This window comes from Thalia democratica, chromosome 7 (assembly GCF_965202585.1).
Source record: "Thalia democratica chromosome 7, ktThaDemo2.hap1.1, whole genome shotgun sequence".
Lineage (NCBI taxonomy): Eukaryota > Metazoa > Chordata > Thaliacea > Salpida > Salpidae > Thalia > Thalia democratica.
Genome location: NC_139171.1, coordinates 7,409,931 through 7,482,019, shown reverse-complemented (window position 1 = coordinate 7,482,019; position 72,089 = coordinate 7,409,931). Strand labels below are relative to the sequence as shown.

General features: G+C 22.8%; 1 protein-coding gene across 1 annotated transcript; it reads right to left on the bottom strand.

Annotated features, from left to right (window-relative positions):
* Positions 1–36,908: 36,908 nt before the first annotated feature.
* Positions 36,909–37,637, bottom strand: LOC145841094 (kelch-like protein 21). Its single transcript, XM_082948467.1, has one exon. It carries the CDS (start codon positions 37,635–37,637, stop codon positions 36,909–36,911), a length of 729 nt encoding a protein of 242 aa, XP_082804593.1.
* Positions 37,638–72,089: the final 34,452 nt, after the last annotated feature.

Below are 72,089 nucleotides of genomic sequence, written 5' to 3'. Positions count from 1 at the left end.
ACAAAATTAATAAACGAAATAAAGTTTTTGTGCATATAAGAAAACAAAACTACATTTAATAATTTTTTAAGTTCTAAGTTGTTTTAATTGTTTTTATTTGGTAGGAATTTCGCTATCTTAATGTTGTTTTTGAAGTTTTAAATCAATTTAGCAGGTTTTTTTAGATTTTGATTTAGATTTATTTTTAGCCTAATAAAATAATTAAAAATGTTTTTTTTTGATATAAATTTTAATACAAGTTAAATACTTAAAGTAGAAGTAATGTAACCAATAAAATCTAAGTTGTGTAAAATATGTAGAAATTCATCAGATGAACAAAACATATATCTTGTTTTACTGAAACTAGCATTTTAACTTGAATTATCGATGACTAAGAAAATTTTTGTTGTTTTATTAAAAAGTCTATATGTGTTTGTTGTGTTAAAATAAAAACAAAACAAATATTTTATCGTAAAAGTATTATGCTGTTGAATTAAACATAGCTAAACATAAAATAAAAACTCATTTGTTTTCCATGTATTTATTGAGTAGTTTCTAAGTAATACATTTATAACAAATTATTTAGAATTATAGTATAGCAAGTTGTAAAATATATAAAAACATTCTAAAACAATAACTTATTTTACGTTTTTTTTCTGGATAAATATAGTTTTAAGTACATAAAAGTATAATATATAAACTTAAACTATGAAATTAAATGCAAACTGTAAAACTAACTACCTTTAAAAAGAGGTTGATTGATATTATTCATTTTTGCTTGTAAATAATTTTTAAAAACTTTACCACCGTTTACTTACATTGAACAAAATTAAATATTAGATAATTTTTGAATGAGCTGGAAAGGTTTAAATATTAAGTAAAAGTTGAATAATTATATTAAACAAAAAAAAATGCATTATTAATTTAATTAAAATGCTTTGTATCGTAGCACAGTGACATTTATTGTAAAATCAAAATTAAGATTAAAAAAACTAAAAATTAAAACAAGGAAAACTTAAAAGTTAAACTGAAAACAAAATTGAAGAATATTCTACTAACATGCATTTTTTAAACAAAGTATATGATATAGGTCATATTAATCAAACTGATCTATATATTTAGTTCCTAAGAATTACTTTGCAAATTACAACCTTTACGTAAATTTGAAACATATTTTTATGTACTGATTGTTAATTCTTAAATTATTTTTAAAAAGTACCACACTTGAATGAAATCTTAACAAACGAAAATAAAACTACACCAACCACTTGTACAAATTATTTTTCCTAATTGTTTCCTTAAATATAACCTCGTCACTAAACGAAATTTTAAGTTATGTTCCCTGTACAGTAACCTCTTGCTTGTTTACGCACATTGTGTCCACAGAGAAAACGCGTAAACATACGAGAAATCGTAAAAATACGAGAGGTACTAAATATACTTATTGTATTGACCGTTTTTTATTATTGCTTCTAGTTAAAAGCAGACTTGGGACTTTCCCACTTTTAACAATTTGTTTGTTTTATTTATAAATATGAAAACAAAAGAAAAAGATTTAAACTTATATAAAATAGTAACACGAGTCGAAAAATTTTACTAATTTTAATAATAAGTAGATTTTTCTTTATCTTTAGTTATATGTGACTTATTTGACATTTATATTCTATTCTACTTAGCAAATTCAATTTATAATTAAGCATTTGTTTACAATTATAAAATGGTTTTTATTCATATATAGTACAAGCTGTATTATTTATATGTGTTTTAAACTCTCTTTATTTCAATATACTTTCGTTATTTAACACAGTCATATTTCTTTCACAGTTTTAATTATTTAATATATTATTGTTAACAAAATTTCTGATATACTGAGATATCACTAAATATTTATCAATTAGTAAAGAAACATAAGTGTACAAAATGCCTTTTAAAGATATAGAGAGGTGAGTTAGCACTTAAAAACACAATTTAAATGAAACATATTCAATAAACCTAATTGTTGCAGAATAAAAAAAAAAATTTTTTGAATTTCTAGAATTTTAAAATGCATAACTAAACGAGAGTGCGTAACGTCACGATTGCGTAAAGATGCGAGATGTTACTGCATTTTGAACTAGAACCGAACCGATAGTTAATATTACTTATTATAACATTACATATACTTTTAAAATTTTCTTTGTTTTAAATTCAATAATGGTTTTACTATGCAATTATTATTCATTTTAAAATTGAAAAGTTTAAAAAACAAAGTAAATTTTATTTTAGTTTAATAAAAGTGTACTGTTTTTATTAATAAGTTAAATTTTTAGTATCCTTTTTTTTTAGAGAAATTAATTTTATGACTGGATTTTTTCTAGCGCACATGTACACTGCAAGTATTATTAATGCTTTTAGTTTAACTGTTCTAATTATAGATTTGAGTGTTTGCTAACAAATTATCCTAGGGAAACAAGTTCACTGATTACAATTAAAAACAAATTATACAGTAATCTTCCTTTATTGTACCATCATATGTTTCTGTGTGTTAACGAATTATTATATAGTTTTATAACAGTCAGATTTAGCATAAAGTATTTTACCTACTATTAACTATTATCCTCAAAAAATATGTAGAATTATTTTATCTTAATTTTGATGAACACATGTATACACCTACTTTAGCTTCTGTGCTTTCATTATAGTTTTTATTTTTTTACAGAACCCAGTTGAAGTGTGTTGATTTTTAACACACAGAAACATATGTTTGTACAATAAAAGAAGATTATTGTATAACTTGTTTTTATTTATGCTTTTAGTATACAAATTTAATATATTGTGCAGTTTTTAAACAGTTAAATAAATTAAAAAACTAAGTATAAAAATTATAGAGATTCTATTGAAACACTAAAGTAAAGGAATTAACCAGAAAAATGAAAGTTTTGTTTTTGTATAATAAAATGAATATTTTGTTTTATAAAACATTTTTTTGCTTTAACTTTTTGTTTGTCACTCAAACTGTTGTATTAAAAATTGTTTTACTTAAAAAAAAACAAATGACTTACGTGCTAGCTTTTATTGTTTTTCTAACACAAAACTATGTCATATAAAACACAACAATTAAATACTAAAACTAATTAATTTAGAATTTTTTAATATCTATTATTTAATATAAATAATTTTTCTTTTCACTTTAATCATAACTATGTACATTCAAGAGCTTGCGAAAAATTATAACTTTTAAATTTATTCTATTTTCATGTTTTTTTTTTAATATTCAACAAAACTGAAAATAAAGGATTTTAATTTGTAAAGATTGAGTGTAAAATTTTTTATAGAACTTCTTTATTGTACTCTAGTCAGTTATAACAGTAAACAACACATAAATTATTTAAGTTAATATGTTTGATTTAATAATATGTTATCGATCCATACCGTTTAAGATTTATAGTAAATTTCAATTAAAAAAAAAAACGTTTATATTCGTTGCTGCAGAATGTAAGCAGCAATCTTTACTAATAAAATAAATTTTTAAACTATATATTTAGCTGATTATTTTAATTGCAGCATGTGATTTGTTTAATTTAGTTAATTCTTATCTACGTCAATTGTTTTTTTTTTAATGAGTTGCCAATTAAATCAAGTTGTCGAAGCTTTATTTGTTCTACTGTTTTATAAACACAAAACTGTATGTTTTGCTATTAAATTAAAATTAAGATAGACTGATATTGCTTTTGAATTATATTTTTAAAAGTATTTTTTGTTAAATAAAGCCATGAAGTTTAGAAGTCTTATTAGTTTTAATATTACTTAAACAATGTTTATTCTTTCAAAACTTTTTACGCAAACTTTAAAGACCTGCTTAACAAAAAAGTCTTAATATATATATAATAGTTATGGAAAACAGTATTTAAACAATTAGATAGAAACAAATTTTTACTTAAAAAAAAACAAATTAGTTTCAAGGTTAAGACTAAATTGTTAGTAAAGTTTATTTATGGTGATCAAAACCAAAGTGAAAACAAACAAAAAATATGTAAAATACTTTACTTTACTTTCTAAATTTTAATCATTTTATATATTTACATACTGATTTTTGCTTTTTTATTTATAAAAAATAGTTCTAAAGTATTTTATTACATTTATTACAAAAATAATAACGAGAAAAAGAAAAAAATTAAAGATAAAAAACAATATAAACGTTTGTTAACTTTAATGGTATAGTAGTAAAAGAAAAAAACAAAATCTTAGTATTTTTAAAAACTTTTAGACAAACTCTTTATTGTTTCTAAGTATTTAATTTTTTTTTTTACTAACTTTGGTTCTCTTTCTTTTATTATTGCTTTAACTAAATTGTCTAGCAAAAAACATAGATAGTCTTATTACATTGACTTGTTACACACTTTTACTAAAACCAATAAAAAAAATCATATAATTACGAAACTTTAATAGCAATCTAAAGATGAACGTTAGCTTTTTATAAAAAAGTATCTAACAAAAATATTTTACACTTTAGATATTTAAAATACATTCAAGTTTTAATTGAAATTTTTAGGTACAAACAAAAGCCGGGTTTGTTTATCCAATCAAAAAAATTCAAAAATTGTATGAAATAGTAAAAAAACTGTTGAAATATCATTAACAATTTATTTAGTAGTAGTAAATACTTTTTTTATTGAATTAAAGCTTTATAACCAAATAAATTATAAAACAGATTTTACAATTTATTTACTTACGTAAAAATAAAATAAGAAAAAAAATTGAACATTAGAACAATAATACTTTAACTCAAACATTTTGATCACCTTTAGTTTTAGCTACTTAGTTTTTTAATAAAACTATTAAAAGTATGTATGAGAATATTGGTTTTTGTGTAAATTACTTGTCATTTTACGTAGTAATTCATTACCTTGAGGGGTTTCAATCATCTTATAGCAAATTTAAGAGAAAACAGATATACGTTTTTCGTTAAGTAAAACTTAACTATTTATGAAATCAACTTTATTGAATTTCAGCATAATAGATTAACTTACAAAATCTATATTTCCAACAAATTTAAAGGTAAATAGTAGTATTTGTAAAAGCATTTTTTATACAAAATTTAACTTTAATTAATTGTATCGTCTATTAAATACAAAAATTGTTTTAATTAATATAAAACAAAGCAAACAATCGAAATCTTATAAAATTAAAGCTTGAAAGAAAAGTGTCTATATTTAACCGAATAAAAAAAAACTATCATATTTTACCATTACCACTTATACAATATTTTAGTACAGTTTTTATGAAAATAGTAAAATAGTTTAACTAATTTTTGTTGTGCAAAAAAGTCATGCATTATTAATGATACGTGTAATGTATCTTTAGTTATGTTTGTTACGTGCTTGAGTTTATTTTTCTAAAAAAAGTAAAAAAATGGTTTGTAGTACATTAAATTAAGTAATGAATTGTTTCCGCAAAACCATTATTGACTTTTTTTGTACTTTTACTAGTGTAATTCGCAACAAATAGCTTTTATGTTTTAATGGTTTATTTTAAAGCTTTTAACGTAAAAAACAAAAACATACAACAAGTTTTACGTCAAGCTAGTACTTAATCAATAAATTATATAATATTGGTACGTAACTTTATATCAAGATATAAAAAGTCAGCAACGTTCAAGGGTTTATAATATATTAGAATTTATATATAATATAAGAAAAAAATTTTGGCAGAAAAATTAGTTACGTTGATATTTTAGTTTATCATAAAACTCATTCATATGAAATACAATTTTTTCAAATAATTTGAGCTTGTAAAGTTATGTAGAAGTAGCTTATTAGAGATTTATTTTTACTTTTACACACACAATTTTCAAAGTCTTTTAAAATATCCTTCTTATTCAAACGAATCATCTAAAAACTTAACTAAAAATAAACTTAGTCAAAAAAAAGATGATTTCTGTAAAAATACAAAATATACAAAACATTAAAAATACAAATTATAGTTTATAATCTTATTTTTCAGGTATTTACTTTTTTATTAAAAGGAAATGTTATAAACCTAAGGCTTTATATCTGTACCATATATATACACTTTAGCCATAAAGTTTTAAATCAAACTTATTAATATACTTTATAAAGTTTTTCATAACGTTTTAAACTGTCCATAAAAGTCTTAAACATTTAAAAACGTCATTAAGCTTTTTCTAAGCTTTACATAGTATTTTTGTAATGCTTAGAAGTAAATATAAAATAACATAAAATTGTGTTTTAACTGGGCAGAATAAATTACTTTTGATTTTGTTTGAAATATTAACAGCTTAAAGTCTCCTATTTTACAATTTTTACTGAGCATTAAACTAGTTTATTAACAAACTTTTTTAACTTTTTTTAATAATTTTTGTTAAAGCAAAAACGAAAAAATTCAAATATTTTCTGAATTAAAGTAACCAAAAGCGTATTTACACATTGTTTTTCCAGGTTTTATCATTAAACAATGTAACTTATCAGGATTACTTAGCGTAAAAGCTGCACTTTCAGTTTTTAGCGATAACAATTCATTACTTACTTTATAGTACTACAAACCGGTTTTTCACTTTTTTATATAAAAAGTAACTTAAGCAACACGTCACAAACAAAGTTAAAAATATAACAAAATAGTGATCTGTCATACCTAACTTTTTTTTCCAAACAAAAATAAGTTGTACTGTTTTACTACTTTTTTAAAAACTGTATTATAGTACAGTATATGTGATAAAGGTAAAGTTTGTTACTTTTTATTTATAACATATGTCAGGTATAGACACTTTAACTTTTATACTTTTATTTTTATAAGGTTTTGTATGGTTTTGTAAAGTTTTTTGGTCGTATTATTATTAGTTTAATAAAGTTTAGTATAATGAACAATGTTATGATTAATTGAAGTTTTATTCCGTACAAAATTGTTTTTATTTCACTCTTTTTAATCTTAAATTTCTGAAAGACATACTTTTAAATTTAACCTAACATGCTGAAGTTCAGTAAAATTGAATTTAGAAATAGTTTAATAAGTATTTAACAAAAAACGTAAATCAGTTTTCTTTTAAGTTTGTTATAAGTTGATTGGAACCAATTAAGGTATTGAATTATAACGTAAAATAAAGTAATTTATACAAAAACAAATTTTCTAATATATACATTTTTGTTAGTTTTATTAGAGAACTACGCAACTGAAACTAAAGGTAGTCGACAATTTTGAGTTAAAATATTATTGTACAAATGTTAAAGCTTTTGATACTACTTTATTTTTTACTTAAATAAATAAATTATTTATGATTGTTTTTTAATACTTCTATCTAAATATAATATTATAAAGGCTTTTTACTAATAAGAGGATATATAGATAACGTTACGACTTTAAAAACTAGTTTTAAGTTACTTCTCAGACTGAAAAACTAAAATAAATATTTAGTTATTAAAAGAGTAGTTAAAAATTGTTACTGAACTTTAATTAATTTTGTTGTTATAGATATCAAATAGAAATTTTCTTAAGTATTTATTTTTAACGAGTTAAAAGTAAACTATATGTATTCTAACTTTGTAAACATTTCGGTTAACACAGTTAAAGTACTTAAAGACGCATAATAACACTTATTATTAAAGCTTTTATATTGTACAAACAATATACGAGAAAAATATGAACATCTTGTTAATATAAACATACAGTTTTAACTACAATTTTAATAAAGTGTTTTTTTATTTAAAAGAGTTATTTGTCTTCTGTGCTTTATCTTAATATTAAGCTAAGTTGAGATAAAACATCGTTAAGCAAGTTAAAATTATTTAATTTTCATTAAAACAGATTATAGAAGAAATTATTTTTGGTATAAAATAAAATGAAAATCTGTGTATCTATTTTACAACTAATTTACAAAAATAAAAGTTTAAAGTTTCTAACTTTTTTTTAATTATCAGTTTCAGTTTTAAAACTGTTTTAACTTCGTTCGAACCGTAAGTCAATCAAATCGTTTGAAATATTTTGAACGTTTTAATAAAATGATTATTTACACTGAAATGATAATTTTTTGTACAATGTTGCTGTTAGCAACCGTAAAAATAAACACACATGTTTATTAGATAAAGTAAACAAGTTTAAAGTAGACAAATTGAAACCTTAAATTTCAGAGAAATTCGTTTCAATAAGAAAAGTTTAAGATAAAGATTCGTTAAAATGGTATGTCAACTAATTTGCATAGAATATTTTGAACAATGTATCCATTGTTTTTTTTACAATGTTACTGTATTAGTAGTAATTAGTAGCTGTATCCGTTTTGTTGATGTGATTTAAGTTTAGAAAAAATATTTTTAATTTATAAATTAATATGAAGCTAAAGAATACTTTTAAAGTTTCCGCATTTTGATCATTTTGTATTCACTCTTTTTTTGATATGTCTAAACTAAAGTTTGTATACATTTTTATATTGTTTATATTATTTATTCAACTAAAAACGGCATTTTTACTTAGGACAAGATGCACGAAGAACATTTTTGTTATCGAATCAAACACCATTAGGATACTATTTAATGTCTTCTTCAGGATTGTGATTCAAACTTACAAAATTTACCTTGTATCATTTTTTTTGTTTAGTTCCTGCATAATCAAGTTAACTAAAAGCTAAAAAGCTTATTAATGCTTTTAGTTTAGTTGGTTACCAGAAAATAATTGCTAAAATTTAACTTCAAAAGTAGGTTTTATAAAATTTGTAATAAAATATTGGTACAAAACTTAATAATTTCAAATTTTTAAAATTTTAATAATTTCTGGTTTTCTTCTTTTAAATAGCTTCGACTTTTAATCCTCTAGCAAAATATTTTATCTAGTGTTTTAGTATATTTAAACTATAATATGGTACAAAAAGTATACAAGTAAAAAAAAACAAAGGCATGTAAAATTGTTACAATCATTTTAAACAGGCTATAGCTTTAAAAATAAAAGATGTTTTCGTTTTAAACTGTTTTTGGTTTTCTATTCTGTATAAAGTATTTAGCTCAAATATCGTAAGGCAAGTAATTATTGTTTTTTCAGGTATATCAAAGTATACGAGAAATACTTTTCAATAATAAAATTAAATAACAAATTTATAGCTTTTTTCAAACTTCACTAGAAAAATAACAGTTTTTTTGTAATTGTCGTGGTAAAAAAAAAAAAAATTTTTTTTTAAGTATTAGACAAAAATGATTTATTTCGATATTTTTTTTCGCCTTTTAACTTATCTTTAAAAGTACATTACCATAGCTTAAAATTAACTGATTTCGAATTCTAATAAAATTTGCTCGGAAAATAAACTTGAAGCAGAAATTTTGGTTTTTATATTATTAGTTTTAAATCTATGGGTAGTCTAAATGTTGCACTTATCAAAAAAAACTAATAGAATAAATGATTTGCCGACTTATCCTGATATTTTATTTAAAAACAAGGCGTAGTTTTTTGTTTTATGTAAGTTGGTAGTAATTTAGTTGTTTACTATTTTTTTAAACTTTTAAAGTGTGCTAATTATAATTAAAATTGTAAACATTGTGTACTGGTTGAAAATACACTGAAATAATTTAGTTTGTCCTCAACTATTTTTTGTCGTTTAAAATTATTTTTTAACTATCAAAAAGACGTCTTTGTCGGAGATATTTTCGTTTTGCAAAGCAAAATTGACATCTTTAGTAAAAGCAAATACGTAAAAGGGTTGATTGAATCAGCTTTTACATCGTAAACCAAACAAGAAATTGATAATCGTTGCAAATTAAAAACGATTTTGCGGAAACAATAGTTTAAATATTACATAAAGTACACTTTAAGTTTATTTTTGTGCTAAATTTAAAAATGAACTATTAAACAGTAAGTTTGAATTAAAATTAAAAGAAATAAAATGTTTAATATATAATTTTTTGTAACTCTTTTCAACCTAAAAAGCTATAAGAATATTGAAAACGATCTTATAAAAAAAAACTAAAGTCATTTACTAACACTTTTTTTACTATATATAGATTACCAAAAAAACTTTACGTTTAATAGAATTTATCAATATAAGTTATATAGACTACCGTTTTTAATCAAGAAAACAAAAATTACTAAATTTAAAAACCAAAAGTTTCTTTTTAAATCTACTTTTTTTTAAACAAACAATAAATTGTATTAGTATATTATTGCATGCTTTTCAAAACATGTTACAATTTAACATTTGTTTAAAACTAGATACTTCTATATTTGTATTTTTAAGCCTTTTATCATGTCTTTTGTGATTTTGCTAATACGCATACTAATCAAATGAATTAAAACTAATTTTCTATCAAGTAGTAGTTATTTTAGATAGTTGTGAAAAATAATAAATTAATCAAAATGCTAGACATAAGATATATTTATTAAAAAAAATAAAAAATAAGTTAAACAGTGTCTTTCTCAGTGAATTTTGTTTTACTGCCATTCATTTTTTGCTTTAATGTAATTAATATCAAAAATGTAATATTTACTACTTCAACAAAGATACTATTAGACTCTATAGATAAATAAACTGATTTAAAAACTTATAATAATTTAGAATTTTTAACTTAAACCATAAAACAGAATATGATTTTTTAATAGACGTTTATACTTGTATGCAGTTTTTAAACATTGCTCTTTTTTTCTTTTACGTAACTAATAAAAACTTTAGTTAACAGTTGGCCCAAATTGCATTATAGAATAATTTTACTATGAAATAAAAGTTTTTTAAATTTTTGACAATTAATGTAGTCTTAGATTGTGTCGATTGAATTTTTAAAACAAAACGAAAAAATAGTAGACAAAAGTTATCCATTTTTAAGTAATAGCTCTCATAAATTGATTTTGATTAATGTACTTTTTAATATTAAAAATGTTTATGTCTAAATAAAAGAAATTATTTAAATAGAATATAAGTCTTAAACAAATATATTTTTACAGGTTGTAGAGGTTTAGTAGATAATAAATAGTAAGTTTTAATAAAAAAAAGATTTATTCTTATAAAATTGTATAGTAAAAACTTTAGAACATGTTCTATAAGGTGTTTTACAACAGCTAGTTGTTTTATATGGCTCTTTATAAAAAAAACCGCGTACCTGGAAAGTTTTTTGTTAGTTTTAGTCTAATTTATTAAACCTAAGGTCTTGAGAATATATACATAGACTTTTCTTAGCGCGATAAAATTCCTAATTTTGGAGATTTTACTAATATATTGATAAAAAACTAGTAAAAATTACAATATAAATCAAGTATTTTTTTACAAAAATAAATATTTATCAAAATACTAAGTAAATTTTTTAATTTAACCTTAAAAATACAATTTTCAATATATGAAAACATCAATGAAATACTTTATTGATAAAGTAATTTTTTAAATAGTTTTTTATTTAATTATTGTTTTTTATTTTTAAAAGCATCAAAATTTTTATGTAAGCAAAAGTCCTGCAAATCGCCTTGTGCCAACTTATATTTTTTGTGTAGATGAAAATCTTTTAGCCTTGTTTGATGTAATATTTGCATTAGAATCTTGACTATCTACCTACAAATTTAAATATTAAAATTAAAAAGTGAAGCTCTGATTATTTTTCACTATTTTCTGTTGTTGGCCAACTGTGTATGTTAACAAAATTGTAGGATATAACTTGATTTTTACCTTTTATTGTGAAGTAAAATGTCTTATCATTTATATATTACAACATTAAGTAGTATAGTTTTAATTTTTGTTGTTAGGTTAAAAGACACAAAAAAAAATATTTGATACTTTATATATTTTTTTAGTGTACTAAAAATTAGATTAAGAGCAAGTTTAGTTTTTTCTTAAATATCAGTTGTTTTTTTATATAGTACGATGTTTTTTTATTCTTTTGTTGGTCAAAATCCGGCCCTAGGACTGTATGTTGATCACGTCTAGTTTAAAACAATGCAGTGAAATATTTAGTCTTTAGTTTCTAGTTTTGAATATTGCTTAAAAATAAACAAGTTTTACATATTTATTTTCTAAAAAAAAAAAAACAGATGCTTTCAAGCAAGTTAATAGGTTTCAAACGCCTTTAAAGTTACTAAATATTTGTAACAACTATGACTTTAGTTCATTGAATTTAAGTATATAATTAACTTTATAACAAACATTTTTTGATAAATTTCAAAAATACTTAAAGTATACACATAAATAATCTTATCCTGTTACTAATTAAGCTGACGAAAGTTGTAAATAAAAAATATACTTTTCTTTTTTAATAAGCTGTTTAGTTAAAATTCTAACCTTTTTTCATTTACTTATTTTCAATTAATTAATAGAGGTATAAAGGTTTTGAATAGTCTAAAATTGTGTTATATATAGTTTTAAGAATATTTTTTAGATAAACTAATAACAATTACACTTTTAAATATAATTTTCTTAAATAAAACACAATTTATGTTATGTTTAGAAATAATAAAATAGTAAGTTGAAGTATAATATTATTTATTCTTAGGTGTTTTTTTTTTGGTAACTCTCAGTAATTTTTATTATCTCGAATTAAAATTTTATGGAATAAATTAGTTTTAAACAGAAGCCATTAAAAATGTTTTATAGTGTTTATATAAAAGTTAAGAGAAAATAGTTATATTATGTAAGTTAATTTTATATTTTAGGGTCTTAAACTAATCAACAATACCTTTTTAGTTAAAAAGCGATTTAGTTAAAACAACATATGCTTAAAAACATATCTTTTCAGTTAATACTAATTTCAAGATCAAGTATCCGATGATTTTACTTTATCATTAAACTAAAATATTGAAGATAATTAATTAATTGTTGTAGTATTGCAACAAACTCAGTAAGTAGATTATATTTTTTCTATAAAGTATGTAATACTTGAATATAGTGTGTTTTTATTTTCAATTATAGTTTGTTTTTCTTTTTAACAGCTTCAAATCAGTATACACTTATATTTTTTAGCTTAAAAGCCTTTATACTAAACCTGTTTATTATAAATATTTTATAGCTAATTTAATTGTTTCTATAAAAAATTGCAGACAAACATGTTCATGTTCCCAGCATACTTTTTACAGCACTACATATTTGATAACCAATCATCTTATAATAGTATAATAATCCCAGTAAATAGATATATTATGTTTTGTAATCTTTTAGCTTCAAATTAGTATACAATACACATGTATCAAGTATATCTTTTAATTCAAAAACTTTTATACTAATACAACTCTTAAATTACTTCATTCTTTAGAAATATAAAGTAAACTTATGCAATATAACTATTTTATCTTAATTATAATTATGAAAACATTATAAAATTAGTATTTTATTGGTTGTGTTGAACTATTTTAAAATATCTAACGTTTTTATTTATTTAAATTTAGTCATACGTCATGATTTAAACCTAGTTTTTAAACTTTTTTACCAACCAAAAATTTTTAAAATTAATTTAACCACTCGAAAATAAAGCTCGTGTAGTTTTAAAAACGTTTGTGAAATAAAATACAAAACAAATATTAGTAATATTATATACTAAGTTGCTAAACCTGTACAAACTGATACTAAACTTGTTTAAAAAAATGATTTTATAATTAAATTAATTTAAATTAATTTAAGTTTAATTAAATACTTCTAGCACACATTTTAAGATATTCAGATAACTGTTTTCCCGTGAAAGTTGGTAAGACTGAACATGTAACCACTCATTAATATTTAACAAGCACCACAAAATCTTATGAATCAAAAACGATATCTCAAGTATTTCAGCACAAATTCAAAACAACTCTCGAATCAAAAACCTCGAGAAAAAAGATTTAGTTTCGAGAGAACTCAACAAAACGAAACTTGAAATCTCAACTCAGTCATTTGTAAATGCGTTTGAATTGTTTGTTAGAAAAGAATGAACAACAAATCTTTTGAAAGTTTCATATTTGAGTAATATGATTTTAGTCATCCTATTTATTAAACTTTAAAAAACTACTTATTTATTAGTTTTAATGATAAAACATACTTTATCAATTTGTTCTGTTTTAACTTTTTCTAAAAAGTGTATTCAAGTTAAGTTTTTATAGCGATATATTTACAAAACTAGTAATTTTATATAAATTAAATAAAATGTTTTTTTTTTCGTCAACATAAATCTTGAGTAATCAATAATCTTACGTAAATAAATCAGACTATAAACAATACAGGTCTCTTTAATAATGAACAAATTATTTTAATCAAACTTTTTTTGTCAGATAAAGAGTTTGAACTTTATTGTTATAAAGTAAAATGTATTGTCAAGCTGTCATTGTTGTTAAAAAGTTTTTGTTCTACGTAATATGGAAATTTTCGGTTATATTTCGTTAAAAAAGAAGTGATAAATATCTAAGTAATTTTGTAAACATACTAACTAGATGTCAACAGACAGAAATAGTTTTGTAGATAACTAAAGCAATAAATTATACTTTCAGCTAAAAATTTGAAAATAAAATGTTCTTTGAAAACACAACTGGTAAGTAAAAAAGTTAAATCATTTAAGTTCTAAGCTATTAAATTATTTGAAATTTGTTATAAAAACTCGAAATTAATCTTATTATGTAACATTGTAAATAACAATAAATGTTTATTTTCAAACTACTAAGATTGGTAAAGTTATTAAGGTTTGAAAAACATTTAAATGGTATTTTAAAACATAAACCACAGTGAGGTTTAAAAAGAATCATAAAACTTGAAAAACTATTTTAACTACCACAATTTTGTTAATGTTTTTTAAAATTTTAAAAATAATATAACATTTTTTATTAGGTTTTATCTAGAAACAAAACATTTTGTTTCAATATTAGTTTAATTAAATTTAACGATTGTAAATTTTATTAATTATTAGAGGGCATAAATAATAATTACCGTATATTTTTTTTTGTTTTTAAAGTTTTCTTGAACTATTTATATTCATTATATATAATTTCGTAGATCAAATAGTACATACGCAAAATATTGTTGAGACTTAACAAACAACTTCACCAGGTTTTATCACGGAACAAAGCAACTTGTCAGGTTTGACCAGTGTAAAACTTGCATTTTCAGTTTTTATATGCGTGTTTGGACTGGTTGGAAATATTTGGAGCATTGTTATCATACTGGTGTTGAAAGATTACAAAAAATCAGTTCTCCACATGTTAGACAGTTTATACTTTGCTACGTTTAAATAATTAATGTTAAAATAAGTAATTAGATAAACATTGTTAAAATTTGATTTATCACTTCAGTGATTTTGATCGATGTTCGTCTTAAATTTAGCAAAAATATGACTCTGTCTTTATCAAAACAAAAAATTAGTTTAAGTTTTTTTTATTGTATTTACAAAAACGGAGTAATCTATTACAGAAACATTAATTGGTTAGTTATAATTATCTTTAATATTAAAATAAGCAAATAATTTCAGGATACAAATGTAAGTAGGTAAACTTATATACCAAACGAAAAAGCAAAAGTTTATTTAACGGTTTTTTATATTTTGTATCAGACATTTAAATATATTTTTTTTTACTTAAAAAATTTTATACTTACATCCATATCTTTTTCCTTTTTTACAAGTTGTTTAAGAGTTTTTTTTTAGTTAACATCGGTGAACTATAAATCAATATAATAAAACAATCTTTGTCTAGTATATATCATGTCTGATTTTTTGTTTTGCTCTAAATTACTTCTTCAAATTGTAAAAAAATATAAATTCTACTCATGTAAGCATAATATATTTCACTTATTTTTATTTGCTTTACAAATGAATAACAATTCACCTATACATGTCACATGTACTGAATTTTCAAAATAAGTTTTACTTAGAAAAAGATTTTTGACATATCTTGACTTAATTCATTTAATGAAAAACAGTCACGTACTACTTTTTATTTGCATTAAAATTTATTTTACCTAATTTCAAAATATATTTGTTAAAATTTAACGGTTTTGTGAAATAGTTGTACACCTGGGTACATACAATTTTTTAATAACACATTTCTTTTATAAAAAAAAAAAACTACACTTTAGTTTAAACTTAAAATTGTGTTTTTAAACTAAATCCTTATAAATAAAAAAAAATATTAATAAAATAATAGGTATGTATTACAACTTGCACTAGCAGATGCATTATTTCTATTAACACTTCCCTTTAAAGTACATGAAGATATATATCAAAGTTGGAATTTATCTGATTTTATTTGTGTAGCTAAAGAAACGGTTATTCATTTAAACTACAACGCTTCAGTATTATTTCTTGTGGTTAGTATTTTTACTTACTCTAAATACTTCTAGTTTAAGAAAATATTTTAAGTTTTATACTGCTTATATGTTATTTAAACAGTGCAGTAACGTAGATAAATTTTACAATATTTTTTGTATAAAAATTCAACATGATTTAGAATATAGTAAAGTAAAAAGTAAAAGAATTTAAAAAAATTTAATATTTTTTTTAACATCATATTTAGACCAAAGAAAAAAAAAATTACAAAATTTTAAATTAAACAGTTACATATATATAAGTATATACATTCACAAAAATAAAAGAAAAACTGATTTAACTGGGTAAAGTATTGTATAAAAGATTAAATACTTATCATTTTCGTAAATTTTTTGTAAAAAATTATATTCAAAAAATTAAAAAAACTGTTTAAGACTTAAATTTAAACCGATCAATACAATTTTTCTAACTAAAAAACAATTCATTATATTATTTAGAATCTTTTTAACTGTTTTATTACACCAATCTATGTTTGTTCATTAATACTCTTTTGTAAGTAAATGTATTTTTAATTATATTTAGTCTACAATGTTAGTTATAATTTATTATATGAACTTGAGTTTTTAACATTGCAAAAAATTTGTTAGAAAAGTTGTAAAAACTTAATTCCAAAATCTGTTTAAATAACTTTTTAAATTTCTGTTTGTTTTTAATTTTTTTAAAACACTACGAAGTTAAGCACGTCACATGTTAAATGACGTCATGTTTAAAGCGTAGGTATGTTTGTTTTTAAGATAAACATTTAAAAAATTAATTTAATTAAAAGCTATCAATTGATTTGAAGCGATTGATTTTCACATTTTTAAATATTTTTTTTTGATCACGTTTTTTGTAAGTCTCTATAAATACTTTAAAAATATATAAGGTAGTAATGTTTGCTAAATGGAGAATGTATTCTGACTATTATTTAATATTTTATATTATACTTAAACTGAAATTTAAACAGGATTTTTTAAATATACACTAATACTATTAAAAAGTTACTAGTCAAGAACTTATTTAAACAATAAGCAGTTTTTTTATAAAGTTTGAACAAATTTTTAATCATTCAGAATCCAAATCAGCTTATCTTAAGTGTTTTATAAGTAATGTTCAATTTATAACAAAAATAACATCTATAATTAAAATTTTAACTAAATAAACTAAGCATAAAAAGTTTGTCTTTATCGTAGTTTATAATTAATTTCATGAATAACGAAATAAATTTACACTACGAATTTCACAACATTTAAAAAACTTATACTTTAGCTAAACATTAATCATAAATCAAAACATATTTTTTTATTAGTAAAGGTTAAATCTGTTTCTTTAACGAATATAGAACAGTTAATTAAAAATAAACAAAATATGTTAAAAAAGTAATAAATCATTTCTTAAATTATAAAAAAGACATTTTAGACACTTTTATCGCTACTTATTTACTTTGTTGCTATATAATTAACTTTTTACTCTACACATACTTTTTGAAATTTATGAAGTTCTAATTTTTTTTTTAATTAGTTTGCTTAAACTAGTCACGCTGAAAACAATATTTTGTTTTTCTTGAATTTAGGTATACTTTATAAAATTTATTAGGTTCTAAATTGTTTATCTTTAATTAGTTCAAAAACTATTCAAGCTTTATGATTTTTAACAGGTAATGAGTTTAGACAGATACATAACAGTTTGCCACTCATTTTCAATTAAACTAAAAAAACTAAGAAGAAAATCATCAGTAATTATTGTTATAGTATGTGTTTGGGTAATTGCTTTGTTAAGTTGTATTCCAGTAATCAAAAATACAAAAAGTTCAGGGATACAACCTAATTGTAGATGCAAGTAAGCATTTAATTGCTGTATGTACATGGAATATTAGTTGATTTTGCAAACAAAAATTTATTTTGTCAATTAAATCTTATTGTATATGTTTTACTAAAATAGAGTTTAAATGACAAGTTTTCACTCTGTTTATTGGGCATCAAATAGTCTTTTAATAAACATCTGCAAAATTAAACTATAAATAAAATTAGTTTTGCATTTTACTAATCTTTAGCTACTTAATTTGAATACATCAAAGAAAGTAGTAGAGAAGCAGACAAAACTATAAAATTATGGCGTTATTTTATGCGAATCAAAACTTTTACTTAAGAAAATCCTGCTCAAAGTTAAAAAAACTTCATAACGCTTTTAGTTTAGTTGTCTGCTAAAAGAACACTAAAGTATTAGGAAAATAACTATTAAAATAATAATTTTTTTTAAATCCAATGAAAAATCTGTTTCACTAAATATGTAAAGTAATGTTAAAAGCACGTAATACTTTCTTTAAAAGGTTCATTACTAAGTGAAAACAGATGTGTCTGGCCAATTGGCTGTAAGTATGATTATTTTTCCTAAAAGCCAGTGAAACAATTGTTTTACTAAAAATTCAGCATATAATTTAATTAGTGCGTAATAATTTTATTGAAAGCTACCTGCTTATCAAATTAACTTTCGTATTTACCTAAGAAAGTAAAGTGTTCAAATAAAATTTTTTTGATGCTGATACATTTATCGAAGTAACTTTTATCGAATTGTAAGTTTCTTTCATTGTTAAGTAAGTTGCGGTTTTTAAGTAAGTTTTCTTTAAATTTTAAAGTAATTTGTTAATTTACTGACAATTTCTAAGATTAGATTTCACTGATCTCCCACCTCTACAAGACGCATTTGAATTGTGTTCTTTAGCTGAAAACTTAACATCATGTTTTGTGGATTTTGAGAAATTACAGCAGATACAGACAAAAAGTTGCAAGTAAGTTTCTAAAACGTTCGACAGTGTCAAAATAAATTGAGGTGACCTAAAAAGTTTTAGACAATTCGTACTTACTACATAATAAATGGTAAAACTTGTATTAAAAGTATAAATAGATAAGGTATATTACAAAAAGATGAAAATAAAGCAGTTGATAACCAAAATTCAACATCTTTAAATTCTTAAAGTTAACCACTAGTATTTACTTATTTTAGTTAAAAGTTTACTACTGTCTACGCTCTACATAAATTAGTAGTTTTTAAGTCGTAAAATTTATTGTTATTAAACAAATAAGCTGTCTAAAACCTCCCACTAAGATTAATAAACTTTGTAGAAACAAAAAAGACGTGAACGATTTGAACCAGTTTTTGTATGAGAACTATTTCGAAGTGGTTTACACGAACAACAATATCAGTGAAATAGAATTTTATGCAGATTACAACTACTCATACTACGATTATGATTACGTCATCAACAAAACAAAACACTTTCCTGAGCCATTGATGAGTGAAAATGGTGTCTCGGAACTTTGCAATTATTTCAATACGACCCAAAATTGGAGAAACTTTTTGATTTTTAACTTTGCTTTTTTGTATTTGGTTCCAGTATTTATAATGTCGGTATCATATGGGCTTATAATAAAAAAAGTTAGATATGTTTGATTTTTTTGAAACTAGTAATAGCAAAGTGTACAGAAATAAATTTATTTTGAGTTTGTAGTAAAGAAATCTAACATTTATTGTATTTTTCGTAATTTACTATAGATTTTTGTTAAAAAAAACATTACGAATTTAGGATTTTACAATAAAAACAATTTTATAGAGTAAAAACTTTTATAGAATTCAAAGTAAGTACACGTAAAAACTTATCGCTTAAAATTTTATTGTCTGATGGATAATAATTTTTTATGCATAAACTGTTTTGTTATGTTTCGTTTAATTATATGTTAAACAAAAATCCATCTGAATAAATTTGTATATTGTATGAGACAAGTATAAAAACTGAAAGAAACTAAATGCTTTTTAATTTTGTCGTGTTAAAAAAAGCAATTATATAATTTAGTATTTAAACTTTATTCGTGAACATAATTTAGGTAGCACAAACAAAAGTTCCACGTAAAAACTCGGTAAGAAACATTGAAAAGTTCAGAAAAATGAGCAGAAGAACATCAGAAAAAGAAAAGATCAACACAAAAAGTAGAGTTAATATAATGTGTACAAGTTTAGTTGCTACTTTTATTATTTGTTGGTTTCCTCAACACGTTTGGCATCTTTCTCGATTAAGGGGAATCGCAATTAGTAAGAATAAGGTTTGTTTACCAGACTGTGGTAATTTTTAAGTAAAATTTCAAAAACTTTACTTAATTCAACTTTTTATAAATACTTTGTTAACTTTAATGCTAAAGAAAAATAAGTATTATTATTGAAATAATACAAACAAAAATATTGATATTAACAAATAAATATTAAATTGACCGATAAAAAATAATAAAAAACAAAACATATTTTCAAAAAGGCTGAATTATTATTGTTTTTTTTTTAATTTATCAATATCTAATTTGAAAACTTTTTTCGAAACATTTAAGCTTTTTTAATTTAGTCTTATTTTTATAGTTAAACTAAATAATTTTTCTTGTTAAATTATTATTATTTTATAAGTTTTTATTTTGTTAGAAATTTATAATATTAAAACATCTTTCTAAAAAAATTTGAATTTTTAAATTCAAATTAAAAAAAACATATATGGTATTAGTGTTTAAAAAACAATAATCATATTTAAAAGCTTTACACTCTATAAAAATTTGTGTAGTTGACTTATTTAAATGGCTATACTTGGTAGTATAAGAAATGTTTAAGCTCATAAAATAATAGATTATAAACAGTACGACTGACAAATTAGATAAATAAAGAAATTTACTAAGAAGCATAAAAAAAAAATTGAAATTTTTTTATAAATTATAAAAACATAACTTTTACAGTTGTTGAAAAACTAAAAAAGAAACTCTTTGAAAAATGTTAATAAAAAACAATTTAAAATTAGTTTAAGTCTTTTCGAAAGATATATTAGACTTTAATTGGTAAATGCGTATTGTTAGTTGTTGTTCAATCGTAATAGATTGATAAGTAAAATTAACAGAATTGTGTTTACTAATTTATTATTTTTTATTTGCTTTATTCTAAAGTTATAAAGGTTAGAAAACATCAAGTTTATTACATGTTTTATTAAATCGACAGATAACCTAAAATAAACTTTTAAAACAATTATGACGTTAAACTAAACAAAATATTTTTAAGCAAAAAAATAATTTTTTATGGATATTTGAATAAAACTACAATATTACTTTTGTTATTTTTTTACTTTTGTCATTGAAACGTATTGAGATTTAGTGTTTAAGATATAAATTGATAATAAAATGCGTCTTATATTTTTTTCTAATATAATAAAATTTTATAGGAACACATTTGCGTTATTCTGAGCAACATGGGTAGCTTGCTGGGTTATCTAAATTCTTTATTGAATCCTTTCTTTTATACTTTCTTTGCTACCGATTTTGACAAAAGATGGAGGTTAGTTTGAGACCTTTTTTTTATGAGGATGTTTTTTTGTTAAACACACTCTTTTTGGTAGCCGTTTAAACTTATTTTCAGTACTTTTATCTTATTTAAATACTATTATCAAATTAAGAAAACGTCTAAAACAGGTTTCTTTTTTTTTTTTTGTTTCTGTTAACTCAAAATAGTTAAAATTTCAATATTTAAAAAGTAGAGATATTAAATAATTTAAATTAAAGTTTAATTTATTTTTTTTAAATTTAGTTAAATAACAACTTCACAAATACAGATTTTTTTTTAAAAGAATGTCTGTTTTCGTTTGTCTTAAAAATAATTATTAATGATTTTGAGAAAAAAATTAAAATTTGTTAAGATTAATATACTTTATTAAAAAATAACTGATTTTTTTGAACTGAAATCAAGTATAATATAGCGAAAAAAAAATGACTAAAAGTTATTTTAGTAAACTTATGTCGAGCTTTCTTATAATTTTAAACACTGTATTGATTAACATAAAATCACCCAGTTTGAATAAAGTCTTGTAATTTTTATAAAAAAAAATATAAATAAAATAAATTTTGTTGCAAACTTTAGAAATGTAAGACAAATGATGTTTGGTAGCTTGGACGAAACAAATGTCGTTTCAAGAGTTTCAATGAAAAATAAAAACCAACGGCTTAAGTTTTCAAAATCTACAATGATATCCAACGTTTCAAGTAAAAAAAGGTACATCTAGTACTAACAACACATTTATTTTCAAGTCTTATGTGGCTACAGTTTAATTAGATTTGAAAAACCATGCTTTGAATTACTAATCGTAAATGATGTTAGTAGTTATCAGCAAACATTTATTGCGTTACAGTTTACAGAATAAATTTATATTGTAAAATAATAATTTCTGATTGCTAATTATAGCTTGTCAGGTTAAATTAAACGTAAAAGCATCAAAATGATATTTAGCATCTAAATCTAAAAATGAGGCTTTATAACTATGTTTTTAAAACTGAAAATTTATGTTAATGTCATTCTTACAGTAAGAAGCAAATGAAAGCTTGTGCTAGAACTAAATCGCAAGCTTCTATAGATAACCTATGAAAAAGTACAACAAATTTTCATTGAGAAAGTTAAAGAGGTAATGACTATTTGTTTTTAATATGTTAATTTAGTTGATAAAGTTTTAATAAAAAAGAGGGGTTTAGATCGTTTATTACTGTTTTTATTTACTTAACTTGCTTTTTACTTTCACAACAGATCCTGATTCATCATAATAAATGTAGTTTTTTTTTTATTTTAATTTTTTTTTACATCGTTAGAGTTTTTTTAAATATTCATGTACCACTTTCAAATAATAATTAAATCAAATAAAATAGTACTTTTAGTAAAACTTAAAAAATGTGTGGTATTTTTTATCTTACAAGTGGAAAAAAAAGATTCTGGTTATCGACTAAAACATTTTAAAAAGACAGTTTTTCAAATTTCGTTAACTTTAAAAAATTAACTACTTTGAGTATAAAATTTGTAAATTTATTATTTGCCACTGTCAACATAATGTAAAATATATTTAATTTTTTAACTAAACAATAGTTAAGGTTTACCATGTTTGTTGTTTTTAAAATTTATCGTGCAGTTGTAACTTGATAACGTTATGTAACTACAACAAAAGTTATAAAACAAATTTATGTTGTGTTTTTAACAAAGAGAAAATTAGACTTTGTTTGAAGCTTTTTGAATTAAAGTTGTTTAGAATAAACTAACAATCCCTAAATCGTTTATTTGAAGCTCTTTCAAGTTTTTTAAATCGAGAAAAAATATAATAGCTTATTTTAACTTCAATATTAATTAAATGTTTCTAAACATAATTAAAATTTGTCAAAATTTTAACTCGTTTTTGTCATTTTCTGAACACAACTTTTTTAATTGCTAAAATTCGTAATAAAGTTGCCTATATTTTTTCTGAAATTTATTTTTTGTAAGTATTCGCCTTTTAAAAATATAATTTTGAAGTTATTTTAGAAACTACTTTTCTTGAACGATTTATAAATACTGTGAATTTAAGACTAACATTAAAATGTAATGATTTTGTTTAACTGCTGACATTAGCCTAAAAAAAAATTTTTAACATGAGAACAAAGTTATTTACTTCACATTCAACAATTAAAGACAAATTTTTTTAATTTAATATTTTTTCCATATTATATTTTTTACCATATTTTTTATTATAGAATTTTAAAGTCATTAAACGAACAAATAAAGCTTGAATTTTGACACATTTGTTTATGGTTTATAACTATCTCTGTTTATAAATTTTTAAAGTAAAAACTGGGACAAATTTTGTTTTTAGAAATTTCTTTTATTTTCATCAATTTAAAATTTGTAGAACAAGACACTTGTATCTTTTGTAAGTTTGATTAAATTAAACAGTTAAGATGAAAAAGTTATGTATGTATCAAAAAAAAGCTTTTATTGATTTGAAGTAAAATCACTAAACTCAAAATGGAATTTTATAATAGTAATTTCATTTATTTTTCGTGTTACTAGATTTTTTAGGTTAGTTTTTTAGCTGCTTGTATTCAAAGTATTTTAAAACAATATTTTTTAGGATTTTACGACGAACAAAACAATGAACTTCAATTTATTTTACGGTTAACTATATTTTTATTTTATTCAAATTCAGTCTTTGTATATTACAATGGAAAACATATACTTAAGTTCTAGTAAACCGAATAGTTATTATATTGTAATTTTAATCTAAATGCATATTTTATTTGAACATAATGGAATTTTATGTTTTTAAAATAGCGGTTAAGAGTTAAAAATAACTATATGTAGAAACTGAATTAGGTTAACATTTTTTATAGTCAGCTTTACTAGTAATTTAAACTTTATACAGAATATCTTCACAGCTCATTTAAGATCTAATTTTATACTTAACTAGTTAATAGCAAAAAAAATATATTTTTCACTAGGAAAAGTTTAAAAGATGTTCTAATTTAAAGTAAAAGCCGAAGTATTAAAAAGTATACATAAGTATAAAACTAAAATAACAAAAACGAACCGACAAAAGATCAAAAAAAATTTGTAATTGAATCTCATTTTCATTAGGCTAGTTGACTTGAAATGTTATAAAATTACTTAAAAAAAATTTCATTCTTGATTTTTTTAATGTCAAAAAACAAAAATACAAACTCAAGTCTTCAATTTTTGAAATTCAAAGTTTTAATTTTTAATATTGCTAAAGATTTTCTTTTTATTATTTCTTAGCTAACTAGCATACAAAAAATGACGTCCGAGAAAATGTTTACTCGGTTTTTTTTTAAAGAATCAATATGATAAACTAGAAAAATTATAACTTCTATTTATATAATATTTCGTAAGTTTTAGTCTGTCTTTGCTTTTATGATCACTAGCGTTAATATAAAAATAAAAAGTAACAATAATTTTATAAGAAAATTGAACTAGATCTTATAATTGTTTAAACGAAGACCAAAAACTTAAAATAACAGTTATAAGTATTTATCGTTTTTTTTTCTTTGCTTTTCTTTAAATTTTGAAAAACGTTCTACCAGTAAAAGTTAAAGAAAACATTAAACTATGCGTCGTACTATCGATAATTTCGTTTAGAAAATTAAAACAAAAACATTTATCATAATTTTTTTTAAAAAGAAGCTACAAAATAAGCATACATATATATTTAAATTTTATTTTAAACTAAGCTTCAAACTTACTTGTTATAACTGTTTTGTTAGATCTTTGTTTTTATTTATAGTAAAAAAAAATCCTTGTTTAGTTGTAAATATATGAATCATGGCTTTATTCAATTAAACTAGTTTTTACTGTTCGGTAAAACATAAATTTGTTATTAGCAGTTGTTTACAAAAAAAATATTAGTTCAAATTTAACCTTTATTTATACTTCTGAGTAATATTAAAAAACGCGCAGCTAGTTGTGAATTTCTTATAACCATTTAAAAAGATGTATCATTTGTAAATAGAAGCTCAAACGATTAATTATCCTAACTAACTTAAATCAGTACTAGATATTTATCGATAACAACAGTATAAAATCTTTTTATTAGTATAGTTTTATTCAAACTTAAATATTGTAAATAATATAAAGTAATTTAACTACTTAATAAATTATTTTTATATTAATCACTATGAAAAAATTATCAATTTTCTTTATTTAACTTGTTTCTCTACATTAAACAATTTAACATAGTCCCACAAACTTCTGTAAAATAAACGTAATAAAACTAAAGAAGATAAAGCAAATAAATATGTTTATTTACAATTATTCCAGTATATTCAAAGATTATATCAAAAAACAGTAGGAACCTAAATCTTTAAAATTTCCATAGAACTACCAAAAATTGAAATTATATTAACTATAATATGTTTTAGATTATTTAAAACATACTGTAAGTTTTACCGTTAAATTTGAATACTAAAATGAATATAAAAGGAATATAGTAAAACCATCATATAATATATTAAGTAATTATAGCAGAAAGAATAATCTTTAGAAAATTTTTAAATCTTTAAGTTTTTAAATGATTATCGTGGTGAAAAAACAAGTTTAACTCTTTAAAGTATTATACAAAAATGAAATATTTCGATTTTTGTTTACACCTTTTAACTTATCTTGAAAAGTATATTATCATAGTTCAAAATTAACTGATTTTGATTTATAGTAAAACTCGTTTGGAAAATAAACTTAAAGTAATTATTGTCGTTGTATTTTGTAAGTTTATATCTAAGGGTAATCTAAATGTTGTACCAATAAAAAAACTAGTGCAATAAATGATTTGCTGACTTAGATTGTTCTGTTACCTAAAAGCAAGTACTATTAATTTGGTCAAGTTTGATTGGCAGTAATTTAGTTGTTACATGTTTTTTTAAACGTTCCAAGTGTGCTGTTTAGTATTAAAATTTTAAGTAATTGTATATTGGTTGAATGTACTTCAAATTATTTAATTTGCCTTCAACTATGTTTTTTTCGTTAGCGTTTGTTTACGAAACAGGAAGAAGTTTTTCTTAGAGATAATTCGTTTCGCAATCAGAAATTGACATCTAAAGTAAAAGTAAATTCGTTAAAGGTTTAATTGAATCAGTATTTAATTCGTAAAACAAAAAAGAAATTTATAACCGTTGCCAACTTAAAAACGATTTTGAGGGTATAAATGTATATTTAATATATAAAGTATGTTAAATTGTTTTAGGCTAAATTTGAAAACGAGCTTTCAAATAGTAGTTTAATAACAACTGACTTAATTTTTTCTTAACAATTTTGAACATGAAATCACTAAAAAATCTAAAATTGGCTAAAAAAAACAAGTTTGTTATCAAGATTTTTTATACTCTATTAATCGCACATAATTACCTAAGTATACATACGTTTAATAATAATTTCTCAAAGCCAATTTGATAGGCTGCTATTTTAAAAGAGAAAACAATATTGCAAAATTAAAAACCAAATATCTATTTTTAAATTTACTAAAATTCTAACAAAGAATAAGCTGTATTAAAGTTAGTGTTAATAGATGTTTTTTTTCAAAACATATTGAGATTTAAGATTTATTCGAATATAAACAAAAATTTTTACTTCAATACTTGTTTTTTAAGTCTTTTATCAAGCATCCTACAAATTTGCATATTAATCAAACGAAATCAAACTAATTTTCTATCAAGTAGTAGTTATTTTAGATTATCTTGAATTAAATTAAAATAATTAAAACGCTTTTAATGGAATTTATCTATTCTAAAAAAAATATAAAATTAAAGAGTGTAAACATTTTTTTTCGTCGAACATTTCTTACTTCAATTTATTTTTTGCGTTAACAAAGTTATTTTCAAAAATAAAAGACTTACTATTTTAGCAATTTTAATTCAAACTTAATATAGAATAAAAACAAATAACTTCAGTAACACTGAAAATTTTAACTTATCATGTGAAGCAAAAAATAAGTTTTTAGAAAGTTATTATCAAACTATTTTATTTTTAATTAAACCACTATTATATAAAAGTAAAAACTTGATAGAAATTAGTTTATGAAACAAATTTTTCTTAAACAGTACGTGATCTTTTCAAAAAATTTTTAAATAGGGTTTAAGTAGTTTTAAATAATGTTCCAATTTTTTATACTCTATAATTGTAGAATTTTTATAAGTGAACTTTATAGTTCTGCAAGTTTTTGTCTGTAATGAAAGTAGAAATAAATCAAAAATTTATAGTTAATAGAATTAAGTTTCAACAAACGCTAAAGAAAAAACCAGTTAAAAACTTGAAACAGATATAATAAATTTAAACTTAGGACAACCCATAACTGTTTTGTTAATTAACTTTCACTTACTTTTTCTTGTAACATAAACGAAACTGAAATTAGGAGCTCTAATTTATTATTTAGAATACTTCTATTAAAATATCAGCTTACAATGGATTTTTACTTATATAAATGATATAAAAACTATATAATATGTTGGTAAAACATGCTATTTTGTTTAGTACCTAAAATATCATAAGACTGCAAATTCAAATTGGTTGTCTCAACTTATGGTTGTGAATATTTTCAAAAGCATCATTTTGTAAATTACCACAAAATTAATAACCGAGATGAAATTTTTACGCATATAAGAAAACAAAACATTTAATAACTTTTTAAAATCAAAAATTTTTTTATCTGGTAGGAATTTCACTACTTTAATGCTGTTTTAAAAATTTCAAATAAATTTAGCAGGTTCTTTTAGTTCTTTTTTAAACTTTATTTTTAGTCATTTAAATAAATTAAAATTGTTTCTTTTAAAAACAATTTAAAATAAACATTGAATACTTAAAGTAAACGTAACATAACGTGAAAATCTTAGTAGTTTTAAAATATGTAGAAATTTATCTGTTTAACAAAACATAGATGTTGTTTTTGTAAAACTAGCATTTTAACTTAAATCATCGATGACTAACATTTTTTTATTAGGTATTTCTTAAAAAGTCTATATGTGCTTGTTGTACGAAAACAAAAACAAAACTAAATGTTTTATCGAAAATGTAGTATGTTGTTGATTTAAACATAGCTTAACATAAAATAAAAACTCATTTGTTTTCCATTAATTTATTAAGTAGTTTCAAAGTACTACGTTTAAAACAAATTATTTATAATTTTAGTATAGCTAATTGTAAAATATATAGAAAGTTTCTAAAACAATAACTTATTTTACGTTTTTTTTTTGAATAAATAAAGTTTTAAGTACATAAAAGTATAATATATAAACTTCAACTAAAAAATAAAGTGCAAACTATAAAACTATCTACCAAAAAACTAATTTTATTGATATTTGTTATTTTTGATGAAAATAATTTTTATAAACTTAACCACCTTTCACTTACATAAAAATAAAATATTAGATAATTTTTAACTGATCTAGAAAGGTTTAAAATTTTAGAAAAAAATATTTAAAATTGTTATACGTTTAATTTATAATTAATGAGCTTACACATTAATTATCTTGTATATAACAATTGTTTGTTTATGTTAAATAAAAACTTACTTCTACTTCAAAGAGAACTGTAAATATTAATAATCAAAAAGAAAAAAAAAAACAAAAAACGTTTCAACTTTTAAAAATAGTTTTAAGTTACTTCTCAGACTGAAAAATTAAAAAAAATATTTAGTTTTTAAAAGAATAGTTAAAAATTATTATGAATGTTGATAAATTTTTCTGTTATAGATATCAAATAGAAAATTTCTTAAATAATTGTTTTTAAGGAATTAGAAGTATACTAAATGTGTTCAAACTTTGTTAAGTATTTCGGTCAACACAGTTAAAGCACTTGAAAACGCAAAAAAAAACACTGATTATAAAAACTTTTATATGGTACAAACATTATATAAAAAAAGTCAAAAGTAAGTTAAAGCTGTTACATTTTACTTAAAAAAATACATTTTTTATTACAACTTTAATAAAACATGTTTTTATTCTAAAGAGTTTTCTATTATCCGTGCAATATCTTAATATTATTCTAAATTGAGCTTAAATATCGTAAATAAAGTTAAAGTTATTTTATTTCAACTATTGCAGAATAAAAAAAAAAATTTTGGTAATAAAATTAAATGACAAGTTTGCAGTTTTTTTTAAACTTAATTACAAAAATATAAGTTTAGAATTTAATCATTTTAAATTTCGTTCGAATCGTGAATAAATGAAGTTGTTTGAAATATGTTGAACGATTTAAACGCCCACTCTACAAAGTTGTTTTCTTTCAATATTACCGTAAACAACTTTTATTTAATGTTTGTGATTCATACTAGTTTAAAAACATCTGTTCGAATAAGAAATAAATTTAATTCAAACAAAAAACAGTTTTTAACTTCCGGAACTTAAGCATTTTGTTATTAATCTTTTTTTACATATTTTTACTAAAATTTAAAAAAACTGTTACTGTGAATAAAACTAGTAAATAAGTTTAGTATTATTTTTTGTAAATCTATGCATAATTAGTTTGTTTAAAATCTAAAAATGTTTATCAATACTTTTGTTTAGTTTTTAATTAAAAATAATTGCTAAGATATTTGTATTTTTATTGCTAAAATATTTACAAAATATTTTTTTTTAAATATAAGTACAACACTCAATCATTTCAAAGGTTTAAAACTTTAATTGTTTTTCTCTTAATTAATAGAAGGTGTTTAAGAATTAATCTCAACAGAATAAAGTTTATTTATGTAATTATAAAGTTATTTCATTCATAAATTGAAATAAAACATATTTCTTTTATCAAAACTAAAAAGTAGTTCTTAATAGAAATTTGATTTTATTCTACAAAATAATCAAAACAAGAAAGTAGGTTAATGTTTAAGTTAAATATCTACTTAAGTATAATTTTTTTTTTAATTCAACTCAAAAAAATAAAGAGTTTAAAGTTGAAGATTTCATTATAAGTAATAAGCTGCCGTTAGTTTTTGTTGAATAATTCATTTTATCACTTTAAAAAAGCTATAAATATGAAATCGAGTTTTGTTTGAACTAGCTGCCAGCTTACGTAAAATTAAAACAATTTAAATGAAGTTTAAATAATCAAATAATATCTCAATTCAGAACAAATTGAAACTATAATTGAAAAGTTTACAAGACTTAGTTAAATTTTTAATTTAGTAGGATTGACTAAGGTAAAAGTATTCAAAGATAGTAAAATTTTGAAAATATAACAAAGTTTTGAAACAGGTTTAATGTTTAAAAATTGTTTGAAATAGTAAACTTTTTGTTATTGATAATAATTACATTAAAGCAAAAAATGAAACTGTTTTAATTCCTTTTTCTGATTATTTTCAAACAAATAGATCTTATTTATAGCCATTTAATTGATTTGATGTTATTTACGACTATGGAAAATAACTACTACTTGGTTTAAATTTAGTTTGAACTCATTTGAAAAGTATACAAATTACATATGACATGATAAAAAGCTTAAACAAGTATTAAATCGTTTTTTTTTAACAAATGTTAAATTGCAACATGTTTTGAAAAAAGCATCCGATAATATGTCAATGCAGCTTGTTCTTTGTTTAAAACATACTAAATTAAAAAAGAAACTTTGGTTTGTAAATTATTCAATATTTTTTTTTTTTAATCAAAAACACATTAGTCCATATATTTAGCTTTGATAAATTATTATTAAACGTATAGTAAAGTCTTTTTATGTACTGTACAATGTATAAAACATATAAGTAAATGACTTTTGTTTTTTTTTTTTATAAGTTCGGATTCAATATTCTTAGAGATTTTGAAGTTAAAACATAGTAACAAAGGATTGTTTGTTAAAAACTTTATTTCATTCAATTTTAGTTTAATTCTGACTGTTTGATAGTTCATTTTAAAATATAGCACAAAAATAAACTTAAATGTACTTTATGTGTTATTTAAACAATTATTCCCGCAAATTCGTTTTTCTTTTGTCGACGGTTATCAATTTCTTGTTTGTTTTAGGATTTAAAAGCTGATTCAATTACACCGTTAACGAATATGCTTTCACTTTAGATGTCAATTTTGGTTTGCGAAACGAAAATATCTTTGAAAAATATTTCTTTCTGTTACCTAAAAAGATTTAAACGATAAAAACGTAGTTGAACGCAAATTAAACAATTTCAAGTACATTCAACCAATTAACAAATGATTACAATTTTAATATTAAACAGCCTACTTGGAAAGTTTAACAAAACAGTAAAATACTAATTAACTATTAATTTAGATAAATCAAAATAACTAGGACTTGCTTTTAAATAACAGATCATAGTAAGTCAGAAAATCATTTATTTCACGATTATTTTCGATTAGTACGTCAAAATAATAATCCATAACGACAATTTTTGCTTCAAATTTATTTTCTAAGCAAGTTTTATTAAGCAAGTAATCGATATTAGTTAAATTTGAGCTATGGTAATATACTTTTAAAGATAAGTTAAAAGGTGGAAAAAAAAATATCGAAATAATTATTACAAAAGTGTTAAGGGATTTTTTGAGGAAAAAAATTGCGCACCCCTTGACTAAAGTGTCACGCTACGCCAGTGGTTTAGAATGTGGATAACTCTTTTATATGCAAAAGACAACTAAAAGTTAGTTGAACGCAAGGCTATTCTAGCATATTTATTTTTTTCTAACCTATGGAAAACATTCAATATCGTTCAACTGCAATATATATTGAAAATAAATACATTCCAAGAACTGAAAAAAAAAAAACAGCATTTTTTGTCCAAACTCATAAATTTCCTCTTGATATTAACTTTTTATATAGAAAAACTCACAAAAAAATCAAGTATATTGCTTTATAAAAAAAATCCTTCAATTTTTCAAAACTGCTCACCCTGTGAAATTAAACCTGACTAGCAAACAAAAAAATGTTATAAAGCGTAACGTGATACCAAGTTTTCATCCATTACTTTTTGTTTTTATAAAATGAAAACGGTATGATGATGCTATCATGTATAACTACATGCACATAAATAGTAAAGAAAGTAGCTAATATTACCTACCTATATCTTTTCCTCAAATAACTCGTTTTTGAGACCATTTACCGATTGCTTTGTTGTCACTTACTTATAACGCATTCAACTTTCAGGATTTATGTAAATAGTTATTTATGTTGTTACCCTAACCTATAAAACTATGTATAGCCTTCAGCAGGTTACATGAAAATAAAGTTCAGTCTATCGAATCCTGATAATTGAATGCTTAAAAAATAATTAAGAAACAATATCAAAAAGCTAGGATAATATGTAATAAAATAAGAAAAGCTTTAAGTGTGTTACTAATATGTACAAGCCACTTTATGTTTATTGAAAACTATGAAATACTTTTTAGATAAATAAAAGTTACTGATAATTAAAATAATTAATAACTTTTATAAGCCTTATTTCAAAAAATAATGCAAATCTTGCAAAAAGAAAACAGCTTGTAGATGTTAATAAGACGCACATACGTGTTTTTTATTTTTTCTGATATATGTTAGTTTTTGACATATTGTCTTTAAATGTTAATTGATAATTTAAATTGTTGGAAATTAAATCAAATGAATTTGAATAGTCGTGGTATGTGAATGATCCCCCTTGGCAAGATAACTAACAACTTACCCTGTGACACAAATAGATATGATTTTTAAAATCTCCCAAGCTTGGATTTAACTTAAATATATTAACACTACTTGCAAAAGTTCATAAAAGCTAAATTAGATAGAACTTAGTTTTAATTGCACTGGACTTGAACAAATACTAAGTAGCGATAGAAAATTAAAATCAATTTGTTCTTAAGTATGGTTTTTGTCACTATCTTAATTAATGAATAACCAGTAGGCGTTTTTAAATTGTCACAACTTATTAATCAAAGTATTTAGCAAAAGTCTGTAATACATTTATTGTTTATAAGATGATAAAAAGTATTAAGTTTCGTGATGAAATGACTATTAGTAAATTATAATAATAGATAGGCAGAAAAGTAAATGACTAATAAATTACATTGTTTTATCTTTAAAAAGAAATCCTATTGATATTGACTACTTTTCTTCATAAGTTTTAATTGTTGCTTGTAATCTAACCGATTCAACTGAAGAATTTGTTCGAGAAATAATAAAAGAATGTACTCGAAAAAATTAACCAAGCACTTATTTTTTGATATTTCAAGACTTAGAATTTTTTATAGTTGTTGTTTTTATTGTTCAGAAAGCCTAGATTCTAGCGCAACAAAACTTTGTCAAAAACTTTGTAATTCGAATAGAATCTTTGAATTTGATAGAAATCAACGCGAAAGGTTTCCGCTTATAGTATATTAATAATGATATAATCTATTCACATACATCTATTTTTGATATGTGCAAAGTACATAACTAGTGGACTGCAAAGAAAGAAAATTAAAAATAAACTTTCGCATAAAAGTCCTAGATATTTTTTATTACTTTACACAAATTATTTCAAGTAATTTATAATTGATAATTTAAAGTTTTATCGAAATTTACCAGCTTTTCTTTCAATAAAGTTAAAGTTATATTGTTCTAAACTTTTTCGAATTAACCTAGTAAAAACTTAAATAATCTAATATTAACATTCGATATATTTGTAGATATCATTAAATTATAAAATTTTAAAAAACTGCAAAAATAGCAAAAGATTTCGTGCAAGTACGGAAAAGTAAGTTTTATTATTATTTAAATAGTTTTAACAAAAATTTTTTCGAAAAAATTCATTAAACTTATCTTTTTTTAATAAATTATAAGTGTGTTGCTGATTACCAGTTGTTTGTGGTAAAAAAAATTGTAGCAATCATTTTTGAAATTTAGGAAAATAATAACAAAAAAATATTGCTTCACTTTAATTCTCCTTTTTTTTTTATATAATGTATTATTATTTTTTTTAAAGTTAAAGCAGAACATTATAAGTAGCATATACACTTTTAAAGTCACTTACAAAGTCAGACAAAATTTGTTCAAAAAGTTCCATTGGTATTCACTTAGATTAAAATAAATTGGATATTTTGAAAAAGTTTGAAATACTTATTTTATCAATAGTTCTAATAAATGCCATTAACAAAATTATAATGTCTTAATTGCTTTCAACATAGTATACATACAATACACAAGCACTAATCTATGAAATTTAAATACTAAAGAAACTATTAATATGGGTAGATGTCTAATTTGCACGAGCGGACAAAAATGCACTAAGATAATTTTTCACAAGGAAACTTAATTACATAAAGACAAAATTGCACGGGCAGACAATTTTGCTAGGAGACATTTTTGCACTAGTTAATTTTTTTTTTTATAAATTATTTTTTCTAAATTTTTTTCATCAATTTTAGTTTTTTTTATTCTTAATTTAGCTTTTACTTAATTTAATTTTAATATCACTTTAACCCTAACCTTCATCCTCGGTCAGTAATTTTTTTTTCAATAATTGTTTTTTTTTTGTTTTAACTTACTTTTAACTTTTTCAATTATTTATTTCTTTTTTTTATTATCACTACTACCCTAATCCTTACCCTCGGTCGGTATTGAAATTTTTTTTAATTATTCTATTTTCTTTTTTTTTTTGTAATAATTTTTATTACTTATTTATTATTTTTACTAGCGCTGTTACTTTTAACCCTAACCCTCGGTTTTTAGTTTTTTTTTTATTTTTTTTTTCTACTTTAGTAACCTCTCACATCTTTATGCACTCGTGACGTTACGCACTCTCGTTTAGTTACGCATTTTAGAATTCTAAAAAATTCAAAAAGTAAAAATTACAGTTTTTTTAATATTGCATAAATTAGGTTTACTGTAAATTTTTAATTTAAAGTATGTTTTTAAATGCTAACTTACCTCTTTATATCTTTAGACTTTGTAGACTTATGTTCCTTGACTAATTGCTAATTATTTAGTTTTACCTCAGTATATTAAAAATTTTTATTTCTTTCTAGAACTCTAGCGATTCTAGATTCGAAAAATCGAAAAATATACAAAGCCATTGTTTTTATCTTGTATTTTTTTTTTCAAATTCTTCTTATTAAAGCAAAAACATATACAAATAATATCTACTCATAAGTCCAGCAAAGATCAACCAAGTACCCTTTACCCCTAAATAGAAAAGAACAAAGATATATAAGATTACGAGATTTAAGTATTAGTGCTTATGTAAAAATATTCCATTAGCTGATATCAAAAAAAAGCTCCTAAAATATATTTTGTTGTACCGATAAATTTAATGTACTTATAGAAACAAACCTTTGTGTATCAAAATTGAAATACATTCAAAACTGTACAAATTTAAATAATATTCTATTTGTAGCTAAAAGCAAATTAAAATGACAAAATGAATAATAAACTAAAGTTGTTACTAAAACTGAACCATTTGGTTTTTAAATATCCTTAAAACTAAAACTGCGGCCCGCTAAGATTTTTTAAAATTGAAATTTGGCCCGCGAGCACCAACTGCCTGCCGACCCCTGGTCTAAGACATGTATAAATAATTCAATTACTTTTTAAGTCGAAAAATCGTAAGGTAGGGGATTTTTGGGGTTAAAAATCAGTTTTGGGCAGCAATATATTTTTTTTTTGCAAAATAATTTTTTTTTAGATTATTTTTAATTAAGTGAAAACACATCCGTATCATATGTACTTATTAAAATTTTATAATATGGCCAAAAAATGTGCTGTACTTCTTACCCCTACACTTAACAGACACAAGTTGCACATTTAGGGTGGTTATGACGTCATAAGACATCAAAAGAAATTATTATGTCTTTAAATATATGTCAATAAGTATAGGTTATCATTTAAGACATAAGTTATAAGTCTAGGACATGTATAAGTGATTTTATTATTGTTTAAGTCAAAAAATCGAAAATAATGTGATTACTTGGGTTGAAATTAGTTTTTTGGGCAGCCATTGTTTTTTTCTTGAAATTTTTTTTAGATTCTTCTTAATAAAGCAAAAACATACCCAAATCATAACGACTCATAAGTTCAGCAAACATCACCCAAGTACTCCCTGCCCTACAAAGTATAAGATTAATGCTTATGTAAAAAAATTCTATTAGCTGATGTCAAAAAAAGCTCCTAAGATATATTTTGTTGTACCGATACATTTAAGAACTTATAGAAACAAACTTTTGTGTATAAAATATTAAAATCATTCAAAAATGTACAAATTGGTTAAAGATACTTATTCAAATAATTCAGTGTTTGTGTTTTGGCAAAACAGCTTGTAGGAATTGATTTCATTACTTTCTCAATCAAATAAAAGATAAATAAAGTTCTTTACCAAAAATACACTAAAATGCATGGTTTTTTTTATCTAAGTTTATTTATTTCGAAGAACGAAAAGAAAAGTGAGCCAATGCTATTTTATAGCCGATGACTTTTTCATGTTCATGTATTCACTGGTAATACAGCACATGAAAACCATGATAAATATTTTGTTGCTTCACATGATTTTTTTGACCATTCACCATCATCAAAGTCGTAAGTTAAGACATTACCTTCGTTTACAAAAACTAAAAGCAGATTTCCCTTTGTAATCACTTCTCTAGGCTCGTAATAGAAAACATCTGTTGGAGGCCATTTTAACATAACAAACTTATTGTTAGTTGAGTCAAAAACTTCACATCTTGGGTTAGTCGTTCCACTGACCACAAACAACTTGTTTTTCACGGCAACCGATTTGTGATCATACCTTCCTTCAATCATGTTCGGCATTCCTGTCCACGCACCGGCGACATGGTCATACGCTTCAACAGTGTTTGATCTGCCATCGACACTACACCCACCGGTCACCACCACTTTTCCTTCGAACACCGAACAGGCAGTGGAAACTTTTGCCACACTCATACTTGATAACTTTTTCCATTCACGACATTTTGTATCAAATTCAAAGCAAGTGTTTGCTAAAGACGAACCCAAACTACCTCCTACGACATAAACATTATGCATAAAAGAACAAGCAACAAACCCTTTTCGATTATCCATCATGTCAGTTACATGTTCCCAAGTGTTAGTAACAGGTGAATACTTTTCAACCGACCAAAATCCACTTTCAGTATCGCCACCGAACACATAAACTTTCCCTTTAATAGAAACTGCTTTAAAAATCCGCCGCATTTTTGCATGTGGCAGGTAGTGAGCTTCACAAAAGTTGTTGGCATTAAAAGATCTAACATTTTTATTAACCTCGTAACTCGCATTTTTACCCCCACAAACTAAAATTTCAAAATTAGTTTGGTTGCAATACCTAGTTTTTTGAACGGAATAGTTTAATTTCAATTGATTTATTTTTAATAAAACAGATTCAATAATGTTAACACATTCACTACCAATGCTATAAGATAAAACTTTGTCTAAAATTTGTTTTAATGCAGGTATTGATAGAAGCGAAAGTCGAACTTTAGGCAAAAGACCTATTGCATACTTCCTACGTTCAGTTATGTCATAACACAACCAGCTAACTACTGCATTAAATACTTGCAGTTCAGAGTCAATATTTAAACCATTGTTTGAAAGTATCTTTCTAATAGATAAAAAGTCTAACTCTAAAAAATTGTTATATTCAACAACCATCGGAAAACAGCGCTCAATAGTGGATACCGAATCGTCACACAACTTTGAGAGCTTGAAAATATTCGATAAATAATAGAAAACTATACTATCTGTGTTGTTTTTGGTTTTTATAAATCTATATGTCTCGATTTCATTAGCTGCATTTAATATTATCTTGTTAGTTTTCATGGATAATACAACATTGTCCTCGACCACCACTAAGTTTTCTGTAAAATATTTAATTTAAACACTTTAAAAACTTGCTATCAGTTATAGAGCAAACAGATAAGTTTTATTTGAAACGTATATCATGTATTAAACAGTATTTATAATTATTTATTAATAATCAAACTAATTTGATTTAAATGTCTATAATGAAATGAAAAAACCTTAAACATATTTTTATTGGTATCATTTTTATATCATTTTTTTATGTTTTAAATAAAAGTTTAACAGTTTTCAAACAACTTTTTGTTAAATTTATTATTCTATAAAAATAATTTTTTTGTTAAGCTTATGTTTTAAACTTAAAATCAGAATTTACTTATACAGAGCAACTTTAAGTTTTCGTTTAATTTATATACTCAACATATAATCAATAAAGTTAAAGTCTATTTGTTTAGATTTCTTTGTTAGAACATGTTAAACATAATTTTGCGTTGATATAAATTTATAACTACAAGTAAAACAATCCTAACCGGTATTAACAGTAAAACTGCGAGCCATGAAATTTTCTTTGCACGAACTGATATAACTAATTCTACAATTTCTTGTAAGAGAACAACCATTATTATTAAGTAGATTGTGTTCTACAACATTAAGCTTTATTTCCTCTTTTTCACAGCTACTAAGCTGTCTTTCATGTGAATCTTTATTGTTTACTAAAGTATTTCTTTCCATTTTTAAACTTTATATCTATTTTATATAATAGTTGTTCAGAAATACCTAAATGAGACGTTTTTTTTTGTTTTTAGCTTAACAAAAAATTATTTGATTTAATTATTTCATTAATACGTGGTTCTAGGTTTCTCAAAAACTATTAGACTTGTGTAAAATTTAAAAAAATACATGTCATATTGTTTTATTAATTTGTTTACTTGTGTTATATAGCTTGAATTTTGAACTTAAGACAAAGTAGAGCTTAATTAATATAAAATCACCTAAACATACAGTTTAATTTATTTTTAACTAACATATACAACTTTTCTTCAAGTATTTTTCTATAAATTTTTTATATAAACACTCTATTTCAATATTACAAATGAAAAGTTGTAATAAGTTTAATACGCATTAGTATGATGTGAAAACTTATTGTTTTAAAAGTAGCAAACAACTATACATTTCATCAGATTAAAGAACAGCTACTTTCTTAGTGAAAAGTATGAGTCTTAGTGAACAAACAATAGACTGAGTTGTATTAAGCTAGCCTGGTTTTGCTTTAATTTAAATTAATTACAAGTTTGATTCATGGTATAAATGAAAACACTTTTAATTAAACTTTGACACTTAAAAATACAAAATAATAACAAAATCGACATGCTTAAAAATGTATATAAGGCCTAAAAAAAACTCTAACTAACCCAATGAAAAAAGGTAATATTGAAACAAATTAGTTAAGAGCCAAAAGAAGAAAAAAGAAAGCTATTCAATAATTATACATAAATTAAGTAGAAAAAGAATTTTTAGTTATAAAACTAGCCTGAGTTTTAAATAAAAAATTTAAACTAGCCTGAGTTATATATATAATAATTATATAGCCTGAACTCTGATAAAATATTAAAACTAGTGAAATGTTAACAAACCAAAAAATAATTTTTCTTAACTTATTTTTTATTTCAGCAAATGCATATTTAAACCTAGAAATAAACTATAACTAATACAATTTAAAGTTACTATAATTTACTGTAGTTTAAAGCTTTATGTGTATAAAATAAATTACTTTGATAAGAAACAACTTTAGAACTAAATTTGAAATAAAAGAAATTGTAACTAATACAAAGCACATAACTATACTGTGAAAACTTTTTGGTCTTAGGAGAACAAAAAGTTTTCATTTAGTTATCTTACAGAGTTGGATCTCTATGAAGGGAAAATCCTGTCAAAACTGTATAAGTTTTATTAAAATAGCCTGATAAAAATAAAATCATCTAAGAAATTTGTAGGTAGGAACCTTAAAAATGCTATTAATCAATACTAAATACCCCAAAAAATTAATACAAAAAAATAATTAGTTTAGAGACTAACCTTAGTGAGTTAGAGTTTAGAGATGATTGAAAATATTCAAAGCTAAGATATTTAGAAACAAAAACTAAACTAAAATTATTATTAGGCAATCATAATCATTAAAAACTAAAGTAAAAAAATACACATTTTAAGAACCAAAAAATAGGGTTAATAATGAAAGTGAAGTTACAGAATTAATTCCAAACTAGCCTGAGTTTTGATAAACTATCTTAAACGGTCTGGGTGTGTTTAAGTCCTAGGCTTGATTAATTATAATAAATGTAAAAAAAACTTAAATCATTAAAACATTTATATATATATATATTATATTTTTATAAAATTATAATTTAACTCAAATGACTCTGAAAATTTAATTATATTATATTTGAAACTATAATATTAAAAAAAAGTGTTTTCTGGTCCTAAAAATAAACACTGCCATAAAGAAAATACCTTTTTTTATACTTTTTAAGCAATAAAACTTGACAAAATGAAATATTTAAATTATTCTATGAGTTATATCATTAAGTAAACTAATTTTAAACCAATAATAAAGTTAACTTAAAAAAAAGTAAATATATTAGATAAGGTATTAAGTTTTTTTTTTCAATTCTTTAATAAAAAAACTTACAGGATCTCAATTTTGTTTGCTTTAACTAAATTTTAAAACTTGAAATAAAAAAAACCTGTTTGTTTCGTAGTTGTAAAAACTATTAGTCTTTAAATAAAATTTTAAAGAAAAACTGTAAAAAGTAATTTTAAACTTTATAAAGGTTAAATTGAGAAAATACTTAACTAGTTACATTTAAGTTTTAGCAATAAAAACCAGAAAATCAGTACAAACTTTTACATTACATACAAAAAAAAAACTATTTACAACTACAACATTTTTATTTAGAAAATATAGATTATTTAAGATACAACAGTACAACTCCATTAAATTTCTCAGATTTAAATTTAGTAAGGTTAAACACTATTTTTGTCAAATAAAATTGTTAAATTAATAAAACTTTAAAAAATTATCCAGATAAAAAACTTAAGTATCTAAGATTTTTACCAATGGAGTAAAATTAAAGAAACAAAACTTAAACTTAAAAAACTAACAAGTTATAACAAATTATTGAAGTAAAAGAAATTTTTTTATTATTAGCTTCTAAAATGACTATACTTGGAACTTTATAAACATTAAAAAACAGTAAAAACTAAAAAATTTAGCCAAACTTTTTTTATTCAGAAATATGCTTTAGTGATCTTAAGTTTTAAGAAAAAATTACTCACATTACTTTAGAAGAATTTTCTATTCACAAGCAAAAATGGCTTTTTGAATTAATATTAAACAAATAAATTTATAACTTAAGAAATAAAGTTTTTTATATATTAAAGCGGTATTTCAAATATCAAGATATTTTTATTTCAATTATATTAAACGAAATGATTTAAATTTTATAAAATGTTATGAAATTAATAACTTTTTGTTTAAGTTAGATAATTATTTAATACGTACATATATTTATTTTTAATTAGCATTTTATTTTTACTTTTTTAACTCGAATTTCGATGTAAATATTGAAAGCTAATTGTACTACATAAATTCTTACAAAAAAGTAGGATCTATCAAAAAAAAATTTTTTAAATATCAAAAATTGATGCTAGAATGAAGGGTAAGCAGAATACTTCTGAATACGGACTGAATTTTGTTTTACTTGAGTTTGTAGTTAGATTGCAGACTAATATTATTTTTCTACTTCGATTACATTAAACGAAGTTATTTCATTTGAAATTAAAAGTTAAAAACTAGCATTTTTCAAATTGATTTAACTACCTAATATCTAATATATATATATATATATATATTAAAGGTTTTATAAAAGCTTCTGATCGATAGTGCTCGACAAATTAAATTGGAGCTAAATATTTATCTAATTATATAAAAACTATAATTTAAACAGCTGTTTCACACATTGAAATGTAAAATTTCATGTGATCGTCAGTAAGTTACAGTTTATCAATCATAAGTTTATATTATAATAAACTGTAATTTACTGACAATTACATGACATTTTACATTTCAATGTGTGAAACAGCTGTTTAAATTATAGTTTTTCATATAATTAAATAAATATATATATATATATATATATATACACTTTAATAAAGTATTTTGTTTAAACTAATTTTAAATCGAATTTTGATGTAATAATCAAAAGCTAAGAACTAACTAAGTTCTTATTAAAAAGTATGGTTTAAGAAAATAAAACATTAAACATGAAAATTTATGTAAACCTGAAGTATTACCAGGTTACTAGAAACAAATACTTCTGAATACTGAATGTGTTTTTTTAATTTCTCGGATCATGAAATTTCAAAGCTCTCATAGAATTCTAGATATTTAGTTTAAATATAAATCAGGAAATCTAAAATTACTAATTAGTTGAACCGTATGACTCTTAAAATTTTGTTGAATCATATAAAAAAAAATTAAAACTAAATACTAAAATGAAACTAGCCATTTATTCCTAGTTATGTTTTATTTTTCTTTAATTTATTATTATCGGAGTTTATTGGGCAAAGATGGACTCGGGTATTAAAAACCTGAGCTGTTTAAACAATAAAAGAAACAAACAAACTACATTTAATGAAAATTGAAAAAATGAACATAACATAGTAAAACAAATTATAAACAAATAGTTCTGTATGATCAAATATAACTTAGTGTGCATAAAAAATAAACAGAATACATTTCCATATACAAACTTATGTATTGACTATAAAATTTAACACGTTAACAAAAATTATATACAACAATTTACAATCTGTAATGGGAAGGCGTGGGGAAGAAAAAATATTCAAAGTGATACAAATACTTTAAAATAAGTAAATAAAAATTACTTTATACCATCATTACAATGATTTTTTAATCGATAATCACTGTTTTTTACTGGTGTTTATATGACTTAAATCTTTTTTTAGTCTTAATCGAAAATGTTCCACCCTCCCACACAAAACCACTTCCTGCGGAAACTTATTCCACATATTTATTGTTCTGTAATAAAAGATTTGTGCCACTGACTGTTATCGAATTTTAACTTACATTTAATTTTTTCATCATTTCCTCTCAAATTATAATTGATCTGAGAAAAAAAAACAAAAAAATGATAAAAAATTTCTTTGTATTTAGCATAAATAATTTTTAAAAGTGTTATCAAATCAAACTACCATCATCTATATTTTAAAGAATTCAATGTGAGCTTTATTAATCTGTCTTTGTATGAGGTATTTGAAATGTTGCATCCATCACATACAAAACGGGTAAAACTTTTCCACACCAACTCAACTTTAATAATGTCTTTTTTTAATTAGGAGACCATATTGGGTACAGTATTAGAGTTTAGGGCGAACGTAGATTTTAAATAATTTAGTAAGAATTTTAGCAGAACTGGTCTTAAAACTTTTAAGTATTTGATAATATAAATTTTGAGCAATTTTATATAAATAATTTACATGTTTGTTCAATTTTAGGTTTCAAGATATTTATATTCCTAAGTCTTTAAAATTTTGCTGGTGGTATTATAATTTTTTTTAGTAAAAGCTTAATAGGTAACGGTTTATTTTTATTGATGGTTAGAACTTGTCATTTTTTTGGATTTGAATCAAATTGTCTTGTTTTTAGCCATTCGTGAATATTATCTAATATTAATTGTAAAGAAGTTTCTGAATTGCTAAATACTTTTGCGTCATCTGCAACTAGACTTATTTCGCTTAAAGTAATTTCGTTGATGTAATTCAAAAAAGAAGAGGACCAATAACTCCACCTTGTGGTACTCCACTGTGAATTTTCAGAGGATCTAATAATGTGTTGTTAATGAGTACGCTTTGTGACCTATAATTCAATAATTCGTTTAACAAATTCACTAAGTTATCATCAAAACTTATAATAATCTATTGTGTGACACACAGTCAAAAGCTTTTTTGATGTGCGTATAGACCACTTTGACTGATTCATTGTTCAACTAAGTTATTAGCCAAGTATGTAAACATGTCAATAGTTGAACTCCTGATGATCGGTGGGGAACAAAGCTAAATTGTTTTGATGTTAATAAATTAAAGTCGAAAAGTGATTAAATATTTTTTGAGAAATAATGTGTTCAAAAATTTGGTAAAATGTTTTGGTTAGTGATATTGGCCTATAAATTAATGGGTCGTGTTTGTTACCTTTTCTATATACTAGAATTGCATAGTATGTTTTCTATTTTTTTAATACTTCTGATAATGCTAGGAAGCAATTGAAGTTAATAATAAAGGAAAAACTAATGATGAAATAGCATGCTTAATAAAAAAATGTTGAGTTTTTTTCTAGCATTCTGATGATTCTATCTTTAAGTTGCTTAGTCGATGTGTTAATGTCTTTATAACTTAAAAAAAAATATTTTACTGCATTTTTTGTTTAAAACTTTGATGATTTTGTTCTTTTTTAAATACATTTTGAAAATATTTTTTTAAAAGCGTTGCTTTTTCAAAATCTAAAGTTACTGTTTTGTCTATATTAGGGGTGGGGAACGTACGGCCTGCAGAGTGATCCGGCCCGCAAATGAAAATGACCGGCTCGCAAGCGAAGTGACAGACCCGCGAAGGGTCAATATTACAAAGTTTTTATAAAACTTTGCATCATATTTTTACAAATCAAAACTGTAAGAGTTTGACTACAAAAACACGCTAAAAAATAAATTTGTATCTTAATGTGTTCTGATAAGTATACCATTTTATCCTAATACAAAGTGTTGTTCTAACTTAGTTGAATATCGTTTAGTCAAATTACCACAAGCGAAGTGTTTTTTAAGTACGATGTTTTACAAAAGTACCTTTGTCAATTACAATGTCAATTAAATTATAGACATTGTTATAACATCTGACATGTTTCAATATATATCTTAAGATGTCAGACTTGAGAATGATTTCTAAATTTTAAGAATTTAAAATAGTGATCCACTGTATCAATATACCTAGATTCCGGCCAGATCCGCAGCTTATATTTTATTTTGAATTGACTGGATCCGGATCTAAACTCAAAATTATTATCTAGCCGGATTTGGATCTAAAAAGTCATTATTCGTCTTGATCCGAACACTGGATCCGGTAAATAACAAACTCAAAATGCTTTGGCCCGCAAAAGACTAAAAATTTCTGGATCTGGCCCGTTGATTGAAAAACGTTGCCCACCCCTAGTCTATATGGTGATCAAATAAGTGAGGCAATGAAGTATTTAACTTAAAGTTAGATTTAACGTAGCAATAAAACTTTTTAGAATTTGGGTTAATGCAGAAATATTTTTCATATTCTAAATTGTATTTTTTAAGAGCTAATGCATATTTTTTTGATTTTTTTTTCTGATCTTTGGAGAATGACTTATTTTTCTTACTTTTTTTGTAAAGATTAAGTTTTTCTTTTAATATTCTTTTAAAGTTAGATGGATATTATTTTAATTTGCTATTTTTAGGATAAGGTGGAATAAAGAGCTTAGTTGAAGTTTGAATTAAGTTGATAAATAGGTCATAAAAAAGTTGGAGATTTTTTGATTTATTGAATAATGAAGTCCAATCAATGTTTGACAAGTATTTGTTAATATTTGAAAAATCAACCTTTTTAAAATTATATGAAATTACTTTAGAATTAATTATTTGTTGACATTCAGTTTTAATGTTAAAAGAGATCAAGTTTTGGTCACACGTGGTTGTTAATTGGAAATTAGTTAACAGAGATGTTGTTTTATTTAAACCAAAATGATTGTAAATTAATAGATCGAGTATGTTTTCATTTTTATAAATTTGTTTTTCAATTATACTTGAGTTTAAAAATTATTTGAGCAAAATCATTAAAAAAATAATGAGATTTATTTAAGTTTGTACTAGGAATTTCCCAATTTATTTTTAGCAGATTAAAATCTCCAAGAACAAAAAAAAAAGAATAGCTATCTGGAAAAAAAAATTAATCAATTTTATTAAAATTTTTTTAGTTGGGGCGAATTTCGCAGCCAAAGGAGGAAAGAAGATACTCAAAAATCTTAGTTTAGTCTTTTTAAAAATTACATCTACACATAAATATTCAAAACCAAGGATATTAAAAAAACTTATATATATACTGACAAAATACTTATATATATATAATTAATTTTCAACGTTAAAAATGTTAAGGGAGTTTATGTAGAGAACTGCAATATCTCCACCCCTACTTATCTTAACGTTTCAGACAATATTACAATTACGAGGACAAATAACGGCATCATTGACTTTAGGAGTCAACCATGTTTCATTTGAAAATAAATTAACACCTTTAGTATATAAATAATGTTCTATAACATTAACTTTATTTAAAACAGATCGTATATAACTATAAAATCTTAAATTACCCTTATTTTTATAAAAATTTAAAAAGTCTGACTTACAGTCTGTTTAAAATATTAATCTCAGAGTTTCTGGGCATCATATCAAAAAAGATTATATGTTGCTTCTATGATTTTATTGTTCGTTATCACGTACTTTATACTGAGATTATTTTGTTCTACCATAGCTTGTTTTCTTTTTAATTCTTTTCGTAGTTTCTTAAAATTTTCAGTTGCTTATGGTTTGATTCGGAATTATGTATATTTTAACTTCAAATTCATCGGTCACATATCAACAATTTTGATGTGTTGATCATATATTTTTTATTATATTGAATTTAAATCAGATTCTTTTTGTTTTTAGTTGTGACTTTACATTATTACTTTCAAAAAAAATTCATTACAAGTCCAAAAGTTTAAATAAATTCATAAATTAATGTTTGTATCTTATTTATTTGGTTTAAAATTTGTCATTAAAGTCTGAATATTGTGATAGAATATCATTTGATAAGTATAAGGATTAAAAGTATTAACCTAGTAATTATTTCGTTAACATTTACATCTGTTTTTAACAAACTGCTTACTGGTAACGTTCAGTAATTAAATAAAATTCAAATAGATGAAACATTAGAGCTATTTAAAAACAACTAGAAACATTTTTTGAATATATAAGATTTAAATTTAGCGTTTTAAAAAGTTTTTGCACTTTGCAAGTTTTTTGACTTCTTTCAGTTACTGAGTTTTAAAAAATATTCTATTGTTTGAACATTTCAGCTTTGTACGTTTGAGTAAAAAGTAGAAATCCGTTTATATTGAATAGCCGTAGCAATATAGTCTAAGAACTTTGTGTACAACAAAACCTTGCGTTTTTGAGTCATACTTCACGGATACAGTAAAATGTGCTGTTTTAAGCATTACCTTTAAGAGCATCTCTAGCTGTCAAGACATCTATTTGACATCAGTTCTGGTAAATATAAAAACAATTGTTAAGTTACTATTGTGGCGATAAACGTATTACCAAAACATTTTGGAGTAAAGTTGAAACATATCACTGGAAGCAAATTCAAATAAGCATCCATTAACTAAATTGTATCAGAGTTTTTTATACCTGGCAGCCCAGCTGACAAGTTATATGACGGTGATGTTATGTCATTTAACCATTTTATTATACATCAATAAGAAAATATATATAAAATAAATAAACAAACATATATAATACAAAGCTATAAGCCTAAAAGGTTGTAGATAAAAATAGAACATGGTGTATTAACAATAAGTATTTCAAAAATATGTTATAAAAACTACTTTTAGTATTTATTTTCGAAATACCAAAACAGTTTAAAAGAGAAAATTTGTTTAAGAAAAGACAGCCGAGTGTATCGTCGAGAAACAGTTGTTGGGGTCTAACCAAGCGGGCCGAAGAGTACTGAAGCGACTGTTTGTGGGTTGTGAAAGTGGAAGTTGTAAGTGATTTGGCAGCGTCAATTTGATTAATTTTGCCAACAACTTTTATGGACGAAACCAGTCTTAGGTTGTATCGGATGCAGTTGTTGTTGGTCGTGTGGTGAAGTTCTACATTTGTTGAAGGTAGCGCGAAAATTCTCAGTCATAAAAATATTGCTAAATTTAAGGTTAATTCTTAAAAAAGAAGTTATAAACTTTATTGTTTATATCTAAAAAACTTCACGGTGAAATAGCCGTTTGTATCGTAAACTTTTTACAAAAATAAAAATTTATTCAGAAGGCTATATTTTTGTATTCTACAAAAGTTAAACATCTACCGGATTTGCATCGCGACAAATAAAAAAAATTAAATTGTCAAAACTAAATTAGACTATGAATAAAGTTGTTTTGTTTGATTTTCAATTTAAAGCAAAAAGTCTTCAGCGGGACAGAAATTTTAAAAAGGAACTTTTGGAAACCACGTTGTTAGATAAAACTTACTTTTTATTAAAGAAAAATAGTAATAAAAAAAATATTCATAAGTATATGGGCAAAAAATTCACCTTTATTAACGTTTTTAGATTAGAAGTCTAAAGATAAGTTAATTTTAATATATAAATTTAAATATATATTAAAAGTTTGTTTTTTGGTAGCTGGGTTTAAGTAGTTTAATTTAAAATTAAATTCTTAACAGTTACAAATAAAACAAAACCAATACTTAAACTAATATTTAATGAATTGTTTAGTAAGAATTTTTTTTATCCTTTTAATCTTTTGACTGTTTTCTGCTGTGGTTCTACTTTTAACATTTTTGTATACTTTTTAAAGAAAAAACAAATAAAATTACTTTACCCTTATTTCTTAAAAAGCTATATAGTATATTTTTACACTATAGCGTATTACATGCTTAACGTTATCATTGTGGTTACTGACTCATTAATCGAGAAGTTTTTTTGTATACCAGGTTCTAAGAACAAATTTTTTTGTTTAGCATTTGTTTTTTGTGTTCAATAAACTTATGATTATAGTTATTACTAGTTTTATCATTACCATTTTCATCATTATTGTTGTCATAATTTAAATTGTTTTTATTTTTAAATTACTGTTTTTACTACTATTATTACTATTGTTAGTTTTATCAATATTACTAAATATTTCTATTTCTTTTTTTAGTTTTAATTGCTATTATTTTGTTAAATATGGTCATTATTATATAAAACAAAACTATTTGTTTAAAGTTTGGCAATTAAAAACTCTTATCTTTAGTTTGATTCGTCTTATTTTTAAATTCAGTAGGAAAACTAAAAGAATACTTGAGATTGAAGCTATATTTAAAAAAAATACAAGTATTTATAATGGTTTATTGAACACACACGATAAAAATTCAACGCTTAAACACTTTAGTCAAATTATCTTGTGTATAGAAATACTTTTTGGTTATCGAGTTAAACGACAACTATCTTATATATATACTTTTTTATGTTACAAAAAAAACAAAAAGAAAAAAAAGTTTTTAGCCCTAAAAGTTTGTTTTAGGGCTTTTGTTAATAAGAATATACAGATTGTGTGAAGACTAATGTTTTAAGTAAGATATTATCATAACAGTTAGCCTTGTTTGAATCTAAGGTTTTTATGATGTTAGATATTTATAATTCTGTTACATTATAAAAAAAAATGTTACTAACATTTTTTATTCTATTAGCTGAGTTCAGAGTATCACTTTTTTGTATAGGTCTGTAAGCCAATATTCGCAAAATGAACTTTTAATTCATCAACTATTTCAACTGGTTTGGTATAACAACTTTCATTTATATCTAGCTGGTATGGGAATTGATTTTCTTGTTTTTTTCTATTGGTTATGTTATTAATTATTTCCAAATTTTGGATGTGTTTTTATTAGAATAGATAGTAGTTTTTAATTATAGATTTTAGTTAAGTTTTAGAATAGTAGTTTTTTTAGTAGAGTAGATCATATAAAAACACAAAAAAATATTTTACTTAAATTTTCAAGAAGCCTAACTTAATAACTTTTTCAAATTTAAACAAAAGAAGTTAGAGCAGGTTACATAATATTTAGGGTTGAAGAAAAATTTCAAATTTTTAGTCTACAGGATTATTCTAAAATTAGAAAGTTAAATTGGTTAAAGTTTTCTAAAACTTAGTTTTTTAAATAAACAAGTTAATAATAGTAAAACGTTTTTCTGACAATAGTTGTTAGCTAAAAGTAGTTTATGAAAACCTCAATAAAAACATAGAGCTTTGTTAGAAATTAAGTTAGCTTTACTGTAACTTAAAATAACAAAATGTTATTTAAGCTAGTTGTTTAAAATGAGTTTGAAAAGTATACCGGACACAGTGAAAAAGGAAATAAAGATTTATATAGCAACAAACAATCTGTCAAATAACTACTTGAAATTTATTGATTTGGCCGAAGAGATGCAACATAATATAATAGATCTAGGTACTGTAAAGTATGACGGCAAACTATTTGAAACAGTTTTGTTTTATCTTTTTGGTCAGTGTTATAGCGGGTCTTTGTATTGGGAAAAATTTAAATCGGACATTACTAAAGCAAAAAAAAAAAGAAGAGCAGCTGGAATCTGCATAAAAAGCAAAGATAATCGTGTACTGTTTGTACAAAATAGAAAGGATAAGTTGGTGCTACCTTTAGGTAAAGAAAGTGTTACTGATGAAGGAAATTTACTAATTACAGCTCTTCGAGAAGGTGGCGAGGAAGCCGATGTTTGGTTTGAAAAAGACGATTTTGACGTCATTAAGAGGTATTTCGATTATGGCCAGCTTCGAATTTACATATCAGAAAAACTATTTGACACTGAACAAATTAATTTGAGGCATTCTAGGTTCTGTGAAATAAAGCGTCTTTGGTGGCTAACTGTGCAAGAAGTTAGAAATTTCACATCACTTAAAGGGGATTATATAATAAACAATTTGTTTCATAATAAAGATTTGTCCATTGATACTTCTCCTATTAGTTGGAACTTGTATAAACTTATGAGAAAAGCTGAGCTGGGGTTTATAGAGGGAAAAAAAATTATTATAGGTCTTGAATAAATACGAGTCTGATTTGCATTCATTTAAATTATCATACAACGATAATCCTAAAATACAATCACTTGAAAAACAACAAAATAAGGAAACTATTCAATTGACAGTTAAAGAATCTCTGTTTTAAAAAGGACCTTAAAATCTAAAACTTGTAACAAGTGAACAAAAAAGTTCTAGGCTATATTGAGCAATAATAGGTACATAGTTTTTTAAAGGGCTATATAATTTTTGTGTATAAGTTAATTAGAGTTTACATTGTTTATGTTTTGTCAGCATATTTATAATTTTTATGTAACAGCTCAGTTTATAATAAATCAATTAGTTTAAATAAATTCATTTCTGAACCTTATTTATTTAGTTTTAGATTGGTCATTAAAGTCCGAAAACTGTAATAGAATAATCATTTGAAAAGTAAAAGGATTAAATGTATTAACGTAGTTATTATTATTAACAAACTGATAACTTTCAGTAATTAAATAAAAATTCATTAGATGTAACATTAGAGCTATTTAAAAACAACTAGAAACAATTTTGAATATATATCATTTAAATATTTAGCGTTTTAAAAAGTGTTTGCGCTTCACAAGTTTTTTGACTGTTTTCAGTTACTGAGTTTTTAAAAATATTTCATTGTTTGAACATTTTAGCTTTGTACGTTTGAGTAAAAAGTAGAAATCCGTGTATATTGAATATGAATAGAAAATTTAATCCTGTTAACAAACAACTATAACAAGTTGCTTTATTAAGCCATAAAGCAAGTTTTATTGCACACTCAAACCATTTTCTAATACTTAAGTATTTTACCTTTGTTAATATAACTTTTATAAAGTTAAAATTGTTTCTTTTACTCGTTGGATTATATTACCAAAGCTAATCTAAAAAAAACTTACTTTTATTTGAAAGCATAAAAATCGTTTTTGATAAATTTTTAAATAAACACTTAAAATTAAAAAAGATAATAAACATTTTTTTATATAAAAAAAAGCAGAATATGTTCTATTAAAAATAGTGCAGAACATATTTTAACATACTTTTAGTATATTTATATAATAGAACTAAAATAAACTATTTTGTTCTAGTTATATTTTTTGGTACAGAAATCAAAGTTCTATAAATTGTAATGATGCATTATGCTGATTACATAGAGCAGCAGTCTGTATCTGTGCACACTAGTGTGCATAGAGACTCTTTTACTGTGCACAGAAAATCAGAAAATTTAGTGTGGTTAAAAACTACGTGAAACATTTTTTTTGTCTTTTTGTACTGAAATGCCAAGTAAAACATAAATGAATTGTTCTTTTAATGTTATATTTAGATCCTCGCAACACAAAAAAAAATATTTTCAAAAAAAGCTTACGTTATTAATAAAACAGTGTGCACATAATTCATTTGCTTTAAATTTACTGTGCTGAAGTTTGAAAAGGCTGAACTTCACTGACTGAAGCAAGCATTATTTTTCTTCAAATTCTTTAACTTTAGTGTACTTAGTGAAAATAATCTAGTTTATTGGCTTTACATTTTGTGCTTAACTTTCAAAACGTAGTACATATTTGATCAGTTTTTATATCTTCCATATAGTAACGTTTTATTTCAAATAGAAGTATTTATTATTTGCAAATAGTATATTTTCTAGTATTATATTTTTGCTGTTAATGTTTTTGTGTAACTAGTAGTTTTGTTGTGAAACCTGTGTACTTATAAAATAACTTCAACATGTGTTAAAAATATTAATATGTTACAATAATTGCGAGCATGTAAACTTAGTCCGCTAAATTACTTGTCTTTAAAGTACATTAAAAAGCCAAAAAAATACATTGATTTATGCAAATCTAAAACTTTACATGTAAACTTTTTTATACTAGAAAACTTAAGTTTAAATAAAGTAAGTAACAACATGAAAATGAAATAAAGTTTAAGTTTAAAAAATGCATATGCACTTACTTTTTAGCACAAAAAAAAAACACTAATAAAACACGACTGTATAAACAAAAAGGGTCGGCAGGCAGTTGGAGCTCGCGGGCCAAATGTCAATTTTCAAAAATCTTCGCGGGCCGCAGTTTTAGTTTTAGTGACTTTTAAATAATCTTTTGGTTTAAGTTTTAGTCATATTAAAGTAAGTTTTACTTTTATTCAATTTATTATTTTAAGTGACTTAAAGCTACTCATAAAACGTCAATTTAATTATTTATTATACATATTTATCGAAATAATATTGATATTAACTAATATACTTAAGTGTTAACAAATTACATACTGTCTTAATGACTAAATAAGTTTAACTTAAAATTTTTATTATTTTACTTTCAATCTAGTTCTTTATGAAAATCAAGCTTGAAAAAACACTTTTATACATGTTTTATATAATGAACCGCTTTTTGTTATTTTTAAAATATTAATTTTTGAATATAATTTTTGCGTTGTAAGTAGTTTTCAATCTTTAAAAGTTCAGTAATTAGTTAACTAAATTATATCTATACCTATTTCTATGGTAATTACACTAAAAAAAATTATGATAATTAATAATCAAATACTTTAACAAAATAAATTAGTAATAATAAATTAGTCTTTTACATGGTAGCCACTTAACAAGCAAAAATGACCATTTTAAATTATTTATCATATTTTGTCAATATATACTTTTAAATTCATTAAACGAACAAAAAAGCTTGAATTTTGAGATATTTTTTTATATATATAAAACTATCTCTGTTTATAAATTGATAAAGAAAAAACGGGAAATTTTTTCTTAAGAAACTTTTCTTATTTTATTAATTTAAAAATTGTAAAACAAGAAACTTGTTTTTTTTTTTGTAAATTTGATGAAAATAAACAGTTAAGTAGAACAGTTATGTAGTTGTAAAAAAAAAAAGATTTTTTTGATTTAAAGTAAAATCACTAAACTTAAAATGGAATTTTATAATAATAATTTCATTTATTTTTCGTGTTACTGGATTTTTCAGGTTATTGTTTTTATTCTCTTGTTTTAAAAATATTTTAAACGGACCTTTTAATGATTTTACGACGAGTAAAGCAATAAATTTCAATTTAATTTACGGTGAACTATATTTTAATTTTATTCAAATTTAGTCTTTGTATATCACAATGGAAAATATTTCCAAAAGTTCTAGAAAACCGAATAGTTATTATATTGTATTTTTAAACCAAATCCACTAGCTTATCTGAACATAATGGAATTTTATGTTTTTAAAGTAGCAATTAGAAATTAAAGTAGGTTAACATTTTTTATAGTCAGCTTTACAAGTATTTTTAATTTTATACATAATATCTGTACAGTTCACTTGAGATCTAATTTTTTACTTAACTAGTAAATAGCAAAAAAGAATATATTTTTGAATTGGAGAAGTTTAAAGGATGTTCTAATTTAAAGCAAAAGCTGAAGTATAAAAGAGTATAAATAAGTATAAAACAAAAATGATAAAAACAAGACCGACAAAAATTCAAAAACAATTTTGAGCCCCATTTATTTAGGCTAACTGACTTAAAATGTTATAAAAATATATAGGAAATTTTCATTCTTAATTTTTTTAATGTCAAAAAACAAAAATACAAACTCAAGTCTTCAATTTTTGAAATTCAAAGTTTTAATTTTTAATATTGCTAAAGATTTTCTTTATATTATTTCTTAGCTAACTAGCATACAAAAAATGACGTCTGAGAAAATGTTTTCTCGGTTTTTTTTTAAAGAATAAATGTGATAAACTAAAAAAATTATAACTTCTTTTTATATAATATTTAGTAACTTTTAGTCTGTCTTTGCCTTTTATGATTAAAAGCGTTAATATAAAAATAAAAAGTAACATTAATTTTATAAGAAAATTGAACTAGATCTTATAATTGTTTAAACAAAGACCAAAAACTTTAAATAACAGTTCCGCAGCATTTATTGTTTTTTTTTCTTTGCTTTTTTTTTTAATTTTGAATAACGTTCTATCAGTAAAAGTTAAATAAAACATTAAATTATGCGTCGTACTATCGATAATTTCGTTTAGAAAATTAAAACAAAAACATTAATCTTTTTTTTTAATGAAGCTACAAAATAAGCATACGTATATATTTAAATTCTATTTTAAACTTAGCTTCAAACTTACTTGTTACAACTGTTTTGTTAGATCGTTGTTTTAATCTTTAGTTGAAAAAAAAAGTAAATCCTTGTTTTTGTTGTACATATATGAATCTTGGCTTTATTTAATTAGATTAGTTGTTACTGTTCGGTAAAACAAAAGTTTGTTAATAGCAGTTGTTTATAAAAAAAATATTAGTTCAAATTTAACCTTTATATATACTTCTGAGTAGTCTTTAAAAAAAATGCGTAGGTAGTTGTGAATTTCTTATAACCATTTAAAAAGCTGTATCATGTGTGAGTAAAAGCTTAAATGATTAATTATCTTAACTAACTTAAATCAATACTAGATATTTATCGATAATAACAGTATAAATTATTTTTACTATTGTAGTTTAATACAAATTAAAATATTGTTAATCAATTAGAGTATTTTAGCTACTTAATAAGTTATGTTTATAATAAACACTATAAATAAAGCATATTCCTTTTCTTTATTTAATTTGTTACTCTGCATTAAAGAAGTTAATATTGTTCCACGAAATTCTGTAAAAGAGTTGTAATAAAATTAAAGAAGATTAAACAAATAAATATGTGTATTTACAACTATTCCAGTTTATTCAACGAGTACATCAAAAAACAGTAGGAACCTAAATCTTATAAATTTCAATTATAATTACAAAAAACTGAAATTATATTAACTTCATTTGGTTTTTTACTATTTAAAAACACTGTAAGTTTTATAGTTTAATTTGAACACTAGAATGAATATAAAAAGAATATAGTAAAACCATCATATAAAATAATAAGTAATTAAAGAAGAAAGTAAATATATAAAGCAAATACATTTTTAAACCTTGCTCATAAGTAAGTAAAATTAAGAGCTTGCATAAACTTTTAAAATCATTTTATTTATACTGTTTTGGTTTTCTTTGAATTATTCAAAAATATTTAAAATAAAGGATCTTAATTTGTACTGATATAAACTAAAATATTTTATAGAACTATTTTAATGTATTTTAGTGAGTTATAACTGTAAACGAAACACAAAGCATTTTGGTTGATATGTTTAATTTTATAAAAATATTGTTGATCCATACCGTTCAAGATTAAAAGCCTAGTGAACTTTATTTAAAAATAACATTATTATGCTTTGCTGCAAAATGTAACGAGCAATCTTTGCTAATAAAATATATATTTAGTTGCAGCCTGTTACTTGTTCAATTTAGTTAATGCTTATCTACGTCAACATCAACTGTTTTACAAAAATAAAACTGCATGTTTTGCTTTTTAATTATAATAAAAATAGACTAATATTGCTATCAAATTATGTTTTAAAGTGTATTTTTTTCTTTAATTGAACCTTAAAGTGTAAAAGTCTTGTTGGTTTTAACATTCCTTAAACTATATTTATTCTTTCAAGACTTTAATACGCAAACTAAGTTTCGGTCAAAGAAGTCGTCAGTGACTAATTAAAAATCTATAAATATATGCAATAGTCATGGAAAACAGTGGCAATTAGGTATAAACAAATTTTAATTAAAAACAAAACTAATTTAATTTTAACCTTAAGAATGAATTTATGGTACAGTTTATTTATGTTTAACAAAACCAAAGTAAAAAAATCAAAAAATATAAAGATATTTTACTTTACTTCCTAAATTTCAACTATTACGTTTATTTTCATACTGATTTTTTGCTTTTTTAAGAAATAAAAACTATACTATTTTAATATCATCAATCATAAAACAAAAGATAGAAAATTATAAAATTAATAAAAAAATACAAAAAATAGAAGAGATAAAATAAAAAAAACGTACATTAACTTTAAAACTATAAAACAAGTTCTTGATATTTTTTCAAAACTTTTACAATAAGTGTTTATTGTTTCTAAGTAATTTAGTCTTACCTAACTAACTTTTGTTCTTTGACTCTTACTTATGCTTTAACTAAAAAGTCTAGCAAAAAATATATATAGTTTTGTTGTATTGACTTGTAAACACTTTTACTAAAACTTATCAATGATCATGATAATACAAAACTTTAAAAGCAAGCTTAGAATGAACGTTAGCTAACAAAGCTTTATGGTAATGTCATAAAAAATTATCTAACAACAACATTTTACACACGGTGATGGTTTTAAATATATTTAAGTTATTTAAAACAAAAATAAAAAAAAAATATAAATGTAAAGCCAGTCCAAACTAATTAATAAATAAAACACTTAGCAATCTTTCAAAAAACTCATCAATAGTTGTATGCAAAATGGATAAAGGTAATGGAGTTGTCGTCTAAATTTAAGTCAGATTATTTTCAAAAGTTAGATAAAATTGTTCTATACAAAAAGCGTTTTGATGAAATAAAGTATAATCTTAATTACGTAAACACAAAAGATTGTAAATTAGCCCTATGGATTATACAAGAAAACAAAGTCATTTATTATTGCAGAAATTATATTAAGAACATAGTTAATCAAAAAACCTATTACAATATTTATCCACGAGGCTCACAACCAGGCAAATTATATGGTTTAGTAAAAACGCACAAAGAAAATTATCTAATAAAACCAGTATTATAAGCTATCAACACTCCAGAGTACAATCTAGCTAAATGGTTAGAAAAACAAATAAAAAGTTGCTTGAATGACAATTATAGCGTTTCATCCTTAAATGAATTTGTTAACAAAATATCCAAGCTATATATACAACACTCAAACGCTTTTGCTAGTTTAGACATCAAAAACCTATATACACACGTTCCGCTAAAAGAAGTAATTTAAGACATATTAACAACAATTTATGACATAAATATCAAATCAATTTTCAAAGAAACTAAAAATATATTAAGAAAAATTTTATAGTTGTGCTCCCAAAGTATTTTCCTTTATGGTGAAAAATTCTAGAAACAAATAGACGGTGTTGCAATGGGAAGTCCATTAGTCCCAATCCTAGCCAATTGGTTTGTAACAACAAAAGAAAATTACCAATTACAAACAAATTCAAAAACAAAACCTCTTTTCTACACAAGGTATTAAGATGATATATTCGTAGTCACACAAGACCAAAGTAAACTAACAGACTTCTATTTTGAAATGAAAACTCTACACCCAAACTTAGAATTCACTTTAGAAAGATCCGTTGACGGAAAACTACCGTTTCTCGACACTGAAGTAAAACAAATATCAAACCAACTACACACAAATGTGTACAAAAAACCAACAGACACAGGTCTAATAATGCAATATACTAGTATTTGTCCTAAATCTTGGAAACTCGGTTTAATAAACTTTTATCTAAACAGATTATTTAGTATATGCTCAAGTTTTACCGCCTTTAAAGATGAACTCACAAAAATTAAAAATTCTTAGCAAAATCCGGGTTTATTTATGCAATTAAAAAAATTTAGCAAAAATTGTATGGAATGGTATTCAAATGTCAAAGATTATCAACAATTCATTAAATAGTAGTTTCAGCTTATTTAAAAAAAAAAGAGTTTGATAAACCAAATAAACTAAAAAAATCAAGTTAATAATTTATTATCTTACGTAAGTTTAAACGTTTAAACAAAAATATTTTAACACAAAATTATCGACTACCTTTAGTTTCAGCTGCGTAGTACTTTAATAAAATTAATAAAAAATATGAGTGGGAATATCGGTTTTTGTTTAAATTAATTGTTATTTTACGTAACAACTCAATAACTTAAGGGGTTTTAATCAATTTATAACAAAATTTAAAGAAAACTGATCTACAATGTTCGTTAAATACTTATTAAACTACTTATGAAGTTAATTTTACTGAATATCAGCATAATAAATCGGCATACAAAGCATGTATTTAAAAAGTTTTGATATTAAAAAAGTACAACAAAAACGTTTGTTGTACAAAATTTAACTTTAATTAAATATATCATCAACTAAAATATTAGTTTTGTTTTAAATAATAATAAAAGAAACAAAACAATCGAAATGTTAAAAAAAGTAAAATTCATTATCATTACATACACTAAATTATAATACAGTTTTTATCATAGTAGTAAAATAGCAAAACTAATTTTTGTTTGGACAAAAAATTAAGTTTAAAGGTATACTTTTGTTATGTTTTTAACTTTATTTGTTACGTGTTGCTTAAGTTTATTTTTCTATAAAAAAGAAAAAATGGTTTGAAGCACTAAAAAGTAAGTAGTGAATCATTTCCGCAAAACCACTATTGACTTTTTAGTAAATTTATTAGTGTTATTCGCAACAAATAGCTTTTACGCTTAAATGGCTTCTTTCAAAGCTGATGAGTTTACAAATCTAAACAATAAACTAAATTCTATGTAAAGCTAGTACTCAATCACTAAATAATATAATGCAATGGTACGTAAGTTTAACAAGATCTAAAAAATCAGTAACGTTTTAGTGTTTGCAATACATTGCTATTTATATATATAATAGGATAAACATCTCAGCAGGAAACTAGCTACTTTATTATTTTGGTTTATTATAAAACTCACTTATGTAAATCAGAATATATTTAAATAATTTAAAGTTACAAATTTACGTAGAAGTAGCTTGTTAAAAATTTATTTTTACTTTTACATACATTATATTCAAGGTCTTTTAAAATTTTCTATTTATTAAAACTAATCATCTAAAAACTTAACAAAAAAAAAATTAAAAAAAAGAGGATTTCTGTAAAAAACAAAATATGTTAAACATTAAAAAATACAAATCATAGTTTTTAGTCTTAATTTTTAGGTAGTTGCTTTTTTATTAAAAAAGAACATGTTATTGGAAAACGAAACGGATAAGTGTTTGTGCCAAAATTATTCAAAATATTACGGCTTTAGATCTGTACCAATTGAATTTAATAATACACTTCATAACATTTTTCATAACGTTTTAAACTGTCCATAAAAGTCTTATTCATATAAAAATGTCATTAAGCTTTTTCTAAGTTTTACATAATATTTATTTAAAGCTTAAGAATGAGTATAAAACAACATTAAATTATGTTTCAATTTGGCAAAACAAATTACTTTTAATTTTGTTTTGAAGATTATTTTATTTACAGCTTAAAGTCTACTAATTTACAAATTTAACTGAGTTTAAAACTAGTTAAATAACATTTTTTTTTCAATAACTTTTGTAAAACTAGAAACGAAAAAACTCAAATCTTTTTGAAGTTAAGTAACCAAAAACGTATATAAACATTACTTTTACCAGGTTTTTATCATTAAGCAAAGTAACTTATTAGGATTACTTGGAAGGGTGTCAGAATGACACAGCGACAAAATGACACGGTGCGTCACTTTGGCACAGTGCGTCACTTTGACACGGAGGGTCACTTTGGCACGGCGACAAATGACACGGTGGGTCACTCTGGCACGGCGACAAAATGACACGGTGCGTCACTTTGACACGGAGGGTCACTTTGGCACGGCGACAAAATGACACGGTGGGTCACTCTGGCACGGTGCGTCACTTTGGCACGGTGACAAAATGACACGGTGCGTCACTTTGGCACAGCAACAAAATGACACGGTGCGTCACCTTGGCACGGTGCGTCACTTTGGCACGGAGGGTCATTTTGGCACGGCGACAAAATACTTCTACCTAAATTTTAGCTAATAATAAAATAAATAAAATATTATTAAAAGAATAGTTTAAATTGTTATTGAATGTTAATAAATTTTGTTGTTATAGATATCAAATAGAAAATTTCTCAAGTAATTGTTTTCAAAGAATTAGAAGTAAACTAAATGTATTCTAACTTTGTTAAGTATTTCGGTTAACAAGTTAAAGTACTTGAAAACGCATAAAAATACTGATTATTAAAATTTTATATGGTACAAACAGTATACGAAAAAAATATCAATACCATGTTAAAATTGATACATTTTACTTAAAACATACTATTTTATTTACAATTTTAATAAAGTGTGTTTAATTTTAAAAAGTTTTTTGTTTTATGTTCTCTATCTTAATATTAAGCTACATTGAAATTAAACATCGTTAAGCAAGTTAAATTTATTTCTTTTCAATTAAAAAAGGTTATAGAATAAATTATTTTCGATAATAAAAAAAAAATGAAAATCTGTATCTTTTTACAACTAATTTATAAAAACAATATTTTAAAGTATCTAACTTTTTTTAAAATTTTTAGTTTCAGTTTTAAAACTTTTTTAACTTCGTTCGAATCGTAAGTCAATTAAGTTATTTGAAATATTTTGAACGTTTTAATGAAATAATAATTTACACTGAAATGATGCTTTTTTGTACTATGTTGCTGTTAGCAACCGTAAAAATAAACACACATGTTTATTAGACAAAGAAAAAAAGTTTAAAGTAGACAAATTGAAACCTTAAATTTCAAAGAAATTCGTTTTAATAAAAAAAGTTTAAGATAAAGATTTGTTAAAGTTGTATGTCAACTAAATTGCATAAAACATTTTGAACTATGCATGCATTGTTTTTCTAGAATATTAATAGTAGTTATTAGTAGTTGTATCCGTTTTGTTTATGTGATTTGTGTTTAGAAAACTTTTGTTTAGTTGATAATGTAATTTAACCTAAAAATATTCTTTAATAAATTCCGCACTTTAAGCATTTTGTGTTCACTCTTTTTTTGATATGTTTAGACTAAAGTTTTTACACATTTTTATATTGTTTATATTATTTATTGAACTAAAAAAAAACCGCTCAAAGCATTTTTCCTTAGGATCTGGTGCACAAAAAACATTTCAAGTCACACTCCACGTGGATACCTATTTACGTCTTGTTAAGGATTGTCAATAAAAGTTACAAAATATGTCGTGTATCATTTTTATGGTTTAATTCATTCACAATTAAACTAATTAAAAGTAAAAAATTTTTATTCTGCTTTTGTTTAGTTGGTTGTTAGAAAAGAATTGCTAAAATCTAACTTCAAAAGTAGGTTTTGTAAAGCTTGTAATGAAACATTGGTACAAAACTTAATAATTTTAAAGTTTAAAGTTTAATCATTTTAAGTCTGTCTCCTTCGAAATGCTTTGATTTTTAATCACCTAACAAATTTTTTTATTTAGTGTTTTAGTCTATTTAAACTTTTATATGGAACAAAGAGTATACAAAAAAATCAAAAGCATGTAAAAATTTTTACATTTTATTCTAAACAAGTTATAATTTTAGAATTAAATTTCTAAACAGATTTATTATAAACAGGTTTTGCTTTTCTGTGCTGTATTTAATAACAAGCTTAAATGTCTTCAAGCAAGTAAATACCATTTTTTTTTCACTTAAAGCAAATTGTACGAGAAATGTTTTTCAGTAATCAAAAATTAAAATTATAGCTTTTTATACCTACAAAACAAAAATTCAAAATTTAATCTCTTTAAATTTCGTCTAAGTCGTAAGCCAACGAAGTTGTTTAAAATTTTTGGAATGATATAAACCCATACTCTACAAAGTTTTTTTTACAATATCAACGTAAACAGCTTTTATTTAATATATGTGTTTTAGACTGTTCGAAAAAATATGTCTATTCTATAAACTAATTTAAATATAAAATAAAAAATAACTTTTGAAACTTATAAAGTTTAAGCAGTTATGATAACTCTTAGTTTAATATGTTGGACTAAAATTTGAGTACATTAGGAATAAAAACAATAAAACTTTTGAAAAATTTTGTTTTATTTTTATTAAAATTCTATACATAATTAATTTATTTAGTTTTTAAAATGTATGTTAATACTTTAGTTTAGTTGCTTATCAAAATAGAATTGCTAAGATTTAACCTCAAGAGAACGTACTGTAATATTTGTTAAAAAACTATCAGTACCATTCTCAATCATTTCGAGGTTTTGAAGATTTTTTTCTCTTCGTTAATAAACGGTGGTTAACAATTCATATCAAAAGAATAAAGTTTATTTATAAAACCATAAAAGTACATATTGCATTTAAAACTTGAAATAAAACATATTTTGATTTTGATTACAATTTACATATATTAAATTTGCTTTTAACTCGTAAAACAAACAAGAAATTGATAACCGTTGACAAAATAAAAACGATTTTGCGGGAATAATTGTTTAAATAACACATAAAGTACATTTAAGTTTGTTTTTGTGCTAAATTTAAAAATCAACTATCAAACAGTCAGAATTAAATTAAAATTGAATGAAACAACATTTTTAACAAATAATCTTTTGTTAATATGTTTCAACCTCAAAATCTCTAAGAATATTGAATCCGAACTTAAAAAAAAGTCATTTACTAATATGTTTTATATATTATACATTAAAAAAAAATTACTACACGTTTAGTGATAATTTATCAAAGCTAACTATATAGACTAATTTTTTTAGTTAAAAAAACAGTATAATGAACAATTTACAAACCAAAAGTTTCTGTTTTAATTAAGCATGTTTTAAACAAAGAATAAGCTGCACTAATATATTATTTGATGCTTTTTTCAAAACATGTTGCAATTAAACATTTGTTGAAAAAAATACTTCAATATTAGTGTTTTAAAGCTTTTTATCATCTCACTTATTAATTTGCACACTAATCAATGGATTCTAAAAGTAACAGTTATTTTAGATAGTAGTGAATGACATTAAATAAATTAAAAAGCTAGAAAATAAAATGTCATTGTCTAAATCATAACAAGAAAAATAAATTAAATAGTTTTTTTCGGTGAATATTTCTCACTGCCATTCGTTTTTTGCTTTAATGTAATTTATATCAAAAATAAATGATTTACTATTTCAGTAACTTTTTCAAATTTAATTTAAAACAAAAACAAATGACTTACATTAACACTGAAAATTTTTATTAATCATGTGAGGCAAAAAAAAACTTTTTACGTTAACTTATTTACCGAAAAAGATTTGCTTTTGATAAATAAAACTGCAAATTTCTTTACCTAAAAGAAAAAAAATAGTTCTATTTAATAAACTAAAAATAGTTTAATTTTAAGTAATAGATTTTTTTATTATTATTGAAGAAACTAAAAATTTTGAAGATTATTTTCAGTCTATTTAATTTTATATCAAACTACTACCAAATAACAGTAAATACTTAATAGAAATTAGTTTGCAAAACATATTTTTTCTGAAACAGTAAGTACTTTTTCAATAACTTTTAAGTAAGTTTAATTAGTTTTAAATAATATTCCTAACTTTTATATTCTATAACTATAGAGTTTTCGTAAATGAACTTTAAAGTTCTGCTTTTAATTGTGATCATCAATACAAAAACAAAAAACAATTTTATTCAAAGTTCTATAATTCATATAATTTAAAATAGGATATATTTTATACTTTGAAAATAAAAACTTTTATTATAGACCAAATAATATTTTAACAGTTTATTTTATCGTATAAAATTTCTTAAAATATTCATAACTTATATCATACTTAATAAAATAAAGATTTTGCAAAAACACAAATAAAAAGCAATTAAAAACTTGCTACAGATATAATCAATTTAAATTTAAAATATTCTATAACTGTTTTGATAATAAATTTTTACTTACTTTTTTTTTGTAACACAAATGAAACTAAAATTAGGAGACCTGAATTTATCATTTAGAATACTTTTGTTAAAACATAAGCTCACAATGAGTTTTTAATTTTAAAAATGGTATAGAAACAATTTAATCACAAACTATCCTAGGAAAACAAGTTTACTGGTTACTATTAAAATTAAATTATACAGTAATCTTCCTTTATTGTACCAACATATGTTTCTGTGTGTTAACGAACTTTTATATAGTTTTATAACAGTCGGATTAAGCATTAAGTATTTTACCTATTATTAACTATTATTCTCAAAAAATATGTATAAATTACTTTATTTTAGTTTTGATAAACACATATATACACCTACTTTAGCTTCTATTCTTTCATTACAGTATTTTTTTTTACAGAACCCAGTAGAAGTTTGTTGATTAGTTAACACACAGAAACATATGTTTGTATAATAAAGGAAGATTACTGTAAAATTTGTTTTAGATTATGCTTTTAGTATACAAATTTTATATATTGTGCAGAATCTAAACAGTTAAACAAATTAAAAAACTAAGTATAAAAATTATAGAGATTCTATTGAAACACCAAAGTAAAGAAATTAACCAGCAAAAATAAATGTTTTATTTTGTTTAATAAAATCAATATTTCGTTTTATAAAAAAAAACTTTTCGTTAACTTTTTTTTTTACTCAAACCGTTTTATTAAAAATTGTTTTACTTTATAAAAAAACAAAGAACTTACGCACTACCTTTTTTTGTTTACTAAAACAAAACTAAGTCGTATAAAACACAACTATTGAATGCTAAAATTAATTAATTTAAAAACTTCTTAAAATATAATTATTTGATACAAATAATTTAACCTTTCACTTTGCTAATAACTATGTACATTAAAGAGCTTGTGAAAAGTTTTAAATTTTTAATTTGTTCTATTTTAGTGTTTTGTTTTTTTATTAAATATTCAACAAAATTGAAAATAAGTAATTTTAGTTAATATGTTTGATATAAAAATATGTTATCGGTCCATACCTTGTAAGATTTATAGTCTAGTAATTTCAATAAAAAAAAATTATATTCGTTGCTGCAAAATGTAAGTAGCAATCTTTGCTAATAAAAAATATTTTTGAACCATTTATTTAGCTGGTTATCTTAATTGCAGCATGTGATTTGTTTAATTTAGTAAATTCTTATCTACGTATTTCCTTTTTTTGATTTTTTTAAATGATTTACCGATTAAACCAAACTGTCAAGTTTTATTTATTCTACTAATTTATAAAAACAAAAGTGTATGTTTTGCTATCGAATAAAAATCAAAATAGACTACTATTGCTTTCAATTATGTTTTAAAATAGTATTTTTTGTTAAATAAAACCTTAATGTGTGGATGACTCATTAGTTTAATATTAATTAAACTGTATTTGTTCTTTCAATACTTTATTACGCAAACTAAGTTACGTCAGTGCTTAACACAAAAAATCTTAATAGATATGTTAAATGCATGTAAACAGAATTTAGAATTTAATTACTTTAAATTTCGTTCGAATCGTGAATAAATAAAGTTATTTTAAATATGTTGAACGATTTAAACGCCCACTCTACGAAGTTGTATTTATTTGTATTTAATGTATTTAGTATACTAGTTCAGAAACATCTTTTTAAATGTGAAAAAATCAATTTAAATAAAAAAGCAGTTTTTAAGCTTTCGGAACTTAAGCATTTTGTGATTACTTTTTTTTTTAATGTTTTGACTAAAATTATTGAGAAAAAACTAGAAAATAGTTTAGTATTATTTTTTTTAAATTTATGCATAATTAGTTTGTTTAAAACCTGAAGACGTTTGTTAATACTTTTGTTTAATTGTTAACAAAAAAATATTTTCTAAAATATTTGTATTTTTATTTCTAAGATACTTATAAAGTATTTGTATTCAAATACCAGTACAAAACTCAATCATTTCGAAAGTTTAAAATTTTATTATTTTTTTTCTCTTATTTAGTAAAAGGTGGATAACAATTAACCTCAACAGAATAAAGATTATTTATGTAAACATAAATTTGAATTAAGCATTTATTCAAAATTTGAAATAAAGCATATTTCGTTTATCAACAATTTAAAGTATTTTTTAATAAAAATTTTATTTAATTTTACAAAATATAAAACAAAAAATAAATTAAACCTTAAACTATATATCTACTTACGTATTAAAAAAATGAGCTTAACTCAAAAAAACAAAGAGTTTAATATTGAAGATTTTTATTATAAGTTATAAGCTGCCGTTAGTTTTTGTTAAATAATTCATTTTATCACTTAAAAAAAGCTATGAATATAAAATCGAGTTTTGTTTGAACTAGTGCCAGCTTACGAAAAATTAAAACAATTTAAATTAAATTTAAATAATCAAATAATACTTCATTTCAGAACAAACTGAAGCTACAATTGAACAGTTTACAAAACGAAGTTTAGTTTTTAGCATAGTGGGATTGATAAAGGTAAAAGTGGTGAAGTGGATTTAGAAAGTAAAAAAAAAATTGAAAACAGGTTTCTACAGCGAATAGTACCTAAACTTAATCCTGCAAACATAAAACTTTATCAAATTAAAAAAAAAACAAACGAATTATCGAAAAAAACTTTTGTTCAAATAATAAATAAGATAAAATATAAAAAGTTGTGCTGATGTAATATGATAAATTAAAAATACATACTATACCAATATTATTAGATAAAATAGATTTCGATTTAGTTTTTATTCTGAACAACTAAATTGGAGATTAGTTTTGAATTGTTATAAACTTTAAGTATTTAAGTTTTTACTTTACTTAGTTTCCCACTTGAATTTATTTATACTGTGTTGTTTACCTTTAATGTTTTTTCAGTAGAAAGAAACTGTGCACTGGTTAAATAATGATAAACGTTAGTAATTATTTATTTCGAAAAACACGTTATTGATTTTTATTGTAATTTTATCAGCGTTATTCGCAAGAAATAGGTTTTGCGTTTTAGTGATTTTTTTACGGTTTTTAAATTAAATTACATTGAAAAAAATAAAACTACTTGAGGACAAAATTAAATTGCTGTAATATTTGTACATACTGGACGTTTATGTTAAACATAAATAATTTCTTTAACATTGAAAAAGTTAACACTTTCTTAGTAAATCTATACAAAGTGATCAGTTTAAAAATGTACTTAAGTTGTAAAATTAGTCTATAGATAAATAAACTGATTTAAAAACTTTTAATAATTTAGAATTTTTAACTTAAACCATAAAACAAAGTATGATTTTTTAATAGATATTTATACTTGTATGGTGTTTTCAAACATTGTTTTTTTTTGTTTTACGTAAGTAAAAAAAAAGCTTTAGTTAACAGTTGGCCCAAATTGCATTATAGAATAATTTTATAATTAAATAAAAGTTTTTTAATTTTTTTACAATTAATGTAGTTTTAGATTGTGTCGATTGAATTTTTAAAACAAAACGAAAAAAATTCCTAGTAGACAAAAGTTATTCATTTTTAAGTAATAGCTCTCAGAAATTGATTTTGCTTCATGTACTTTTTAATATTAAAAATATTTATGTTTAAATAAAAGAAATTACTAAAATAGAAAATATGTCTTAAATAAATATATTTTTACAGGTTGTAGAGTTTTAGTAGACAAAAAATAAAAAATTTCAATAAAAAAAAGATTTATTTTTATAAAATTGTATAGTCAAAACTTTAGAACATGTTATATAAGGTGTTTTACATCAGCTAGTTCTTTTATATGGCTCTTTATAATAAAAAACCGCGTACCTGGAAAGTTTTTTGTTAGTTTTAGTCTAATTTATTAAACTTGAGGTCTTGAGAATATATACAAAGACTTTTCGTAGCGCGATAAAATTCCTTAATTTTAGAGATTTTACTAATATATTGATAAAAAACTAGCAAAAATTACAACTCAAATCAAGTATTTTTTTACAAAAATAAATATTTATTAAAATACTAAGTGAATTTTTTAATTTAATTTTAAAAATAAAATTTTCAATATATGAAAACATCAATGAAATACTTTTTTGATAAAGTAGTCTTTTAACTAGTTTTTAATTTAATTGTTGTTTTTTATTTTTAAAAGCATCAAAATTTTTAGTCCTGCAAATCGCTTTGTGCCAACTGATATTATTTTTGTGTAGATAAAAATCTTTTAGCCTTGTTTGATGTAATATTTGCATTAGAATCTTAACTATCTACCTTCAAATTAAAAAAGAGAAGCTCTAATTATTTTTCGCTACTTCCAGTTGTTGGCCAACTGTGTATGTGTAAAAAAATAGTAGGATATAACTTGATTTTTACCTTTTATTGTGAAGTAAAATGTCTTATCATTTATATATTAAAATTATTTAGCAGTATACTTTTAATTTATGTTGTTAGGTTAAGACACACAAAAAAAAAATGATTTCTTATATTGTTTTTTTAGTGTACTAAAAATTAGACTAAGAGAAAGTTTAGTTGTTTCTTAAATATCAGTTGTTTTCTATATAGTACGATGTTTTTTCAAACTATTTTATTATTCTTTTGTTGGTCAAAATCCGGCCCTAGGACTGTATGTTGATCACGTCTAGTTTAAAACAATGCAGTGAAATATTTAGTCTTTAGTTTCTAGTTTTGAATATTGCTTAAAAATAAACAAGTTTTACATATTTACTTTCTAAAAAAAGAAAAACAGATGCTTTCAAGCAAGTTAATAGGTTTCAAACGCCTTTAAAGTTACTAAATATTTGTAACAACTATGACTTTAGTTCATTGAATTTAAGTATATAACTTTATAACAAACATTTTTTGATAAATTTCAAAAATACTTAAAGTATACACATAAATAATCTTACCCTGTTACTAACTCAGCTGACGAAAGTTGTAAATAATAAATAAACTTTTCTTTTTTAATAAGCTGTTGAGTTAAAATTTTAACCTTTTTTATTTACTTATTTTCAGTTAATTAATAGAGGTATAAAGCTTTTGAATAGTCTAAAGTTGTGTTATATATAGTTTTAAAAATATTTTTTAGATAAACTAATAACAAATACACTTTTAAATATATTTTTCTTAAATAAAACACAATTTATGTTATGTTTAGAAATAATAAAATAGTAAGTTAAAGTATAATATTATTTATTCTTAGGTGTTTTTTTCGGTAATTCTCAGTAATTTTTATTATCTCGAATTAAAATTTTATGGAATAAATTAGTTTTAAACATAAGCCATTAAAAATGTTTTAAAGTGTTTATATAAAAGTTAAGAGAAAATAGTTATATTATGTAAGTTAATTTTACATTTTAGGGTCTTAAACTAATCAACAATACCTTTTTAGTTAAAAAGCGATTCAGTTAAAACAACATATGCTTAAAAACATATCTTTTCAGTGAATACTAATTTCAAGATCAAGTATCTGATCATTTTACTTTATCATTGAACTAAAATATTGAAGATAATTAATTAATTTTTGTAGTACTGCAACAAACTCAGTAAGTAGATTATATTTTTTCTATAAAGTATGTAATAGTTGAATATAGTGTGTTTTTATTTTTAATTATAGTTTGTTTTTCTTTTTAACAGCTTCAAATCAGTATACACTTATATTTTTTAGCTTAAAAGCCTTTATACTAAACCTGTTTATTATAAGTATTTTATAATTAATTAAATTGTTTCTACAAAAAATTGCAGACAAACATGTTCATGTTCCCAGCATACTTTTTACAGCACTACATATTTGATAACCAATCATCTTATAATAGTATAATAATCCCAGTAAATAGATATAGTATGTTTTGTAATCTTTTAGCTTCAAATTAGTATACAATACGCATGTATCAAGTATATCTTTTAATTCAAAAACCTTTATACTAATACAACTCTTAAATTACTTCATTCTTTAGAAATATAAAGTAAACTTATGCAATATAACTATTTTATCTTAATTATAATTATAAAAACATTATAAAATTAGTATTTTATCGGTTGTGTTGAACTATTTTAAAATATCTAACGTTTTTATTTATTTAAATTTAGTCATACGTCATGATTTAAACCTAGTTTTTAAACTTTTTTACCAACCAAAAACTTTTTAAATTAATTTAACCACTTGAAAATAAAGCTCGTGTAATTTTAAAAACGTTTGTGAAATAAAATACAAAACAAAGTAATATTATATACTAAGTTGCTTAACCTGTACAAACTGATACTAAACTAGTTTAAAAAAATGATTTTATAATTAAATTAATTTAAATTAATTTAAGTTTAATTAAATACTTCTAGCACACATTTTAAGATATTTAGATAAATTTTTTCCCGTGGTAAGACTGAACATGCAACCACTCATTAATATTAAACAAGCACCACAAAATCTTATGAATCAAAAACGATATCTCAGTATTTCAGCACAAATTCAAAACAACTCTCGAATCAAAAACCTTGTGGAAAAAGATTAAGTTTCGAGAGAACTCAACAAAACGAAACTTGAAATCTCAACTCAGTCATTTGTAAATGTGTTTGAATTGTTTGTTAGAAAAGAATGAACAACAAATCTTTTGAAAGTTTCATATTTGAGTAATATGATTTTAGTCATCCTATTTATTAAACTTTAAAAAACTACTTATTAATTAGTTTTAATGATAAAACATACTTTATCAATTTGTTCTGTTTTAACTTTTTCTAAAAAGTGTATTCAAGTTAAGTTTTTATAGCGATATATTTACAAAACTGATAATTTTATATAAAATAAATAAAATGTTTTTTTTTTCGTCAAGATAAATCTTGAGTAATCAATAATCTTACGTAAATAAATCAGACTATAAACAGTACAGGTCTCTTTAATAATGAATAAATTATTTTAATCAAACTTTTTTTTTGTCAGATAAAGTGTTTATACTTTATTGTTATAAAGTAAAATGTATTGTCAAGCTGTCATTGTTGTTAAAAAGTTTTTGTTCTTCGTAATATGGAAATTTTCGGTTATATTTTGTTAAATAAGAAGTGATAAATATCTAAGTAATTTTGTACGTACTAACTAGATGTCAACAGACAGAAATAGTTTTGTAGATAACTAAAGCAATAAATTATACTTTCAGCTAAAAATTTGAAAATAAGATGTTCTTTGAAAACACAACTGGTAAGTAAAAAAGTTAAATCATTTAAGTTCTAAGCTATTAAATTATTTGAAATCTGTTATAAAAACTCGAAATTAATCTTATTATGTAACATTTTAAATAACAATAAATGTTTATTTTCAAACTACCAAGATTGGTAAAGTTATTAAGGTTTGAAAAACATTTAAATGGTATTTTAAAACATAAACCACAGTGA

Coding starts and splice junctions, on each gene's coding strand:
- LOC145841094 (XM_082948467.1), bottom strand. CDS start 37,637: ATGCGGCGGATTTTTAAAGCAGTTTCTATTAAAGGGAAAGTTTATGTG.